The following is a 72,089-nucleotide window of genomic DNA, read 5'->3' on the forward strand; positions in this document are numbered from 1 at the left end:
GAAAATACTATAAGCTTCAGCAGCTACATCAATTTTGAGAGATATTTTTGGTATAACTGTCAGCTATCTCAAGGGATTAAAACTTTGATAGCATCCCTTGAAACTCAGATCCAGTGGATAGAAATTGAAACTGAACAATTTAAAAAAAAAAAAAAAAAAAAAGCTGAGAAGTGTAAATACTTTCAACAGTAAGAGTAATTGACTGTTGAGAAAGCTAAGCAGAAGCTGTTAAGATTTCCTGCCTGCAGAACCTTCTCATTCAGTATTGGTATTTTTTCCACTAGATGTTATAGCACAGTCAGAAATGAATTCTTGTAGTTCTTGTGTATTAGAAATATGTCTAAAATTATTCTTTCCAGTTTTATTTTTGATTTTTGAAATTAGGATAGGTTAATAAACGTGCTATATATTTTTCTGGCTCGTGTGGTATATTCACTCGTCATCCCTAGTATCTGATAATACCCTGATTTTCTTTCTTTCTTTGCTTTGGTGTTCTCCTCTTCATTATTAGGAAAGCAAAACAACATCTCTTAGCTTATAACCTACAAAATGAGCAAAATTGTTTAATCCCTTTTCTTTTTTTTTTTTTTTTTTTTTTTTTTCCTGTCAACACTAGTCATTTTGTCAAATAAGAGAAAAAATTAAAGTCTGAATGAGGAAGTAGTCAGGAGTTATGTCTGGTTTTTGTTACTGTATAGATATTTGTAAATAGATATCCGTAATTTTACAACTCACAGGCAAGCCTCCAGCTGCCCACTGTAGTATATTTCATTGGGATCTCCTTTTGAGGCTCCACAACACAGTTTTGAAAGACATCCAATATCTTGTCAGAAATAAGTAATAGAATATTGTCCGAAGTACTCAAAACATCCCCAAGCAACTTGAGATAAATGTTGGTTAAACAATAAGCAATCAACAGAGATCAGATAACACTCGATGAGCTGAGCCTTTGAATTTGAAACAGAAGAATCTTGACCCGTGAATGAGTCCCTGAATGGTATCACAATCTCTACACAAAGAAATTACAGTGCAAGTTTTTCATGTATTTATTTCATTAACAGTAGAGTTTATTGATTTTCTTCACTATACCATTCAAACAGCTATGAGAAATGAAGGACTCGGATATCCTTCAGCTTTTTGACATCTTTTATCTGTTGAGATATACCTATTTATGACAGACAAAAGTGGAAAGGGTATCCTAAACATATTTGAACAAATGTAATACTACTACCTTCAGTACAGAGCAGGACCTGACTCCTCTGGAGTCTGGACCAAACTGCTTCGGGTTTGTCTGGTGGGTGTTGAGTGCACCCGCCACATGGACTGACACGACAAAGTAAGTGAGAGTTTGAGTCTAGGGGTCATGATGACAAACTTACAGAATAGGTGTGTGGAGTTTCTCACTTTCCTACATGCTACTTCTGATTAATCACATATTACTCTTCGCTGCTTTTAAGCAGTCCTAGACCATCTTTTTCCATAGTATATCTACAGCTTACTGGACACTCTGAATTGTGTCCCTTGGAGATAGCTCTGAGGAGTATTAATACAAGGGAACCTCCAAAGGTTTTTTGATTTGACTAGTTCTACAGTACACTGTAGAGCATGATGACCTGATGAAAGGGAACACAGTCGCTTTTCCTGAAATATCTTAATCAAAGAAGGAAAATCTCTGAATCAGTTTAACTTAAAATATGCATCGCTTGGCAAACTAACTTTCCTAATTTAAACTGGAGACTGAAGTTGAAATTTAAGCTTTAAGAAATCATTATAACTGGTTTCAAATCTTAAGGTACAAAGCTTGATGAAGCGTTGCACTTCTAGGCTTACCACTAGAAACTGGATGGAAGAACACATCACTGCAGTTACTGAGGAGGCTGCTGTTAAGATTCCTTAGGGCTTAAGCAGCAAGTCAAGGTAACTGTGTGAAAACCACCAGGGAAGTGGAGAATCTGACCAAAGAGGAGAGCCAGTCCCTGGTGCAAAGCCAGGAATATTGCAATAGGCTCTTATTTGAGCGCAGCAACCAAGACACAAGAGAAGAAAGCCTTGATGAGGCAGATGGGAGTTCAGCAGCAAACTAGGTATTGTCTTGCATTTAGGGATGCAGACAGCAAGATAGGCCAGCCAGATTGCACAGGCACAAACACCTATTTAAAAAATCAAGGTATATCTCCAGGCAGAACGTGGAGATTATGCATTACGTGACAGGCTGTCATTGTTGTAAACACCTTCCCTTGTTTAAAGTTATGGAAGTTTTCCACAAAGAACATGTACGAAGAACATTTATACAACACTTGGGATTGTCTGGAAAATGGACAAAATTTTTAAAGTCAAATTCAGGGAGTAGCGTCAGAAAATGAAAGAATTAAAGTCCAGAAAATATTTATGGGATGATTCTATGCTCATGGAATGACAACTTTAAAGGAATTGGAGTTTCCACAAAATCTGGTCTTGTGACCTTGAGGAATCAGACAGGTTAATTTTCCATCTCCAAAAGGCTCTCTTTGATATATTCAACCTTAATAAATGTGTTAAAAGGTTAAATGATATGAATATAGTGGTCAAAACACCATCAGCCAGATAAGTTGTAAGGGTATCATGGTTTGACATTAGCTGGCAAGTAAACACCACACAGCTGCTCACTCCACCCTGGTGGGGTGTGGGAGAGACTCAGAAGAGTAAAAGTGAGAAAACTCATGGGGAGAGATAAAGACAGTTTAAAAAAAAAAAAAAAAAAAAAAAGTAAAATACACACACACAAAAGCAAAGAAAAGCAAGGCATTAATTCACCACTTCCTATCAGCAGGCAGTTGTTCAGCCCTCTCCAGAAAGGCTGAGCTCCATCATTTGGAATACAAATGCCATAACTCTGATCATCCCCCATTTCTTCTTCGTCACCCTGGATTTTATTGTTGAGCATGAAGTCACGTGGTACGGAATATCCCTTTGGTCAGTTGGGATCAGCTGTCCTGGCTGTGTCCTCTCTCAGATTCTAGTGTACCCCCAGCCTACTTGCTCATGGAATGGTGTGAGAAACAGAAAAGACCTTGATGTTGTGTAAACGCTCTTCAGCAATAGTTGAAAAAAATCAATGTGTTATCAACTTTATTTTGGTAACAAATCCACAACAGTACCATATGAGCTACAATGAAGAAAATTAACTCTATGCCAGCCAAAACTGGTACAATCTGATACATGATACTGTATGTAATGTCTTGCAAAATAAAAGCTTGCTTAACCTAGCAAAACATTCCAAAAAGCTCTATGAAAAATGCCTGAAAAATTGTATCCAGAGGAGAAATACTTAAAAATACTGGAATACCCAAGAAACAAAATGCTGAGACAAATGAAATTATAGCAGTGACAGTTTTTGTTCCTGTAGTGGGACAACAACAACCCTGTCCATGAGTCTAAAAATGAAGGAAGTACTAAATACTACTACTGCTTATTTATAAGAAGAACATAGATGATATTCACAATTTATCATAATGGGATACTTTTTATTCCAACTAAGGAGGAGATTAGTTTTAAAACTTCCCATTTTGACAAGCTGTTAAACTCAAGAACCTTAACAGCTGACAAATTCAATCCATCAATGTTTATAATAGGTCTCAGAATATCTGAACGATGTCCAGGATCCTAGGCAAGAGAGGTAGTGATGTGCTAATGCTTAGATTATTACTGCTTTTGACAACTAAACTGGCAAAGTTGGTACTGATTCTAGCCAAAAATCCCAAGGAATTAGATAAGTGAAACTCTCCTGTTGAACATTATATGTCAAGGGGCTACCCAACTATTGAAAGCCACAGTTAGAGGAACCCTACATGTTGTGTCTCTAAATAAGATCTGAAGACTTGACCAGAATTTGAGCCATGTCCCAGTTTATAAGATCAGATAGATTGCATTTAACAATAGATTAGTCTGTCCCTGTCTCAAAAATGAAGCCAAAACAAACTCCCTGAGCTATATCTCTGTGTAGATGCATTGCACTTGTGTCATCTTTCTTTGGATTTCATAGCCTGAGCATAGCATTGTCTCACCAGAAAGTAATACGACATTTCATCTTTTAAAATGTGAGGAATTCAACCATAAGAAGATCAGAAAATTCTATGAGGAAAGAATTTATCAAGTCCAACAGAAATTACTTCTCTTCCAGGCTGACCCTGTTAAACCTCTGGCAGCTTTTTTTTTTTTTTTCCCTATTGTAAGGCATACTGTTGTAGTGAGGTCCTAACAGAAATCCTCCTAGTAAAGTCTAACCAAAGAATGATGAAAAATAATTATATAAGTGTACCCTTTTCTGAGCATGCATTCTCCTTTTACAGATATTAAGCAAAATCTGTCATCAAGAGAAGAAACAGAAGTTAGTAAAGGTGGTTTAAATTAGTAGAAAGAAAGTGACTAAATATAAATGACACAATATTCTGTAAAGAAAGTTACTGTGAATAGTAGAGCTACTCCATCTGTGGCTTAGTTGTAAAAGTAGTAAATGGAGCTACTTACAAATAGTTGAATAAAAGTGGCATAATCACTAAAAAGTTTGTGTGTCACATAGAAAGCCAATTAAGTTGAAGGTAAAAATCAGTCTTGCTGCTTTAAGCCTCTGTGTTGGCTTCTCAAATGTGGTTGACTTTTTCTAGCCACATTTCGAGAGTGTGTTCTCGTTTATAGGTCAGGCACACATGGGCTTTTGAGAGCTAAACACAGCTAAATGTGCCAATTAGCTATTCTACCCTGTGTGAAGAAAAAAGAACCAAACCATAAAAAACAGCTTCAGTCAGCAAATATTTTATGAGTCCATCAGTTAAAGTTTCAAATGGATATAGGATCTAATTAAATTATCTGAACATGTTTTTGAAGTGACACAGTACACAGTATTGCCTTTTGCTATGAACAACAGTAACTGGAGACCCAAGAATGTCACTGTGAGATTCCTTGGAGAATGGGCAGATAAGTCTAGAAAGGGACAGAGAAATAAATTTGTTACAGACATCTAATGAGCCTAAAGAAAAATCGATTTTTTTTTTTTTAAAACCCTACAACGTTGGGGATTTTTTTGTCCTGTGCTCTGTTCCCAAATGAGGTGTGTGTTGTCACATAACAGGTGTTCAGTCATACGTCTTTACAAAAAACCTATCTGAGGCTGAGATGAAAGAAATAAATTTTGTAAAGAGAGAAAAATGAATAAAACTCAAAGAAGTGTTATATTAGGGTGATGGAGCCTAGATTCTTGCTAGTGAGGGCAGCTGGCTCTTCCTTTTATCCATACTCACCATTGTATCCTTAGTTTAAGAGCAGTTAAATATAACACATTAATTTTAGAAGCCCTTTATATTCTGAACAAATATTTTTCCATGGCCAACACAAGTAGAGTGTTTATTTTGTAGACTCTGTTGACATAATTGTACTCCTGAGGTAATGACAATATTTTCCTTATTTTTTCAGGAGTCGCAGTAGTGATGTAAATGATGCTACAGTGGAAGACGAGTCCCTTAAGGGAACAAAATCATTTATAGGCAACAGTAGTGTTTGCTAACGAGGCTGTAACTTCATCTGATTTGCTAATATTTGCATTGTACTTTTCAGGGAATTTCTGCATGATGAGTATTCCACAAACAATTGTGGGCAATTTTGTAAGCTGAGTGCTGACCATTTGATCAGAAGTTGGCTAGAAAAATCTGTATTCACACTTGCTATATAGAAGCCTTTTCTGCTATAATAAAAAAATGTCATTTTGGAAATTGATCTGCTCTGACATGAAAATATGCATGAACATTATTTAATACCATAGAGAGAAATATCTTGCTGACTGAGACATATTTATCTGCCAAAATTCCACTGAATTTCTTAAGCATCTCAGTAAAAAAGTAGAGAGAGTAGAGTGTTTTAACAGTTTAAAGAATGAAAACATAGTATGTCCCATTAAGGATTTTTTGCATTATTTCTTCATATATGAGCCATGGTCTCTAAGCATAACAATTCTTAGGCTGAAGACTGCTATTGAGAGCTAATGGACATATGACAAGCACTGGTTTATTAAACAGGATCAAATACATAATGAGGAGCATAGAAGACAAAGAAAATAAATATATCAACAGCACTGGGTTTGGAAGGGATGGTAGAAAATAAGCCAAAAGCTGGTCAACAAATACAAAGCATTCAAACGTTTATATGTATCAAAAAGTCATTGCTAGCAGTGGCATCCAGTGGCTGTGTGAATAAACTGCAAGGACCAAGGCACACTCATCCAGGAGAGGCTTGTTCTAGTAAGAAAGGTTTTTCTGCCCCTAGGTCATATTACTGCTTGAAAAAACACACAGATTGAATAGGAATGTCACAGGAATGCAAGAAGAATAAAAAACTAAAGATACTCTCTGCAAAGCAGTCTCTTGTCTAGTAGGTCTTTACTTCAGAGATGATATATGCAAAACTACTTTCTGCACCAATCTCTACCTAAATTAATGGTGTCTGGAGGAACAGCCTAGATATTTAAATTCATGCACATACAATATCATACTGACTATGAATCATTGTTACAAAGACAAGTATTTAATGATTTTAGGCAAATATTTTTTTTCAAATACTATTTTGGACAGCAGTGAGGACAGGAAAGTGAGGTCTTTTTAGACATTTAATGTGCAGTTGAGTTTGCCTCCTGTATTTCTTAACTTTCATCACACTATTTTTAACTTTTAAAATATATTTTCCATGTAAGCTTTCAATTTTTAATTCATAGCAAGTAAGTTGTCTAGTCTTTCTAGTTAACAGTACTTCTGTCTTTGAAAAAGGTATGACTACTTTCATTTTTTTCTTCCATTTCTGTTTCCACAGATGACATGCACATATTTTTTATTGTTCACTGAGTCTTGGCACTGCTGATTGAGCTATAGTTAAATCAGTTGTCAATGGAGTCGTGGCTATAACTTTTTTTCCTACTACTAATTTAAATTCCATTGGTTCTTTCTCCACATAAATCTTCAGGAATGGTGGGATTTCAATGCCCATTTTTGCCACCATACTTAAGTTGCTGTTGTAGAAAAGGGTGGAGTGAAATTCTTCTTTGTTTTTGTTGTTGTTGTTTGGCTGGGTTTTTTCATTTGTTAGTTTTGTTTTAGGGTTTGGGGCTTTTTCACTTGTCAGATGTGCAAAGTTTGACAAGTTAAACAACCTTAGCTATGTGCATTATCATCATTAGGACTTGTTACATGATGGGAATATATGCACGTTAGTTAAGGTGTGAGAAAATGATAGGCAAAGAATGTCTATTACACTGTAGAAATTAACTGATGTCCACTAATAGGTACTTGAAGTCTGAATCCTGGGATCACAGAACCCAGTTAGAACTTCTATGGCAAAAGCTTTAGTTTGGTCATACACAGTTTTAAAACTGCTGTGCACCCCTTAGATGCCTTAGACACCTGTTGTCCTTCGATTTTGTCTTTGGATTTTGTCTTTGGAACATCTACTTATACAAATGCTTAGTGTTTAACTCACTGCACTGGGATCAGGGACAGAGTTAGTGATGAAAGCTGGGATCACTTCATCAGGTTCTAATAGGGAATAACCTAATCATAATATTTCTCAGATTATAAAAATCTGGCTTTGATGTCTGTCTTGTGAAATTTCTGGTGTGTGTTTGCTTCAAGATCAGTTCTTTGTACAACATTAAATGCCACCTCAGAAATTACATTTTTAAAAGCTTGAAGATCTCTTCTTAGTTACCATCTTGGCAGTTATTTTCTTGCTTCAGTTGATTTAAGACTTTTTAGTAAGAGCACTGATTAGAACTCATATTTCCCTATATTAAGGAATAATAATAACTAATAAAAATGAAAGTTTAGTGACAGCATGGTAATTTTGATAGAAAACCCTTTTAGCTCCAGGATGAAACTTTTGTTGGTGAGATTTATCCCCTACAATCAGTTTCAGAGCTCAGGAAAAGCAGGGATTCCTGTCTACCTCCTGGTTACAGGAGCTGAGGGAACTGGATTTGCTTAGCCTGGAGAAGAGGAAGCTAAGGAGATTACTGTTTGCTGTCTTCAAATACCTTACAAAGGATCATGAAGAAGGCTGAATCAGACTTTTCTCAGTGGTACACTGTGGAAGGACACAAAGCATCATGATACATAAGCAACTTGATCTGACCTTGAAGCTGCTCTTCCTTGAAGCCAGAAATCAGACATCCTTTCCAACCTATGGTCTCCTGTGATTCAATAATCTTTGTGGTGGCTTATGCCTCAAAGAGCACTGTTTAAGAAATTTCTCAAGTATAGGAGACAAATTACATGTTTTGCACTGACTTTCCAGTTTTAATTGTGGAACTGCTGTTACACTGTGTTGCCAGGGGTTTAGTCCAGATTTGGAATATTTTTCAGTGATTCTCAGTATTTCTTTCAACTTCATCATAATGAAAGTCTGAGTATAATAACCACTGTACTATAAGCCACATATATTCAGTTTTCTTCGTAGTTTAACAAACAATACAGGGTCAGCAACATTATGATTTCTATGTCTTAGTTTTTTCTAAGATCTGGAATACTGGTTAATTTACTGTGTTTTTACTTTTTGTCTCCAGTTATGAGAACAAGGCAGAGGCCCAAACATGAATAGACACTCACTACATGAAGTCAGCAGATACAAATATGGCAAAACACAAATACAACTTGAAACATTCTGTGTTGAACAGCTTAACTGCATTGTTGTTTTTTCTGTTTTGTATGTTGATTTTTGCTGTCAGAAAGAAGATGTAAAAAGTTTGCAGTTAGGTTTGGTGATGAACATCGAGTAATTCAATCAGCTTCAGAACAGCTACTCTGATTTTACAACATTACAAATGGATAAAATAGCTCATTTATTTTTTTCTGTAATACATGTCAGTTTAGAAAAGTTTCAGACTATGAAAATTTTTTGCTTAGTTACCACATTTATAGAAGCATTTGCACTGTCTCTGCTTCTCTAAGACAGGAGGCAGTGATCAAAACCAAAGTGTAGCTTCTCCTTAATTAATCTTTTGACCTCAAATTGTCAGACACCTGGTTGCATGTGTTAGTTGAGTGCTTTCTAGCATGAGCCCAAAAAGTAATAAACATCGGCTGAAACTTATTAAAATTTTGCTATTTATCTATTCGTAGGGAAGGGGGAAAATCAGATGAGAGAAACAATGCATAAAGTGAATTAGGACTGAACCATGTGATTGCTTTCTAAGTTCGGTTCCATTTGGCAGCACAACAGCAAGTTGCAAGGTAGGCCCACAGTGAGTGAGTTATTCAACTAAAAAGAAACTAACAGGATACAGATGTCAAAGAAAGCTGAAGAAACAAATAAATATGAAATTAATTAAACCAAGCTTCACAATACTCTTAATTGCTATTTGTACTGACTGTATAATGGCTGCTTTTGACAGGTATGTGAAAATCTAGCTTTTCTTCTGATGAATTTAGAGTCTGAATTAGCTTTACAAGACCCTAAATTGATGGACAATAGAGTATGAGTTCCATACAATGTGGTGCTAATTAAATACTTTCCTGATTGCGTGCCCAGAAAGGCCACTGCTATTGTGGTGAAGTTAAAAAGCAAGAGCAAGATATCGCACTGCCTTCATTGTCGTATTTGCTTAGTGTTGTTTCCCATGAGTCAGAAAGGTTGAGGATGGATGTGGTAAAATATTCAGGCATAATTTAATTGTAAAGAGTTGTAAAGTGTACTTCTTCTCCATTGAATCATCATCAAGTTTGAGAGATTAATCTTTTTCTTGTCAATGAAATGAGTTGGTGACAGCTGTGAAGTGACTGCTGTTACTGCAACATTAGAATCAGAAACATTATCTTCAGAGACACTATTATTATTAGAAGCAAAATACAGCTTGATATATAAAGTGGTTTTCACAAGAAAAGAATTCTCAAAGGAAGAAATTGTCAAATGTGATAGGACTAGAAAGCAATTAAAAATGAATGTCAGATCTTTGCAATAACAGTGTGGTCACCAAGATGTTTTGCTATGGCTTCAGAGCTACACATAGAAGTTGTTTTACTTGGTAGATATGCAAACATATATTACATGGACTCTCAACAATTTCATGAAGGGGGAATGCTTATATACTGTCAAGTTCTTCTGGATTCTCCGGCTGACTAAGTAAGAAAATAAGACTTAGAAGTGTAGAATATGTCTAAAGGCACACTGTTTTTCTGTTTACACTTGTGTATCTATAGCAGTTTTGATTGCACCTGAGTATGAAGACTTTTTGTCTGTGTTAGTCTTAATACATGAATATTTTGAGGCAATTGATTAAATCAATAACAATAAAAAAATCTTAGGCTGCCATCAAATCCTGAAGAATGTGTTAAACTCATAGCCACATAAATGATATAATGAAATTAATAGTTCAGTGAAATAAGGTGGAAAAAAAATTAGAGACCAGCTTTTGAAGCAGCTTACTGCTTTTAAGCTCAGGTACCGGCTAAACTCTGTTTAAACGTGATACATTGCAATCTGACAGCAGAGCATGTTAAACTTGTATCAAAATACAGCCATTAAAAGAATTATTTGTTTTTGCTATTGCATATTTATCAACCTTTTTGAGATGCTGAACTGTTATTTTTGCTGATGTAACTCAAATACCTATATAATGTGTGACATGCTATCAGAGATTCAGTTTTCTTGTCTCTCTGATTTGATGAGTTTGTTTGCAAAGGTTGTTTGTAAGTGACTGTTGTAAGTAAAAGAAGTGTTGCCACATACAATCTGACATTCCCCATGCTGTAAGAATTTAACGGCACATGTTGCTTATATTAGTTGAACTACTGAGGCATAATAAAGAAGAAAGAAATAATCATAACATTAATAGTACAAGAGAAGAGGTTTACTTTGAAAAGTGAATTACATACCGGAGAACAGATGATACTATTGTCTGGACCACAGTCAAGTGAAGCAACGGAGCATATCTGTGACCTCTGTTGTGTACACTCATCCATGCACTTTAATTCTGATGCTACAAGCTATCTGAGTACACTTACATAGTGAGAGTCTCAGTTAAGACCAAACTCTTGGCTCCCTGATCTGGCAATATAGGGGTGGTCACTTTGCTCTACTTAAATTTGACAGAAAACAAACACTGGAATATTGTATGTTGCTTAATTTTGCTTTCATGAGTTAATGATGATTAGCTGTGGTCTATCAGTAGAGGTGGAGTCATAACATAAAGCAGAAAAGTGTCCTCACTCTTGCAGGATGGTTTAGCTGTATTCTCATAAGGCTATGAAACAGGCAAAACAGCTTTTTTTTTTTTTTTTTTTTTTTTATGTATTGATCTGCCTTTTCTGCTTTTTAATATTCATATATTTGTTTAATCCAGAACTTCTGAAGAAAGATTAGGTCCATTTTTCCATCAGTCAGATACAATAAGACCGCACTATGAAAAGTTTATAGTCCATTGAGGCAAGAACCATCTATTATGTAAAAGAAAATGTGTGGCAGCATGAAAGCACAGGTTAAAATGATGTTTTTTGTAGAAAATTTTATTTTTTTTTTCTTAGTGGAGATGCCTATGAAGAGCTATAGCCTTGGGATGTGTAAACTGGATTTCTTTCCAAGGAATCTAAACTACGATTCCCAGGTGGGCACCAAATGCATTTCAGATTCTGATGGAGATATAAATGTCCCTTGCAAAAGCTGGCCCTTCAGGCAGCTTTGAACAATTTTGCTTATGGTCCACCAGACTAAATCTTGTTGAAAGTGAAAACCTTCATACCTCATGCAGTTAACATGTTGAAGTCTCAGCACTAAATGCTTCACTCTACTAATTAATTACTATTGTGCCATAATATTTGCTGCTGTATACATATCTAGTACAAAAAAGCCATCTCAGTTTCTTTCTTGATTTAAAGGATGATAGAAGCCCTGCAAAGCCACACTCCTTTTTGCTATTTATGGTGTTTACTATCTTTTTCTTAAAGATAGTAAAAAAATGTCTAATTTCCGGGGGGGGGATAATAATGATTAACAGGTAATATATCCTTTCCTACAGGAATTAGTCATAGCCTTATTTTTCTATACTTTTGTGTGAAGTTATTCCATAATTACTTGGAGTAATTTATAGATCTCAAACTATTGATGGCAATGTACCTCCAGAGAGGTGGACAGTGAATTCCCAATAATACACTTCTGGAATATATTACTTACTGAAAAGCAGATTTTTTTTTTTTTTTTTATCAGATGGGAAAAAAAAAAACAAACAAAAAACAAAACACCAAAACAAACAAACAAACAAAACAAAACAAAAAAAAACAAACTACAAAATAATTAAAAGCATGCACAAAAGCCACCACAGCCAACAACAAACCAACACCACAAAAACCCAGTAAGGCTACAATATTTGTATTAAATTTACCAAACTGATATGAGAATAAATTCTAGTGCTCTATCCTACAGCTCACTACTTCAGTCTCCTAATTCCTCAAAGCTGAATTACCATTCTGAGCCTTTAATTCATTCATAGCTCATAGCACTGAGAAAATGTTTTTTTCTTTACCAGGAGTGGTAGATAGGACAAAGGGTAACTGTTTCAAACTAAAAGAGGGGAGATTCAGACTAAACACAAGGAAGAATTTTTTTACGAGGGTGGTGAAACACTGGCCCAGGTTGCCCAGAGAAGTGGTAGACCCCCTACCCTGGAAACATTCAAGTCCGGGCTGGATGGGGCTCTGAGCAACCTGATCTAGTTGAAGATGTCCCTGCTCATTGCAGGTGTTTGAACTAGATGACTTTTAAAGGTCACTTCCAACCCAAGCTTTTCTGTAGCTCTGTGATTCTATGAATACTAGCTCTTGTGGACCATTGAATTGTAACTGCTTTCTAACCATATTATCTATTGTGACAGAATAGCTAACATTTCTGATGTCATAAATTAGGTGTAGATCATCAACTATATGAAATTTCTCTTATTTATCCTCTGAAACCTAAACCATGGTGTGTTTTTTTGGTTTGTTTTTGTTGTTGTTTTTGTTGTTGTTGGTTTTGTTTTGTTTTGTTTTTTTCAGCAGCACTTGGAAGTGTTCAAAAGCTTTTATTCTAAGTACCCAAACCTTGTCATTTTGAAGAAAAGATCTGGCAAGAGACATGATGATGATTACTGCCAAAAGCTAAATACATGAAAAACTTTAACTTAAGGCAACTGAAAGGTGTTGTTTTTAAACAAGGCCATCAATGACCAGTGTAGGTAGGGCCAAAAGTAGAGCGTGCTATAAAGAGGTGAAAACAGAGCATGTACAAAATTGTTGCCAAAGTCCACATGAGTTACAAAACAAGATTTGTCAAGAAAAACTGTGTGCCTTATGACTCAGCTGTCTACATCTCCATGAAATACGGTATCACAAAATTTCTGGGAGAAAACTATTAATTCTTTTACCATATGCTTGGCATAACTGTTCATCACAGAGTGTTCTACCACTTTTGGCAAAGAAACTTAGTGCTGTTAGCTTGAAATCCAAATCTCATGCATATTTGCTTGTTTCTGCCCCCCAGAATATGTTTGGCTGTACACCTAACTTTAGGGGACTAGTTTAGGATACAGATATAGGAATTGCTGGACCTGGAGACTGACTTTAAATATTTAATTCAAATAATGTATTTTAAACCCCACCTTTCCATGGATAAAAATGAATCACCTAGTGGCGGAAGCATGTGAGGAGGAACTTAGCTACTCAATCTAGTTTGAAATAACAACTGCTAGAATAAGTTACAGAACTGGAAAACAGGTATCAGAATTCAATCAATTAAGTGCTTCATTGTATCAGGCTGTTGTTAACCTGTCCTGGATTCTTAAACTTGCTGTTGCTTAATATATTTTTAGTACTATGGAAGCTGAAGTAGTGGATTGTTACGGATACTCCATCATAGTTATTTTTATCACAAGAAACATTCAGACCTAGGCCCAAATTGCAACAATGAATTTCCTGGAAGGAAAGAGTGTTACCCAACTAAAATACTAGTTCTATTTGCAACCTGCACTAGTTTTCTGAATTTCTTAACATTACTACTCATATATGAAATTTCTTCTTTTCCCTAGGAATATACGTTCTCATGATGAAAACTGGGTTGAGATTTTAAACCTTCTGTACTTTAATTTTCCTTGTACATGAGAAGCTGTTTCAGAGAAATAGGATAAGAGATGAAAATCCCTGATGTCACAAAAGAGACAGGCAAACCCTTATTTTAAAAAACAGGCGTCAGCATATTATTTTCAAGGAAAGACTGCCATCTTGTGGCCTTTGTGTACGATGACTAGCTGAAGGCCCAGATTTTGCATGAAGATACCCCCATGGGGAAATAACACTTCTCCTTCTGTTCGTTGCTAAAAGTGTAAATCTTTGCATGGGCAAAGCTTATACATCTCTCAATAGAAGTTGTTTTGAATCGAAAGAAGACTTACTTGACTTTATGTGTGACTGGCATAACACATGCCGAATAACATGCAAAAGCATATAATGCTTTGTAGAAATCAGTGCTGCTGGAGATGTGCGCTCTTAACGGAGAATCACAAGCCATGGGGAATTCTTTATCAACATGACTGTGCTACAATCCCTCTGCTCCACATGCATGAGGTAACTGGGTGCTGCCTTTTTTTTTTTTTTTTTTTTCTGATGGCAATACTGTTTGATACAAATAAGAAGCAGGGCAAATATTCAGCTGATTGGCCTCAATGAATGCTGAAGTTTGTTTGGGATAGACTGCTATGACTAAGGCAGATGATTTAAATTGCTTACAGCTTGGTTTTAGTATATTTAAGTGTACTTAATGTCATATTGGAATATGACTTTAAGTGGAACTTCTACCTATTTTGTCTATACTATGCTCGGGAGACCTGCCATATCAGTACAAATAAGATCAGTATTGGGTGTGAACTTACGAAAATTGGGGAAAAACGGCTTGGATCATACATAGAAAATGCTTAGATTTACCCTTTACAGAGCAGCCAAAGCAGTTACTGCTTTGCTAGTTAACATTTGCTACAGTCTTACAAATTATATGTTTATGGTAAACATGATTTACCATGTCATGTCCCTGAAAATTAATATTTGCTGCGTAGCTGCATTAAGCATATCTCATTAGAAAGGGATGCATGTTTTTTAGTCTTAACAACATAGGTATAGCTCTGCTATCAAAGTACCTTGTGGTCTCTGAGTTGATCTGCCTTTCATGGGAGGAAACTCAGGTTTTTCTGTGCCCTTTCTCCTGCCCTAGTCTCTGCTATCAAATGCAGGCACCTGGGCAGCCCAATAGTTGCTCTTTGCAGCAACAGCTGAGGGAAAATAAACCTTTGTGGCCCTTGAACTTTTCCCTCCCTCTTTTAACTATGTCACCTGTCTCATGTACCAGTAGGCCCAGCTGGTGTGTTGGTTATAGATGTCACCTGAGCATTTTTCTTGCTTCTTGTGACTTCCTTATGAAGCCATGAGAAGAACTTGGATGTATTATCTCTTGAGGATGCTGAAAGGCAGCTGAAGAGAGCAGGATGTGGTCCTATTGGCCTTTCTTTTCCAGAATGGCTCAAGGCAGCTATGTCAGCCTTTCCTCTAATATCCTGTGCTTTGTCTGTCTGGTCACCTGAGCCTTCTGGGCTTTTGCTGGAGCTTGCTAATGTCCTTGTTGGTGTGGTGGGTACTAAAGTGGACCTAATCCTCCTGCTGTAGTCTGAAAAGTGGTAAAATTGACTTTCCTCATCCTGCTGGATGCATGGAGAGTGAGGAGTAATGGAACAAGTGTGGGGCACCTGACTGAGAACAAGGTGGCTGGAAAAGGTGGGTACAGTCTGTAAGTATCTTCCAATAGCAACTGGAGACTGTAGAATGCCTTGCTAAAAATATAGATAATGAATACCTACTGCTTTCACCTCATTCAGTGATTGTTTTCATAGCAGAAATCTATCAAGCTGACTCGGCAAGATATGTTTATAGGTTTTTAACATTTACTTTACCATACAAGACCCAACCAAAGTTAGTGTAAAGCTTTGACACTTGATCTGGATTCTTGTAGGAACACAAAATATTCAAGTTTTGGCTGATGTTCGTGCTTTTCTTCTAGTTCTCCATATACTGAGCCATAGAAATAATTGAGCCCTTCCAGAAGAATAATGATCACCAATTTTCTGCAAAATTCTATTTTATCATGATTTATCTGTGAACACAATTATAATTTTTAGTATGACAGTGTATCTTTTTTGGCCAGTGAATTTTTTTGCTGCTTAGTGCTTGATACAGCTAATTCAAAAAGACATCTATGGACAGCCTGCTATATAATTTAGAGTCTCTCCTGACTTAAGAAAGGTTAGGTACTGCATCTTACCAGTGGAAAAACACAAACAATAAAAACAAGAACAACCCCCTATTTTTTTCTGAGGTTTGAAAAATACTTCATACAGAACACAAGACTAGCAAATGTATTCTTAGCAGTGTCATTGGAATATCTATGTTATTGAAATATATCATTACAGTGCTAATGATCATTAATCCTCCAAGGCAAATGATTATTTGTAAGAAAGTGTTGTCACATTAAAAATAAGCAAAACAAATGAGTTAAAATTGCTGCAAAACTGACACATTTTGACAATACAGCAGAATCTGATAATTCATTGTTACCTAACTACATTTAGGAAAAAAAAAGTTTCTGTAAGTAAAATACAGTTAGTGATTAGGTTTTTGTTAACTACACAATCCTATTAATGCTTTATTGAATTTTATTCTATCTGAAAGATACTTCTGGTTGTCATGAGTATGTGTTTTGCTAGTTTTTAAGACAAATCATAACTGTAATTAAAAAAAAAATAGATTGAGCTGCAACACCCCACAACAAAACCAACCAGATTAATCCAAAGAAATGCAAGCACTATTTTTTGCCATACGCCCATACACCTTCCATTACATGTTTTCCTGTGCATTTTCTCTGTAGATTTTGAACAGTAGCTATTTTTCTCACTGAAATGTATGACTGCCCCAGTCCCATATGATTTAATGTTAAATTTGGTAATACCTATTTAACTCAATTTCCTCTACAGAGACATTAAAAATGTCTCAGGTTATCAAAAATGCATGGCTCTGTGCTTTTTCATAGGGAGATACCATTTCCAAGAATTTAGCTATGTAAAGTGGATTTCAGCTGCTCTCATAATACCTTTCATTTACCCCAGGGACTTTGTGTCTTGCACAAATAGTACCAAGCAATACATCAAAAAATATCTTCTTAGATCTGTGTCAAACAGATTCAATTAAAATTAATCAGTTATATGTGTTCACCATTCTTCTGAAAATATGAAGCCCTACCGTGTAAAAAAATAGTTTGCAAAGTCATTTAATACATCTGTGTACTCAGAAAAACATCAAAATTAAGTTCTTCTAAAAGTACAATTGTTGGAAGACACACATGGTTGACTTGATTATTGGATAGAATATTTTTCATGTACCCTTCCTAAAGCCACCCTTAGATGTAGATAAAAATCGCTAGAAGTCATTCATGTGACTAAAACCTTACCCTGCCCAACGCAACTAGTTTGTATCACAGAATCATAGAATAGTTCAGGTTGGAAAGGGCCTCTCCTGAAAACAGGATCAACCAGAGCAGGTTGTTCAGCACTGTATCCAGTCAGGTTTTGAATATCTTCAAAGACGGAGACTCCACAAGTTCTCTGGGAAACCTGCTACAGTCTTTCATCATCCTCACAGTTAAAGGGCTTTTTCTTATGTTTAAATAGAATGTTCTGTATTTCAATTTGTACCTGTTGCCTCTTGGCCTCTCAGTGGGCACCACTGAGAAGAGTCTGGCTCCATCTTCTTTGCTCATTCCCACCCAGTATTTATACACATTGACAAGACCTCCCTGAGCCTTCCCTTCTCCAGGCTAAATTATCCCTACTGTCTCTATCCTTGTATGACAGGTTCTCCAATTCCTTAATCACCTTTGTGGTCTTGTACTGGATTGCTCCACTAAGTCCATACCTTATTTATACCTGGGAGCTCAGACTGGGATACAACACTCGAGATGCAGCACGACCAGTACTAAATAGAGATCACCTCACTTGACTTGCTGGTAATGCTCTTCCTAATGCAGCCCAGGTTGGAGTTGGCCCTCTTTGCTGGCCAGTAACACATTGCTGGCTCCTGTTGAACATTTTATCCACCATGACTGTCATGTCTTTCCCTTCAAAACTGCTTTCTGCACTAGTGACTGCCCTCTAGCTGAATTTCATGCCACTAATCACATCACTTAGAGTCTAGTGGTTCAGCAAATTTTCAGTCCATCTCACTGTCCCTTTATCTAGCCTCTACTTCATCAGTTTGTCTGTAAAGATGTTATGGGAGATTGCCAAAAGCCTTTCTAAAGTCAAGATAAACAACATTTTCTGCTCTCCTCTCATCTGCTGAGCTGTTCATTTAATTCTAAAAGGCTATCATATCGGTTAAGGATGATTTCTACTTCATAAGTCCATACTGACTACTCCACAATTTCTGTCCTTAAAACATTTAGAGGTGGCTTCCAGGATTATTTGTTCCTTCACCTTCCCAGGGATCCAGCTAAGACTGTCTCTCCTGTATTCAGCTTAATCCTCCTTCTTGAAGACAACAGTGGCATTTGCTTTCTTCCAGTCCTCAGGAACTTGCCCTGATCACCATGAGCTTTCAAAGACGAGCAGGAGTGGCCTCTCAGTGACATTGGCCACCTCCCTTAGCACTTATGGATGCATCCTGTCAGGTTCTATGGGCTTCTGCATGTCCCATTTGTTTAAATGTTCCCTAGCTGGATCCTCCTCCACTAAGACTTTCTTGCTCTAGACTTCCTACTGGTCTCAGCAGTCTCAGATTCTTAAAGGAAAGTATGACCAGTAAAGACCGAAGTAAAGGCAGCATTGAGTACCTTGGTCGTTGTCACATCTTTTACCACCAGCTCTTCTGTCACCTGTGCCATTCAGCAGCACACCCATGTTTTCCCTGCTCTTCCTTTTATTGCTGATGTGCCTGAAGACACCCTTCTCGTTGCCCTTCACATCCCTGACCACATTGCACTCCAGGTTGGTTTTGGCTTTCTTAACACTGCATATTCTCACAATATTTTTGTATTTTTCCTGGATCACATGACTCTTCTTCCACTTCTTGAATGTTTCCTTTTGATGTTGAAGTTTTGAAAAGACCTCCTTGTTCAGCCATGCAGGCCTTCCAACATATTTGTTTGATGTCCTGGTCATTGGGTTGTGCTGTTCTTGAGCTTGAAGGAGCTGATCCTTGTGAGTCAATCAGCTCTTCCAGAAGCCTCTTTGCTCTAGGATTGCATTCAATAGGATTCTTCCAAGAAGATTGCTGAAGAGGCCAAATTCTGCTCTACTGAATTCCAGGTCTGTGACTGTGCATTTTTTTGCCTTGTTTCCTCCTCTCAGGATCCTGAGTTCCACTATTTTATGGTCATTGCATCTAATGCTGTCCCCATTCTTTACTCTCTGGCAAGTCCTTCCTTGTTTGTAAGTATGAGGTCCAGTTGAGTGCCTCTTCTCATCAGCTGTTTTATCACTTTTGTCAGGAACTTATCATGAATGCACTTCAGAAATCTCTTGGATTGCTTGTGCTCTGAGTAGTCCCTTCATATGATATCAGGGTGCCTCTTCAAGTTCCTCATGAGGTCCAGGAGCTGCAAATGTGAGTTTTTTTCAAGTTCTGCGAAGAATAGGCTTCATATACTATTGCTTCTTGTTCGGACAATCCGTAGCACACATCCACCACAACATTACCCACACTGGTCTGCCCTTTATGATTAACCCATTAGTTCTTGACTGGCTCACCATCCATGTCTGTCACATAAAGGAAAACTCCCTGTCCCTGCTTTCTCAGTCTGTCCTGTCTATAGAGGTTGTATCTACTCATTACGGAACTCCAAATGGGTGAACTGTCTCACTATTATTTCTGTGATCCGAATCAGATTGTAGCCCTGCAACTACACTCAAACCTAAAATTCCTCCTTTTTTTCCCCATGCTACAAAGTGATAATCCCACTTAGTTAGTGCCAAATGCTAGGGCCTATTCCTTTCAAATGGGGAACTATGAGCTAAGAAGCACCTTTTAATTGCCCAAAACATAGGAATGGATGCAAAGCTACTCTTGGAAAAGAATTCTCCACCTTGGAGCAACTCATCAGAGAAAGGACAGAAGTTCAATAAGCAAATCTCTTGTTCCACCATAGCATTGTATGAAATAATATGCTATATATGAGTGGAAAGAAGAGTTGCATCCATGAAGAGACATGTAAAGGATCATACCTGAAATGGCATGGAAAATTTCAGTTTCTCAAAGAGTCTAACAGTGTTCCCAGGTCTCATAAATTTTAGAATCTTTTTTTTTTTTTTTTTTTTTTTCCTAATGCCTCTAGCATCTTGTGATAGAGAAATTAGATTAAAAAAAGAAAAAAAAAAAAAAAGGAGTTTTACTGTGAATTTGGTATCTTTTAACATTAATAATAATAAATGACCAGCTCCTGAACCCTTGGTATATGTGACGGAGTGAAGAGGGGGAATTATCCTGAAGTATTTTGTCCATGATGGTGGGATTGCTTATGTCCTGGTTTTGTTAAAAACAAGTTTCTCTTCTAATGAATTTCCCTGTCAGCTAAAGTCTTCTTACTAACTGCATTTTCCTGAAAAGCTAGATACATGTTGTGGTAGACATAGCAATGGAATGCGAGGTCACTGGTAAGGATGGATGTACATCCCGCAAGAGGCACAATGAGCAGTAGTGAACTGAAACTGACTAACTAAGTATTCCATCCCAGTCATGTGATACTTCATATAAAAGTGGGAGATCATGAGGATCTCGTCCCCTTTTCATTATGGCCGACATTAGGAGAGGACCTTGAGAGTTGTCCCTGTGAACTGAGGCCTAGTGACAGATTGAATCCAGTTCCAGTTGGCTGCAGAGTCCAGTCCAGGACTTCGGGTGCCAGTCCTACATCTGCCGGAGCAGTTGCCGGGACTTTCAAGATTGATTTTGTACATTTTGTATTATTTTCTCTATTCTTATTAGTAGCATTAGTAAAACATTTTTAATTTTTCCAACTCTCTTCTCTCGGTCCTTCTTTCCCTCCCAATCGCCTGTCCTTAGTAGGAAGCGGGAAAAGAGAGGCAGTAGAGGGGGAAAGACGAGGGAGAGTGGCTTAACAATACATCTGCCACAGTTTTTTGTCACCCCGCAATCAAACCTCGACAGCTTAACATATTGATATGCTCCATGACTAATGCAAAATATAGAAAGACTATATTCCATACAGATTTTTTTTGTTTGTTTCATTTTGGGTAACAGTTGTTGCAGTCTACCTAGTTTGTGCTAGAGCACTTGTTAATGAGTAAGCTTTGTATCTACTCTGAATGACAGGACATATGCACATTTATTGGCCAAGTTGTTAAACTGACACAAAATAGTTATCGTGCATTCGTTTTTTTCATTTCACCTTCAGTCGGACTGGCTTTATCTTTGGCTTGTGTTCACTAAAAATAAACCTGTCATGTTCACAAAGTTTAAATCTTTCTAAATGCTCTGTTCTTTTCTGACAAGGACAGTAAGTCTAGTGCAAATGGGTTATTTATTATGGTACTTCCACTGTTCTTTCTATCTTTTCTGTTGCCTTTTAAAATCAGTTCTTTCTTACCATACTCTTACAAATTGTTGTGCACAGACAATATTGTTGGAATTTTATGCTTCTAATAAAATTAAAACCAGTAAAACCATGAAAAGCAAGCAAAATGAACTTTTAAAGGGAAAACTTAATTTTTATATATATTTTTTACAGAAGTATTTTGTTAGGTACTGGCCATTTTTCCTACAGCTGTTCTAATCCCATGTAAAGAGATTATCAGTCTGGTGTATGTAAAGTATTACATTGACTGTTTGCAACCTGACATTTGCAAGAAATCTACATAATTTCAGAATCATGTTTAAAAGTTAACTGACCTATAATAGACTCAAATTTCCCAGATTAGTTATCATTGATTATTGTGTCTAAACAAATCATGAATCATCTTTCAACCAGCATTTCTTATTTTCTAATGATCATTCTAAAGACCTTTCTAGCTCTTCTGACTTTCAGCAAGAAAATCCATTGCATATGCCTAAGTTTTACTCTGCTAATGAAGTCTTTAGGGTTAAAATGTCATGTGTGTAGTTCCAGAAATATCATCAGATAAAATAAATCAATCAGTATTTGCATGGTACCATAGACCTGATCAATAGGGCGGAATTATTTTATCTGTGCATTAAAGCCAACATTAAGTGCTTCCCTCATTTAGGAATGTCTACTAATTTTTGAATATACTGGGTTTTGCTTACTTTGATGAATTGAAAGTACATCTATCCCACAAAATAGCATCTTAGTAGTTTAATGCATTTAGAATAAAAAAATAAGACTTCGTTATCTGGTGTTGAAATTCATGGTTCTCTTCTCTATCCTCTATTGCTTCATTGGTTGACTTCTTTCCCTCACTTTCCCCCACATCTGATTATTCCTCAGCTGCACTCAACTGATGTTCCTTTTCTTTTATTTTTATTTTTATTTTTATTTTTTATTCTTATTTTTTATTCTTATTTTTATTTTTTTATTATTTTTTTTTTCTGTTATGGAAAAGTAAAGGTGGGAAACTACTGTCAGAAGAGCTGAACTCACAGGTGGGTTGAATTATTCCTGTTGCTGCCTGGCCAGTGTGCTTTGCAGTAAAACACAGCCTATTTTTCTGAACTGTAGATGTCACTCTAGGTCTGACCAACTGTTGAGTGCTTCTATCTTACCAAAGTAAATTATCAAGTGGGGGAGTAAGATGTTGAAGATTTTAATTGCTTACTCCTGAAATATTTATGTTTTCATACCTTAGCTTGAATATAGAGGAATTGCAGTAAAACTTTTGCACTAAATTATAAATTATAGACCCTGGAAATATCATCAGTTTTTCGGTATCCTAGCTGACTGGATAACTTTTGTTCAGGAAATACAGTTCCAGTGAATTATAATTTTATTGCATTGGGAGACTTGTGAAACCTGTATAGGTGGCTTGAAATTTTTTTTTGTTTGTTTTAAATCCTAACAAAAGCACTAATCTTGGCTATATAAGTATTTATACAGTTACTTTAAGACAGCTACCATGTGAGGTGTCTAAACACTGATTTCATTTAGGTAACCAGTTAGGCTGACTGGATCTCAGCCTTTGCATTCACTTATGTTCAGATTTGATAAGGTGTTTATATTAGATTTAAAAATGAGAGGTCTGAAGAAATTAAATTACATTTGTTAAACTCAGAATCTTGTTATGGACAAAACTGGAACCCACTTGACATGGAAGGCCAGCAATTTGCTGTTAGCAAATTAAAATATTAACAGTAATTAAAATACAGCCAGAAGTTTTATTAGTGCAGTTACAATAACACTAACACATGCCAAAGCATTATAGACAGACAGATTCTGATCTCTGAGTTGTCAGGGCGCTACAGAGTCTTAGACTTTCTCCTTGTGATAGCAAATTTGGATTTACTGAACTATAGACCAAATGTAGAGAAAATAATGCATGGAGACAATAGCAGGCATTTTCCTCAGCACCTCACTGCATAATAATTTAGACAGTAACTTCTGTAGCAACCTTCTTTACTCCCTAAAGGAGGAGGTGACTGCAAAGGGGATTTTGAACTCCTAAACTGAGCTGCTGCTCTGAATTGCTTCTGGAGAGGCATATTTCTCAGCTCATTATGCAATGTGTCATAGCCCTGAGGGCACCACCAGCCCTCACTGTCCCTGCCCAGCCCTCAGGGCTCCCCCCACCCTGCCCATGGCCCAGGACTCCATGTCAGTCCCCCAGAGCCATCAACCCCTGTCCCAGTGATGCCACAGCAGGGCTGGGCTCCAGGTTCCCACAGCCCTGCCCTGCCCTGGCTCTGCAGAGACAGACCCACCCATGGGCCCAAGTCCCAGCCCAGCCTAAGCTTGTCCTTGTCTCCGGAGAGGTGTCTGATGCCCAGGGCAGGGGCTGCCCTGCTCCTGGCTGGGGAGATGGGAAAGGCCTTGGCTGCCAGGTCTAGCCATCATTCACCCTGGGACTCCCCAGGGAGCTCCTGCCCTCCTCAGTGCCCCAAAAGGTAGCTCAGGCAGGGTCTGCATACTCAGGGCTAAGCTGAAATGGGGTTCTTGGCCATGGGCAGGAGTGAGGTGAGGCCTCAGGACAGGCCAAACAGGGACAAGAAGGGTTGGTATTTTCCTCAGGAGCTTGACAAAACCAAAGTGCAAACACCAGCTACGTAAACAAGATGCCAAAAGTTGGATGTTATGGATACTAACCCTATTTCTTCCAGTTGTTACTCTTCTTTGTCTTAAATTATTAACATTGCCATCAGTGAGCTTTAGGATGCATTTGTTTTTTTTTTTTTTTCTGTTCTTCTAGAATTTTGTCTAGGGAATAATAACATATAGCAGTTTAAATCTCTGCAGAAGATTTGTATTTTTACAGGTACAATGTTCCTCACTCCTCCACACTATTAACTTTCTGATTCCAATAGCTAAAATTGCTTTCCAAAATCTGCTGAGAGGTTCAGATGCACTGTTAAATGGATTTCAAGGTATTTGAGAAGATAAGAGTTTGTACCAAGTTCTGAGCTCTAAAAAAGGGAACACAGAATTTGAAGCCTCTCCTTAAACTGAGGTAAATGAGAGCTGTAGCAGGTAGGGGACATAAGCATCTCATAACTAAATGTTTTGGACAAATGGGATCATGAAAGGACGTAAAGTGTTAGAATGGTTTATATTTCTTTTTTAAATACTATATACTGCTTCCTTGGAGTACCTAATGAAATAATCTAATGCTGGATTAACACAGTAGAATTGAAGTTTGTAACTTTCAGGTATCCAGGCGGATGAATTTTCTAGAGAGAAAATACACCTTCAGAAAATTACTTCCGACGCAGAGTACTGTATTTGAAAAATTAGTGAAAGTACGCTCCCATTTGAGTACACAAATATAGTCAAACAAACATTTATAGAGATTATTCACCTGAGATATCTGGATAGATTTATGATATGGCAGGTAAAATAGTATCTTGAAGAAGAACTGTCATCCTACTTTATCTGGTGTGCCAATGACTTCAATGATGCTTGTTGAATTGCCGTATAAATAATACTTTCTATTTTGCCTCTAAACCAGAAAAAAATTGTAGTGTGTTGAAAGGTATGACTTCATTTCTTTTAGAACATTTCTCAAGAAAAATCAGCGTCTTTAATTATTTACCTCATATCACTTGCACAGTAGTGTAACTTTTCATTTTCCTCCCATACTGATCATTCTCTTTTCCGCCAGCTTCAACTCAGTCACACTCTAAGTATGATCAGATTTTTAAACAATCATACAAAACCTTAAAAAACTATTTCCAAGACTCCATATGCTGAGTTGTTGTCTTTAATCCTTTCTAGTCCATCCTCAAAAAATTCCATGCTTTTTGAAAGTGATTGTTTTCATATCCAGCTTTTCCAATTAGGAAAACTGGGGGAAAAGCTGTTGTGAAAGAGAAAAGTGCTATTCTCAGCATGAAGAGGCTGTGAATATATTAAGCCCATATTTGCTCCTTCCTGATGATCATGACCCCAAAGGCACCCTTGGGGGCCCACAGTATGACCGCCTGTGCTCTAGTCCAGATGTGGGTCCTTGGGTCTCACTGCTGGGAGAAGACCTGTGAGAAGCAAGTGGCTGGCTCAAATGAATCTTACTTCATTCTTAAATGATTGTACTGGATGCTTTTCATGAATCTTCTAATTTTTCTGACCTTTGACTTTTTTTAGGCCAAGAAGATGAATCTTAATTTTAAGATGGACTCTACACTTGTGTTTCAATTGCATGTGAAATCTTCTACTAGTATGTAAATGTTTAGTAAAAAAGAGTCCACTTAAATTCCTAAAATTTTAAAAGCCATATTCTGCTTGATTGGCTTTTCAGTGTGCATTTAAATACACTTTTCCTGACAGTCCATCAGATCAGTGTGTTAGGTAAGGTATTTCAGATGTAAACTGTTGCAAGTTTGCAGCTTGTTACTGTGTCCAAAGAAAATCTCGATTACTACGGTTCTTTCTAATAGCAGGCATTTGTACATAAGCACTTTGGAGCTGTCAACAGAGGATGTTTATCTGCTCATTGTAATGATTCTTGAGCTGACATGACAATGTAAATCAGGGGAAGTCTTTATATAATTTTCTTTTAAGTTATATGTACAGTTCTCTGATGTTTCTTAATCTAAACAAATTAAAATGACATTTAAATGCAATCATGTTCAGGCCATAAATACATAATTCTTGTGTATATCATCTGTAGTATCTTGTAGCAATTTGATTACCTATATGCATTGCTTCAGGAACAATTTTAAAATAAGGACTAGCTAGTTTTGTGGCCTAACAACTCACTGGATGATCAAATATGAAACAATTGTTCCACTGCTAAATGACATTATTTAACGACGAGGGAGGAGGTTCCCATGGTCCTCTGAATTTTTTATTTTATCATTTTTTCATGCAAATGTTGATTTTTCTTTCTTTTTTTTTTTTTTTTTTTTAATTCATAAGAATTTTAACTGAAATAAAAATAACTAGTTACAGAAGTGCAGAATTCAACTTTGTTTAGTGCAAGATTGTCTTAGCTTGGTGATATCAGTTCCAAGAAGTATGTTTGCCTGCCTCAGTAACATGGGTCATGAGTATAAGAACCTTTATGATAGCTTACATATAGAGCAGAGAGATTCTAACCATGGGGTCCTCATGAATTTCAGGAAACACTCAGACAAAACAAAAGTTATTGATCGGGTTGGGGGTTTTTTTTTGGAGAACTTTGGAGAATTTAGCTAGGCTTTTCTATTACAAGAGTCCTGAAAGTATCAGGGAAGTTAACTGTTGTTCAAAGAACAGACTGTAACTTTTGAAGGAAATGGAGTACTAAGGATACTAGAAAGCATCATTACTTTGGGGTGAAGATTCAATGTAGTTGCAGGCTTTTTCCCTTGGAGTGATATCAAGTCACTTAAGCAGTGTTGTGTTTATTTGTAAATTAATTGAAGATTTATTACTGTGAACAAACAAAATAAAAGAGTAGCATGCACAAAAGTCAATAATTCAGGAGGTATGATGTCAAGACCACGGCAAGTAGAATTAACCTGTGATATTGTAGCTATGGTAAACAAGAGGCAGCGATCAATAATAAAATTAATCAACTTCAGATGAATGAACAAACAGATATGCCTCAGATTTCAGGTCAGGACCCAGTCAAGGGATTACTCATCTAGCTGATGGAAAAATGTGCGGGCATTCAGTCAAATCCCAGATGAACAACTGATGGTCTATGAGTATTTAAAAGGTGGGTAAAGAGTTCTGCAACATGGAAACATGCACCTCACATCCAAGTTGATTTTACCAGAATCAAGTGTGGACCTTGTGCATAGCACTAGTGAGGTCCCATATGGCTGTGGAAGCCTCTGTGGGATTACAAGGGAGAAAATATTATACTGTGTCAGCTGTGTTTCGACTTTCCCTCTTCTTCACACATCTTGTGCATGGTGCATAGGAATTAAGAAGGTAAAGAGGAGGCCCAAGACATTGCTTGTGAATGTAACTGTGAGGACACAAAGATAATGGGGTAGAAAAGGCAACTCTCACCCTATAACTTTGAAATAGTATCTGTAGTGCTTGGGACTGCAGTTGCCCTAACAACCAGCTGAAATCATCATGGCTCTGTCAAGAAACATTTTTTAGTAAACATGTTTTTGTCCTGCCTGTCTTCATTCTATTTCTGTAGCATTAGTGAGAAAGTACTCTAGAGGATACTGTTGCAAGTGACTGAAAAATCTCTATGGGACTTCCAGCTTTTTATTTGTACCATGAACTGAGTCAACATTTTTTAAATGATACATAATTAATATCAGTGGGTTGTCTGTTCATACACACATTTCTTTACTTCTCTTAACTAAAGATTAGAAAGTGTTTCTGATTTCATCTCCATTGTTCTGAGAAAGCCAGAACAAAAAATAATAGATTTTAGGCCCTCCATCCTGAAATTGGCAATATTTGCAGTTAATGTTATTTCAGTATTATGATTGAGTCTTATAGCATATTCAGTCTTTTAAACTGAGTTTCAAACCATTTCTACATATAGTTACATTTAAGTTTTCAGGAACTCTAAAAAAAGAGAAATCAGTAACCATCTCAGAACCCATGTCTGAGGGAAAAATAAAATTTTGGTTTTGTAAGGAAAACTTTCAGAATTTTTCTGACTTCTGTTCTAGGGCCTGGTTGAAGTACTTTCTGAATGTATTTGGGTAACCTTATTAGTTACATTGGCTGCCTCGGCAGTTGCCTTCACAAAAAAGGGGAATGTGGCCAGGGCAAGTATGCCTTGGTTTTGCAATTTATGTGATCACTTGTCCAAGAAGAAAGCATAGTCTTATTCAGTTTATGTTTGAAAGATAGATTTGAAACATTTGAAAGATTTGAAAGAACTATGGCCCTGTGGGGGACCCATGCTGGACCAGACTTTTCCTGAAGGACTGTAGCCCATGGAGAGGACCCATGCTGGAGTGGTTCATAAAAAACCTGCAGGCCGTGGGAGGGATCCAGGCTGGAGCAGGGAGAGTGTGAGGATGAAGGAGCGGTAGAGAGGAGCTGTTATGGGCTAAATGTAGCCCTCCATGTGCTCCTCAGGATGGGGTTGAAAGTAGAGGAGTTGAGAGTGAAGGGGTGAGGTTGAGTCTGGGAAGAAGAGGAGAAGGTGTTTTAGCTTTGCCTTTGCTTCTCACCATCCAGCCCTATATTTAACTGTTAATAAATTAAATTACTTTTCTTCAAGTTTTGTCTGTTTTGCCCAGCAAGTGTGCCAAAAGTACATATCTAGGCAAGAATATAGGGACAGAGTAAGCATGTATGATATATGCCAGAGTATCTTTGCTTGTGTTTAGTAGCCCTCCATGGACAAAACCTTGGAGGAAAAATCAAATTAATCTTGCAATCCTTTCAAGTATTTATTGTCCTCAGTCCCCTGTTGCAGTTTTCCAGTTTCTTATGTATCATCTGTAGACAAAAACCTCTTTTGTCTGTAACCACCATCCTCTGGTTTCATCTGACATCACCTAATTTGCGTTTTTGAAGAGACAGTTAAAAATGTATTTCTATTTTTTTCACTGTTCTTCATGACCATTAAAGCCTCTCTCTTATCATCCTTAGTCATCTGTTCCTCCATTTCCACTGTTCAGTGCACACAAGCCATTTCAAGTCACTCTTGTCATCCTTTCTCTGCACATCTTTAGACATTCGTCCGAATCCTTTTTTTGGATGGAGGGGATCAGTACCCATAACTTCACACTGTAATCAGGATGCTACTGAACCATGGACGCATAGTGTGGCATAAATCCCTTTGTTTCCTTCTTCTTTCTCAATAGTTTCTATCTTTAAATTGATTATTTTTGACAGTTGCTGAGTAGTGAGCCAATATTTTTTATCTGTCTATTATAGTCTGAAGTTTTCATCTGAGCAGTCAGTTGGAAGCCTATAATTTAACATGTAATGTTAGCATCTATTTCCCCCATCCAATGTATAGCATTTTACATTTATTGCAGTTAATTTCATCAGCCAGTATTAGAAAGTACTTCTGTAGTTCTTCTCTTGGTCCTCATTTGCTTTTAGTAGCTTAACATCACTAGCTAATCTTGACACTGTATTATTCACCCATTTTGAGAACACGTTGAATTACACAGGTTCCCTCAGAGATCTCTGTCAGATGTTACTGGCATCTCCCTCTACTGAGAAAATAAATAATTTTCTTCATTCCCTTCTTTGCAATGTTTTGGTTAATTATTCACCCATTCTGCACCATGACACTATCTACAGAGATCTTCCTTGCTGCAGAAAAGTACTGTGAGCAAGGAAATTTTCATAGTCTGCAGAAGGGAGTAAGTCATGTTACTAGTCTTGACTAAGATGTGCTAAGATGTTGTTGGATACCTAACAGAGTACAGGGAATAGTTTCTGGTTCAAAGAACATAAATTTCTTCTGACTGTGTGCTATAGAGTATAACAGAACATGATCTGTTAACTAGTTACACTGCTCTGTGCTTTCAGATGCATAGGAAAATATTTTCTGTGGCACTGAAGCAAGGGTCTGTTAATCCCCTGTTTCCGCAAAAGTAGACAGATTTTTTTTTTTTTTTTTTTTTTTTAATAAGTCTGGGGTTTAGATCAGTAGTCTGGCTGTTCCTAGAAGGAAGAGTGTCTTAAAATTAAGAAGTTTCTAGAGTTGCTGTGTTAGGTGCTGTCACTGTGTGCTTAGTAGCACAGTAGTAGAGGCAATAGGAAAATACAATAGGAAGAAGATAGTATTATTTCACAACAATATCTAATGTCTGTGACAGCAGGCTAGTGTTTCAGTCAATTTTTGGCCTGAGATAAATTTTAAATAGAATGCCAAGCATAGTTAGCGAAGGGGAGTAGCATCTCTGTTGCCACGCAACTATGTATATCACAGGAGAAAAGTAAGAGCAGATGACAGTCTTTTTATACAAAAAAAAAAAAAAAGTGTATTTAATGAACCAAATACTTCATCAGAAAAATTTTTAAACCTATGTAATCACTAATGGAGACATACATAACTATACCATGGCCTTTTGTGTCATTTGTATTAGAGGCCATTTGTGATAGTGCAAAATTAAGTTTGAAGAGAGAGAGAGAGAGAGATAGATAAAAACATAGTTCATATGTCCAGGGAGCAGAATATGACTCTCGCTTGAGAATTGTTTATATTGCAGCAGACTACCTCTTTGGAAAAAGGTACTGTCTTTTCTGTTGCAGAAAAAGTGACAAAGAAATAGGAAGATATGAATATTTATAATCTAAAAGAAATTTACTTAAGGTATGGCTATGGTTCAAATGTATATCTGCTAGAGCACTAGTCTTCTTTACTTGCCATTCTATGTACGAGATTTATGTGAATCTTTTCTACTGCATGCTTCAGTGGTCGCACATTGAGCAGACACATGCAGATGAGAGCTGCTAGTAGAGAGGAATCTGTAATCACAAAAGTACTCCTAAATGTTTTTCAGGCACAGGAGTTGGATATGATTGGAAAAGTGGGTATTTCTGTGCATCACTGGTAATGAGGCTTTTTTGCTGTAATGAGAAAGAAGTGACCTGGCATTTTTGTACAATTTTTATAGAAGTCATTATTCTTAGAGATTCTACCAAAGAATGAGGTGTCAGTGCCTGTATTTAAACAGTTAATAATTTGAAAAGTCTAAATCTCACATTCAGTCATTGTCCAGAATAATTTTTAACAGAGTCAGATTGTTACATCTGCAGTTTGTAACTTTATTTTCAATATTGGTGATGTTGCCTTCTAAATACTACATATCTTTATTCCAATAGGCTTCATCTAAAATCCTCAAAATTTGTTTTCTTACCAGAGGAAAATATTTGAGGTGAGTTAAAAGTTAATTGAGCTAAATTATTTTTAGGATAAAGGATTTGTGAAAACATTTATTTTCTTCCTCTACTTATTATTATGTCTTGTAATTTTTATTTAATATCTCAGGGATACCATCACTATCTTTAACCTCTAATTAGTGAAAGGCCCTTATATTTTCTCAGCATCCATTGCCAGATTCAGATGTGGGAAACTACAGCAGGTCTGTGGAATCCTTGACAGAGAGTATGAAAATAGAGATCAGCCCTGAAGATATCAAGGTTTACCCTTGAGAAGGATGGGAGTAAAGGAGTATCCGGAGTTATTAAGTTGTACCCATGAGAGAGAAGGGAGTAGAAGAGTAACATGGATGATAGCAAAATTAGCCAATGAGATGTTACTGCTGTAACTTTTAACCAACAGTGAAGAGACACATGAATTGGTAGAACTGTATAAAAATGCACTGGTAGCAATAAATGGCATCTACTACTTTCATCCTGGAAGAACTTGGTATATGTCGTTTGTCCGTCTCAGCCGCAACATTCAGAATATAGTTTGACATGGTTATTTACTTTATCTAAACATAAGTCTTTAATTAAAAGAAAAGCTACAATACAGGCACCTTTAAAAACATTTGGTTTTCTTTTCTGGTCAAATAAAGAGGGTTATATTAAAAGCAGAGCTCAGGTTATGTTTAAAAAAGTACTTTTTTTTTTTTTTTTTTTTTTTTTTTAGTAGTAGTAGTTTAAAACTGATATTTAATTATGTTGACACAGAGATGTAAGAAGGTTCCTACAACACAACTGCAGATAATAGAGTGTAATTATATGTTTATGCAGCTGATTACAATGTTGCTCCTATCGAGCTGCACAGAGGAAAATGACCTGTTACGCACTGTACCTGATGAACATGATTGTCTTAGTGTGTTAATCAGTGAGAAATACAACTGTACTGGTTAACTTTGCATGTGTAAGAATTATGTTGAAAAAGCTGAATAATGTATTGTTACAATCAAATTCAAAGTAAAGCTCTGTCTCCTCTAATTAGTAATCTGGAAATTTTCCACAATGATATGCATATCCTGGTGAAATAATTCATTGGCTTAATGTTTATTTTTTGTTACAGAAGAGAGCTAAAACTTTAGCATGCCTATGCATTATGTTTTAATGGATGTCAAATATACAGGGTGTTTCAAAAAGATGGACCCAATTTGAAATCACTATATCTCTGCAACCATGAACCGTCCATGAATGAACATCTTACCACTTGAAAGGGCAGTGCATAGAGTTTCAAATTGTTACTAAAGGTAATTCAATAAACTGTTCATAAATTTTTGTGCAATTGTAACATGTTGCCATAATGAAAAACACCGCTTTGAAATTAGGTCTATCTTTTTGAAACACCCTGTGCTATAGAAACCATGCTCATATTTTCACATGACATTCAGCATCATCTTTTGTCATAGCTGAAGGAAGCTTAAGTCTTTTGTTAGGTATATAACACAGGAAGGATTTGACAGCTCTGGAAAAGCAGTCAATCTGAAATATCTTCTGAATCTTGCTTTGTAATCAATGATCACATGAGTGCCCATATCAAATGCTTGAAGATAGCCTTGACTGAGCAAGTTTTGTTTTGTTTTTATTCTGTCTGAAACTCGAAATTGATTTTGTAAATTAGTAGGTCATAATATTAGTTTGAGAGAGTCAAAGAGTGTAAATATTTGGTGTTTGACTTAAGAGGAAACAGCTGCAGGGTCTATTACTCTCAGAGAAATGCCATCAGAAATGACTAAATGTTTTCCAAAAAAACTAGCAAAAGTAATATGCCAGTATTTGTGTGGTTTCTGAACGAGTAAACATATGCCAGCAATAACTGCGGTAAACAAACTGCAATATCCAATTAATTTTTGTAAAGATATTAAAATTTTTTCGTTAAAAGCATGTTGCAGTTTTATTACTGATGGTGTAAACTTAGTCAATTCAAGCACCATACTTAAGTAATTTTAAAACGAAAACATTTTTATACATGAACTGCATAAAGAAGTTCTCACTGATAATGCAGAAGTTTTGATAAATATTAATAAATAATATTAATAAATAATAAAATATTAATATCATGCTAGATAGGATTGTAACTATGACTTTATTAAATAAATGTGATAGCTCATTAGAAATAGTTTTCATTTAACCTTGGGCTTGCAGTTTATTTGTCTTTTAGAATAACAGAGCATGGCATAAGAAATCTGTGTTGATGGAGAACTGCCAAATTAAAAATAGTTTTAGATACCTAGAATAAAAGGAAAATGCCAAACAAACAAAAAACCCAAAACACTGTGGTACATTACAGCAGTATAACTTTTAACATTTCCACTGATGAAATATCTGAAAAAGATCAACCAACATACCCTTAATCTAGAGAAAACAAACTTAAAAAACTGACAGTTTTCTAATGTTAATTTTCTTGCTAAAAAATGAGACAATATAGAGTCCAGTGCCGTAAAACATAACACTAATATAAAATACGAAAATCCAAATTATTTAGTTAGTTGTTCTTGAGGTGTCCTTATTGATTTGTGCTGAGAACCACTGATAACATGCTGGAAAATGTATTCATAACATGCTGGAAAATGTATTCAAATCATACTGTATATGAGGTATGTCAAGGTTTTACACAGAGCAGCTTACTTAGCTCAGTGCAGAGTTCTGCTTAAAAAAAAAGAAGATTGTACTATATGGCCCTGTGCTGCTCAAAGCCTCAGTCTGCACATTCATTGCTGAAAGTTGTTGCTGTCAAAATAGATCAAGCACAAAGAAGAAGAAATTTACCTTAAGGTACGCTTAACACAGAAAGCAAACTAACATTTAAAGGGACAATTCTCTTTTGTTTCCCATTTAAAATTTTTCTTATGTTTTGGGATTTGAGAAATTGTGGCTAGTGTATTAAATAAGGAATTAACTAGAAGTGTTAGAGACTGAAGTAATTCACATTTTTCTATTACAAAGTGAGTCCCCACGGCCAGATGCAGGTGGAAAAAGGGAATATCCATTCTCACAGTTTTCTGCAAGACAGAAGTCAAGCTACATTTGTAAACAAGTAATTGTGATGACCCATTGAATTCTAACACCAGCCCCTAAAGCCCACTCAGACTTGTGACAAACTTTCAGCAAAATTTTCATATTTTTGAGCCATACTTGAAAATGTCAGTAATCTTTAATTATTCTTTGTGTTACAGGAGCATGTCAAGATTCTGCTTCAGTGATGAGCCTCCCTATTCCAGCACACAGGAAACCACAGCACTTGCTTCACAGAGTGAACTTCCAGAGGAACAAGCAGAAAAGGCAGGAAAAATGAAGAACCAGTATCCCAATGGCAATGGTGCTCAGGCATCATTGCTCAGTTTCATCAAATACAACTGTAGACTCCCTCATGTTCTAGACCTTTTCCCTAAACCTGAAGTGACTTTATTACATCCTGAAATAGTGCAGTATTCCTTATTTTACTACTACATAAAGAACCTTTTTTTAATATTTCAGTCAACAGAAAATGATAGCTATTAACAATGTCTATAAATTAATTAGAGGCTAGTCAGGTTTGCTAGTCAGAATTGCTTTGAATCATTACTTGTTGTAAGAAATGGGTAGCAGGTATGATCTGGCTTCTGATTTCCGCATGTTGTACCAGAAAACAAAGCTGATGTTCAGTGCTTGCAACTTTGAGAAAAATATTTTTAATTTTCTGGTGCAAATGGAAAATGGCTTATATTAACATGTATTTGGTTTCAGTTGTGTACTATATTTCTTTGTGTCTTGGAGTGCATTCTTGGTTAAAATAGGAAATGACAAAACCATGCTTCTTAGGAGACAAATGCTTTATTCATGGTGTTTTTATTTATCTTTTCCAAATGTCTCCATATTTTTAAGCTGAATTTATGAACTTACATCAAAATAGGCTGAATTCTCTGATATTTACAGTACTCAGGAAATCTAACCTCAGCAGTTCAATCATGAATCTTTCACATTTTATATAATTTAGTTACCAGTGTCTCAATTTCTTGATCAGTTGTCCAATATTCTATTACGTGTTATTTGGACTTATAAATGGGATCTTAGATCATTGTTCACAGAGTATAACTTCTTCAATTTTGATTACAGTAGTCAGAAAATACTGCATAAATAATTTTCTCAGACCCTGCAAATCAGATTATGTTTTCCTTTTCGATCTGTAAACAACAACAACAAAAATATTTTTAAAGTTACACTGGTGTAAAGTGGACTGTGACCAGTAATTGTAGATGTTAGACATAAAAGTATCAGCTTGTAACTTTAGCATATCACATTTTTAAAGAAAAGGGAAAAAATATATATGTATTGGCATGGAGAAAGCAGTATTCATATCTGGAGAAAAAAATGGCAGGTTTTGGGGGTGGGATGGAGAGGATCTCAAACTGGGGACCTTGAATTTTTTTGGGGGGGAAAAGCTTTATCATAAATTACTGTGTAGTCTAACTGGTTTTAACAAATTTGTAGTTTCACACATTTTTAAAGGAAATTTGCTGTTGAATCACCTGAGAAACTAATTTTGTGTTTATTACTCTAAATCAGATTTGTTGATTTTCCTAATTAACACTGAAACCATGTAATATTTCTTCTTGTATTTCTTCTCTTTACAGAGACAATGTAGAAATCCAAGTCTCTCTAGGTTTGCAGTCTTCCCATGTGGACCAACCAAGCTTATTTGAAGTGTTATCTATGTACATGACCAAGCATTGCCTGTATCAAAGACCTTGCTAAAGTAAGAGAATGGTCACTGCTCTCCTCTGATCCATGAAGTTAGTCAGTTAGTGTCCTGGGTGCATCAAGCACAGCTCTGCCAGTGAGGTGAGGGAGATGATCGTCCTGCTCTACTCTGCGCTGGTGCAGCCTCACATGGAGCACTGTGTGCAGTACTGGGTGTCACAGTATAAAAAGGTCCAAAGGAGGACCACAAAGTTGGTGAAGAGTTTGGAAGGGAAGCCATATTAGGAGCAGCTAAAGTCACTGGGTTTGTTCAGCCTGAAGAAGAGGAGACTGAGGGGAGACCTCATCGTCGTCTACAGCTTCTTCACAAGAGGAGGAAGAGGTGCAGGCGCTGAGCTCTTCTCTCTGAAGATCAATGATAGAACCTGAGGGAATGGCAGGAAGATGTGCCAGGGGAGGTTTAGATTGGACATTAGGAAAAGGTTCTTCACCCAGAGGGTGGTGGAGCACTGGAACAGGCTCCCCAGGTAGGTAGTCATGGCCCTAAGCTTGGCAATATTTGAGAATTCATTGGGCAATGCCCTGAGACACATGGTGTGGATTTTGGTATTGTCCTATGCAGGGACAGAATTTGGACTTGATGATCATTGTGGGTCCTTTACAACTCAGGACATTCTCCGATTCTATGAAGGCCTCACAGCGATATCGCTCAACACTTCTAAACATTGTGGTACAACGCATCTGGTGTTATGGTACTGTAGATGTCCAGTTTGCTTAAGTAGTCCCTATTTCATTCTGCTTCTACTAGGGGTTATGTTTCCCTATGTCAGACTCTGCTTTGATGCTCAAGAGACCTGTGAGACCTGGGCACAGACATAGTGATAAAGACAAAGAAGCTAGCAAAAATGTTTTTTGTTCCTTTGTTATAAAGTTCCCTAAGTAGCAATACATTTTTCTTAGCCACTGTGCTGGTTTTGAATGGGGTAGAGTTATTTTTATTCATACTAGCCAGTGTGGGGCTGTGTTTTGGATTTGTGCTGGAAACACTGTTGCTGACACAGGGATGCTTTAGTTACTGCTGAGCAGCGGTGACACACTGCCAAGGCTTTTTATGTTTCTCACATCACCCCACCAGCAAGAAGGCTGGGAATGCACGAAAAGTTGAGAGCAGATGCAGCCAGGACAGCTGAACCTAGCTGGTCAAAGGGATATTTCCTACCATATGATTTCATGCTCAGCATATAAACTGGGGAAAAAGCTAGTTGGAGCATGCTGTTGGGGACAGGCTTGGCACTTGTTGGTTGGTGGTGAGCAGTTACCTGTCACTTGCATCACTTTTTTTTCTTGGGTTTTATTTCTCTCTCTTTTTTTGTTATGTTCCTTTGCGTTATTTTTCTTCTTTCTTCTTCTTTCTTCTTCTTTCTTCTTTCTTCTTTCTTCTTTCTTCTTTCTTCTTTCTTCTTTCTTCTTTCTTCTTTCTTCTTTCTTCTTTCTCCTTTCTCCTTTCTCCTTTCTCCTTTCTCCTTTCTCCTTTCTCCTTTCTCCTTTCTCCTTTCTCCTTTCTCCTTTCTCCTTTCTCCTTTCTCCTTTCTTCTTCTTCTTCTTCTTCTTCTTCTTCTTCTTTATTCTTCTTCTTCTTCTTTATTCTTCTTCTTCTTCTTCTTCTTTATTCTTCTTCTTCTTCTTTATTCTTCTTCTTCTTCTTTATTCTTCTTCTTCTTCTTTATTCTTCCTCTTTTCTTCTCCCCTCATGGGTTTTCTCACTTTTACTCTTCCAATTCTCTCCCCCACCCCACCAGGGACAAATGAGAAGCAGTTGCGTGGTGCTTAATTGCCAGCTAGGGTTAAACAATGACAGTCTGTCTATGGCTGCCAGTGAACACCTACCCTTCTTGTCCATCACTTCCACTGCCAAATTCAACTACACCTAAGGTTTGTCTTTCCTGATTCCTTCTCTTCATGCTTGGCTGACGTTCCTATGTTCTTCTTGGTAGAGCCCAGCTCACTACAGACTGTTTGGACACAAGTCTCATAAGAACTTACCATTTAAAAAACAAACAAACAAAACAAAACCAAAACCCAAAACAAAAACAAACAAATGAACAAAATGCAACGTATCTTGTAATTACCTTAATAACCCTTCTGTTATAAAATGTTGCAAACTGGTGATATTATTGAATATTGATTATTGTTGATACAATGAATTAAATCCAAAGGTCTCTTAATTAAGTCATCTAAAACTTGGAGACTTTGCATGCATAATTAAACTTGTGCTGTTTCAATAAAAGACATAAGTGGAAAATTTATTATAAATATTATGGTCACATGTGTGTTTCCTTCTACTTCATCATCTTACAATGATTGCACAGCTTTAAGTGAATTTAAGCAGCATACATAATTCACAAAGTAAATGAGACAAATAGTATGCAAGCAAGATTTAGAAAATGGCTACAAGTAAAGTTCAAGCATATGAACTGAGATTGTATGTTTAGTATACTAGTATTCAGCTTGTTTCAGCAAATCTTACATAGAACAGTGATTGCACTCCTATTTCTGTCAGTGAGCCTGATTCTACATTCATTAGTGGTGTTTAATACTCTATATGTTGCCTCTTGTGAAATTAAATCTGTATAATTAATCACTGTGAGTACAGGTAATGAATTTGAGCCTAGTGGGATTGTCTCAAGAGACAACATATAATTTATTGTCATATTGACATAGATATTGTTTGCTTGCTTCTATCTGCCTCTCAGTTCAACAAAAACTTCATGAAATTTATGAAACTTTGACATGTTTCACTGTGTTCACATTTTGAGAATTGTAATCAAAATGTGGCTGAGGCAAATGATATAAATGACAGTACATGATAAAAGAAGGATGAAGGTAAAATTTCCACTACAGGGAGTTGATGGTTAGTAAATATCTATGGTATCTTGAGTGGTTACAAGAGAACTTGTTTTCATTACTAGATTCGCTACAGATTCAAAATGGAATCTGCTTCTTGCTGATATCCCTGTTTCACATATGGTTCTCAATTATTTATTAGATAATAAATTTTTAAACTATGTCAAACAGAAGAGTTCATATTGAATGTTCAGGAGGATATCTTGCAAGGATTAGACCTATTCCATGTCCATTCTTTTAAAAGACTATGGAAAACTTAGTGAAGGTTCAGAGAAGGTACATTGTTCAACAAGAATACTTTAAAATGAGGCTGAAACATTCACGTGTGAAAGACCAAACCAGGGTAGCTTAAGCCCATCTCTGCAGTTTGACAGGCAAAGCCAGTGATCTGCAAGTAAATAAACTATAGGTTGGTTGATAAATCTAAAGACTGAATTCGTACAACTTTGGACAGATATTTTATAGATATATTCTGAATTTACAACATAACATTTTTTTTTTAAATAGGATGTACTACATTAGGTTATAAAACTACATATAAATAATTCAAACAATATAAATAAATAAATAATCTTTAGGTAGCCTTTGCTCTCTTTTTGTTATTTTTTTATATCAATGTATTTTATTTTTTTCAACTCTAAACATTATAACAAATAACAGGAGAGTATGGTTTATAAGATGTGCATTTTATTAGATTTCTACAATGCAGACTAGCAGAGAAGAAAAGCATACATTTTGACTAGAGTTTAGGACAATCATTCAATTACAAGGTTCAAAAGTAGTGAACAAGAAACAGTCAAAAGCATATATCAGGAAAAATAGTTATTTGCTCTAAAGGGTACATTGTGGACTTTGTAGTTAAAGTTTCTTTTAGAGTGTCACTTGTGCTCCTGCAAAAGATGCCATTGTCCATGGAGCCAAATAAACCAACCACCACAGTACAAAGTGTCTTGAATTTCTTATTTTAGTTGTAGATTCAGGCATCTAATCCCTTCCTGGAGATGCCTTCCCATCATTCTGTTTGTCTCCCTCAGCTGAATTTGTTGCATGAATCACAACTGCAAGACAGTTGGGGCACTGTAAATTAATCTACTGCTAGAACTACAGTGAGAGAGTAGGAGAAAGTGCAAGGTCCTGGTGAAGAGGGTTTGCTTCGTGGTGGCATGTAACATGGTGATGACACAGTTTTTGCGTGGGAAGAGTACCAGATAATGTTCTTTCATGGAATGAAAGAGGTTAGCTATAATAAAACTTCCCATGATTTCACAGAGAGAATTATTTGAGGATGATGTTCATACTTCTTTTCACACTTATAATAAGTTCAAAAATAATTTATAAAGGTACTTCATTATCACTCTGTCTCCAGCACGTAACTACTTGGAGGGAAAATACAGCAGGTTTTATCATAAAGAATATAATATGGCACTTCAAAAATTATTGTGCTCATTATTGCCAAGCAAGCAAAGAGAACATTTTAACTAAGGAAAACAAACTGTTGCACTGCCTTCAGAAGCCTGTGCTTGGCTTTTTTTTCTTCTCTGTGAAATTTACTTTTTTTTAAATAGATCTCCATATTTGAATTAGAGAGTTTTGAAAAAAATGTTGGCATGCAAGGTAATTTTATTTTAAATTCTAAATACTTACTGACAGCTGTGGTGTCCAGGAAGGAGTCCAGTATGAAATGTGTTATGTCATTGTGAGTGTGAAATAAAACAGTTGTGCTCCAGAGAGAATTAAATCTGAAGTATATAAACCAAATTGATTGCTAACATGTATTGCAACTGTGTAAAATTTATTCTCTAGAGACAATTTCTCATGAAACTAATGATACATTAGAGATAACTATAAGACACTAGCAATAATATGTAGATGGTTATTGACCACTTCAGAAATAAAGTAAGATGTAGGAAGACATTTATTCAATATTTTAGACATAGTTCTCAAATGTGCTACAGGCCACACACTACCTTCTTATCACTTTTCTTCATCTTTCCACAGGTTAAATAAAATGTAATACAGGACAAGAAGATATTTCCTTGGTCTTGGTAGAACATATTTGATCTTTTATCTCGAGTCGTCTTTTCAGTAGTCTTTCCAGGATATTTTTATATTTCATTTCTTCCCTTGAGTGGAATACAAACTTTAAAGTCTACTTTCATTTGTAACGGTCCCTTCTATTTCTGTTTCTGAAATTCATTTTCATGAAAAAGTAGCAGTAGATAAGCTTGACTTTTTTCTGTATTTTCTCTTAGGAATATAAACTGTTCACAGAATTGAAGTGACATTAAAGTATTTCTGATTTAATCCACATTCACAATGTGGGGGTTTTTTTCTCATTATTTCCTCATTTTTTTTTAAGAGAAGAGGGGGCCGTAAGAAAGGCATTCCACTCAGGTTAACCTTAGCTTGGCTGCTTTGAGGAATACCATTTAAGGTGTCTTATATCCCTGTTCTCTTTATCTGCTATAAATCCTTGTTTGAACAAAATTTCTGAAGCATGCCATAGGAATTCCATTGGGGAGAGTGAATCATGGGGACATTAACAGAACTGCAAAAGGAAATAAATGCTAATTAGTGTTCCTAAAGAACATTATGACCTGAAATAAAAATGTTAATTTTGGATAAATGCATAAAGTACAGAAATTCTACTAAACAACTTCTTGGCAGAAATAGGCTTAGTAGAAACAATGCTTTCCATAAAAATCTTGTAGGAAACCTCTTAATAGTTCTAATTATCATAGGCAGTCAACTTACCCATGGATTTTTCTGAAACAATGTATTTCAAAATAATAAAATGTCTGTGATGACACAATGCATGAAAAGATTTGATTCAGACAGTGTTTAATTTACTAGTATTGAGATTCTCCACATAAAGTTAGGAGTGATTAAAAAAAATATTTTGATATAATAACTTCCATTGTTCTGAGAAGGAAAGAATTAAAAAAATGTTAAAGTTTTATGTTTGCACAGGAAGCAGATTATCACTCAAATGTTCCAGGATGCTGGAAGAATCAATTGTTGCATTAATTTTTGCAACATCTTAATTATCTTAATTGTTCTCACAATATGCATTTTCTTGAAAGTATCGTGATTTATTAAGCTCCATCTACCATTTCTGGCCTTATTGTTTCAGAAAGATGCTCACAGTTCACTTTTCTGCTTGTTCTTCTAATTGCATTGCACACTGAGATGTCAATTTCTATCTGAAACTGTACAGAAAAGTAAACATGGGCAGCTTGTGAGAGCTGACAATGTCACCATTTCATGTTTATAAAGGAGAAAGGCAGTCTGGTTTTTTTTTGTTTGTTTGTTTGTTTTTTTCCCCATTGAAATGAAAATCTATGGTGTAACTGTTCTATTCCTTCTGTTTTCATAACTGGCTTGAGCTGTGCTGGACAGGTAGGATGGATCTTTCCTTTCAAGTACTTGCTGAGCATTGCAGCAAAAAATCCAAGCCAAGAGATAGTGTATCTCCACATGTGTCAATAAAGAAGGGAAATTCATCCAGCTGCACATTTTGACAGTGATCCCAGCACAGCAGGATGTGCCTGCATGGTAAAGGGAGTGCCAAAAAATATCCCTCACTGCCCGCACAATGCTCATATCTATCAGACTGGTGAGGAACCTATGGTGTATGTGGCCCAGATTTTTTTCACACTTTTGGAGGAATCTTCCAGCCCTAGGATCTTCTGAGTGTTTTCAGTCTGTAGTTTGGCCATTAGGCTAGGTGGCATAACTGGCTTAAATTGCCACTAGAACACCACTGTAATTAAAAGATAATCTTTTCCCACTTAGTGGGAATAGAATAGAACATTAAGCAACTAATGTATGTATTTTGCATTTCTTTAGTACATTATTTTAGGTAATTTACTAAATATAATTTGTTGCTGAGCAAGACTTGAGATGTGATTAATGGGTTTTCTCTTTACCCCAGATAGAAAAATAAATAACCTGCTGCAGTCTTGTTACCAGAACTAATAAGTACTCTATAACAAAATTTTACCTATTGCACTATCCTGGTTTTGGCTGGGATAGAGTTAATTTTCTTTCTGGTAACTCTGTTTCAGATTTCGTATGAGAAGAATGTTGATAGTACACCAATGTTTTTGTTGTTGCCAGGTAGTCAAGGACCTTTTTGCTTCTCATGCTCTACCAGATGCACAAGAAGCTGGGAGGGAGCAAAGCCAGGACAGCTGACCCAAGATGACCAAAGGGATATCCCTTACCATACGATGTCATGCTCAGTATATGAACTGGACATTATGCTCACTATACAAACTGGACTTCGCCATGGAGAAAATACTGCTGTTTAGGAATGAATGGGTGTGCTGATTTGATGGAAAATGGGTTAATTTTCTTTATGCAGTTACAAACCTTTCTTTTTCATAGCTAGCATGTTCATTATTTGGACTTAGTTTGAGAAGAAGCAGATAACACCCCAGCACAGAGTTAACGTTTTTACTTGCTCTGATCTGAGAGCCAAGGACATTCTGAGTGCCCTGTTTAAAGGTGTGTGGCTGCTCAGTTGTGAACAGAGTTCATGAGAAATTGCCTTGAGTATCTTTTATTTATATATATTTTATATATCTATATACTAGTTGTGTATTTGAATTTTGTTATTTTATTAAACTGTGTTTCTCTCAATCCAAGTTTCTTCCTTCCTTTTTGATTCTCTCCCCTGTTGGGGAAGGGGCAGGGGGGGAGGGGGTGAGCGAGTAGCTATCATGATTTTATTGCTAGCTCAGGTTAAACCACAACAATGGGTTATCAGTGATGAGGGTGGTAAGCAATTGCATTTTGTATCACTTGCTTTGCATATTCTATTGTTAATATTAGCTTTTCCTTTGCTGTCCTATCAAACTGTTCTTATCTCAACCCATGAGGGCCTTTTTTCCTTCCCAAGCCTCTCCTCCACCCCACTGTGGGGGAGGGAGATTGAGCAGCTGCATGGTCCTAGTTGATAGCTGGGGTTAAATCAGAGTATGCACTTAATTTCCTTATCAGGGTTTCAAAATGTCTCCAAGCACATTTATTCAACATTTGGAAGACATAAGTTTCACCTCAGCTTCCTCCATGCTAATTCTTTTTTATTTGATTATTTTGGTTCATAGATTCCTGAGAAGAGACTGTCTGACTTGCTGTTATCAGTAATAAATATTGTCTAGTCTTAGATAAAGGTTTTTAACTAGTCCTGAAGCAAAAATACATGCAGTGCAATTTAAAATGTTCTGTTGTTTATTGTGATGAAATGTAGTCTCTAATGTTGTCTTCAGACTTGCACAGGTGAAATTTGCTGGGTTTATAGGAGTTTGTTAGTTTTGAATGGGCAGATTAGTCATTCACAGAGTTTTTATTCCCTAGCTGTGTGAGTATGTAAGTACACAAACCATAAATGCTGTCATTTGAAAATTTTTATTTTTTTAAGATTCTATATACTACTCTGAAACTGATTTCCCTGAACTTTTGTAAAAAGTGTCTATTAGCATTGACACTTTCAGAAAGAAAAAGTGATGCAAACACTTTAAAATAAATTAATTTCAAATTTAAATAAAAACACACCAGAGCTTGCTTATCATATTTGCTTAATACAAATATATATATATATATATATATATAATTTTAAAAATACAACCTTATAATTTTTCTTTCTTTATTTGTGACTTGGCTGCAAAACCCCTCAATAGATGATCCATATAAAAAAAGTCTATCAAAAATGTAGATATTATTTGGTCCACAGTTCACATGGTTCACATGTCTGATAAACAGACTATGCCCAAGTAATCATGTTTATATATTTTAATATTTCTCAGTAACAGCCAATATTTGGAACTGCTAGAGGGTAGATACTTCGACAGCTGGTGTGCAGTAAGCATTCAATAGACACATGTGTGAGACAAAACTGAAACTCTTTTTCTCTTTTAGCAAAAGATTGGATGACAATCAGACCAAGTATTACTGGAGGGCAAAGTGTCAGGAAAGCAATCAACAGATAAGCAGATGAAATGGTGGTGGAACGGAATCACATGTCAGATGAGGTTGTGAAGTAATGATCAAACAAGACTACAGAAAGATGGAATGGCTGTGGAGAATGCTTCTGGCACTGGCTCCCCCAAATGGCTTACAGCACTTGATACAAACCTACTAAAGAAAAACAATTTGACCGCATTGTAGGAAAAATGACACTTGCCACAAACAAAGCTTCAGAACTGTATTGTATGACATTGCAATATACATTTACCTCAGTGCCACATATATCTCATTTACCAAGATTATTTTCATTAGGTGAAGGTAACATTATTTGAACTATTTGTTAGTCTCAGAAGCATGTAATGCATTACATGACACAGAAAGCATCCAACTCAGAAAAATCAGTCTTACAGTTTTTAAATAAACTGAAAAATAATCCAAAATAGCTTGAATTTAGTTGAAAATCCAGATTGTTTGCTTGGTGAAGTATTTAATGGTATTTCTGCAGATTTCTTTTTAACAGTTTGCTACAGTCTGCAGTAATCAGTTATTTTGGTGTGAATTCCGTTTATCTTACAGGAATATAAATCCAGAATAGTTCCAGTGATTTCTGTTGACTTATTCTGGATACAGATTAAGGCAAGAACACAAACCATAATAAAATACTCTGCTGTTTTTCACATTCTTTTTAATATATTATGCTTTATAATATAAAATTCAGGTAAAAAACCTCATAGGTTTCATAAGTGAGATATATTGTGCAATGCTTTGCTTATTGTTATTTCAGTGGATTTGTCTGGACAGATTTATTACAATAGAGGTCCACATATGGAGATTTTTATGGAAGTTTTTTTTGTTTGTTTGTTTGATTTTTTTTTGTTTTTGTTTTTTTTTAAATAAATACAGAGTACAGTGATGGATCAGTGAATACTGTGTACTTCATAAGAGGTCTTAAAAATACAAACAAATAAATAGTATACTGCAATTCCTGTACAATTGAATGTCTATTGCAAAGAAAAAAAAATTCTTCAGAGTTAGTTGCAAAGAGAGATTTTAGTATATATATATATATATGTCTATGTATATATTTATATACCTAAGAGTTTTCCATGAATTTGTGTGGCTAATTATTAGAACTATATATTTGTCCTTTTAGTGTGACTCAAAATTACATTTTTCAGGTCAGGCATTTGTAAGAAAAGACTTAATAAAAACTGTAGAAAAGTCATTACCCTTATATTCATTAGTTTAGTGTTTGAGGCTAATTTTAATTCAGAATATGAAGAGAACTGCATAGTCCCAGCTAACCAATGCTCATACTCAATATGTTGGCCATCATGATGTAGAACGTTCTGGGAATGGGGGCTTTATTAAGAGATTATTTGGAATAATTAACAACAAGAAGATATGGTATCAAGTCCAACAGAGCAGCCTCATAAAATGTGGTTGAGCCTGAGTCAGATCTTATCCTCCAGTCCAGGAACAGCACCTCTGAACTTGGAATTACAGAATCATAGAACCATACAGCCACCTAGGCTGGAAGGGATGCCTGAAGTTCATCTGGTACAACCTTTCATAAGAAAGGGAGCTTGGATAAGGCTATCTAGCAATCCAATCAGATCTTGAAAACTTCAAGTAATGGGGACTCTACCAAGTTCCTGGGGAGGTTGTTCCAGTGAATGGTTGTTCTCACTGTAAAAAAATTTACTTCCTATATCTAGATGAAACTTGAGTATTGCAATGAAGGACTGACCAGAGTCTAGTTTGAAATGGTATCTGAGATGAAAACATGCAACAGAGAAAGAAGTGTCAGTTTCAGGCAAACTAAAAGAAAAACATCGAAATGAATGAATCACCCAATAAATATTTCTACAGCCTGGAAAAAAAAAGAAAATAATATATAGTTTAACCTTTCACTCATCAGTTTAGATCAATTTTTAAACAAAGGTATTTTAAAACAACCCAAACATCAACTTTTCAAAAACCCATACCCTCTTTCCTTTGAAAATGAGGAAATAAAATGAATAAAATACTTTCACACTTTTGATGTTATCTTTTTTATTTTATTTACTGATTAAAACCTGAACTTATGTATAGTTTTTCCTTTCCTGATATTGATTTCTTTACATTAATTTGTCAGAACCATGGATGAATTATGTCAGACTGAATGAGTCTGTCTTGCCAAACGTTTCTCTGGAAAGAAGGTTTGCATACAATGACATTATATTCTACTATAATATTTTCTTAATAGTTAACTAGAGCCTTTCTGTCACTGAGCAGATCAACACTTGCATCCTACTTGGTGTCATCTGCAAACTTATTGAGGGTGCACTTGGTTCCCTCATCCAGATCATTGATAAAGAGATTAAACAGAACTGGCCCCAATACTGAGCTCTGGGGAACATCACTCGTGATGGGCCACCAACTGGATTTATCTTCATTCAGCATATTGTAGTTCATACCCTCCTGTTTTTCCACTGAAAGCAATATCTCAAGTCAAATCTTGTTCCAGGGAGGAAAGCCTATAGAACATCAGATACAAAAATATATTCAGTACGTAACACGTAAACTTAGAATTGCTTATGATTTTAAATCAGTGTGACAGTTTGATATACTTTGGTTTGAATTATTTCACACTTAGAAGTTCTGCCAGTTATTTATTAACTAATTATTGCTTTATAGTTGGCAGTGGTTAATTCATTTAGTAGAAAAAAAAATGTGAAGTTTCCTGCTGCTTCTCCCTCAGCTATAACACAAGAGCCTTTTGGAAGAATGGCTGACTTGAAAAGAGTAGAATAGAGAAGGAGCTGCCCTAGGCTTGGCTCATTGCCTCTATGCTTGGCATGTCTCTCACAACTCTGTTGTTAAAGAGAGGCCTGAGGAAGCTGACTGGAGTAATCTGAAAAACACGAAATACAGGTTTATCTTAGACCAAAAAAAAACCCAAGAAAAACATTACTACCTGCCAAATCTCTTTTTTTTTTTTTTTTTTTTTTCTTGAGAAAGATACTATAAAGCAGTGACAATTTACTTTCCTATTAAAGATGTGCTTGAAGTCTTCTATAAATATATGAGAGAACAAATCAATATGTCTGTTCATTTAGAAAAGCATCTTTGATTTTTAGTTTTCCATTGGTAAGGGTATTATTAATAAGCAGACAAGATAAAGTGTTCTGTAATAAGTATGCTGAAAATATATTTATCTTCACAGTGTTTGACAGACACCAAGGAGTCGCCTGTAGGATCTATCTGGAACAGACAAGAAGGGCATTTTGAATTGGTAAAAATAGTCATGGTAACTGCATATATATTACATGCTCTTCATGTGGATGTACAAGTTAGCTAGAAGTGTTGTTTTTTTTAATTTTCCCCAGAAAAACAAAACAAAACAAAACAAAAAAAACCCCACAACAACAAAAACAAAAGCTCTTGTCCTAATAAAGTTGAAATCAGTTTTCATTTTTCAGTCCTGCTGGATGCCTTTCTGGATGAATTAAGGATCAGGTTTCTCTGTTTTCCATTCAAACATAGCCACATTAAAAGTTTTTAGTGGTAACTACCTTTAGTATGTGTTCATTCTCTGCCTGTATAACTCGAAGCACACAATTTTTGATTTGGGGTTATTTTTACTTAATGAACATGCAACATTAAAGAATAAGTTTGTGCTGCAGTGAATGCTGTACTGGTCTGTAGTGAAGATGGACTGAAGCCAGGGATCTTTGGGCATGTTCAGATTCTGAAGGCAGATTAACAATGTTGTTCAACTTCAGATTTTTATGAGTCAGAAATGAAAAAACAACTGTTTGTAGGCAGAAACAACTTGGTGTTTCCAGTACTACTCCTGTTTTGAGTTTTCTGCTAGAGGAAGCATCATGAATTCCCATAATAAAGAGACTATTCTGAGGCATGTGGCAAGACACCAAATGTAATGCTGGCCTTGAGGAACGGACAGGATTTTTAGCCTATTTGATGTCTCATCAAGGTAAATTTGCCACCAGTCTCCAGACCTAACACTGCTCTTTGCTGTTGGACTTCCTTTGAGATGTCTGAGACTGAAGATGTCTGTGTGTTTTTTGCCCCCATTGTCTCAGCATTCTAAGCTGTGGAAAGTGGAATTTTGAAATCAAAAGACTGTTTAGTTTTTGTTGTTTCGTATTATACAAGATATTAATTAGCAGGTCAAAATTGCTTTCATCAGGCAATGTGCACTTACATCCTTAGAAGCAAGTTCTCAGTTTCTGTTGTCTGGGAAATACCTGTATATCACAAATTACAGATATTCAAAACTTCAAATAAGTGCTACTTGGTTGTGTTCACAAGAACATTTTAAATAAGCTTCTGTTCTATTGTTTCTGAATTTCATTGTAAAGAGCCAGTGCTTTCATTGGAAAGTAAATAAGACTGGTAGCACTTCCAGGGTTCAGAAAAAAACATGTGCAAGCTATTCAGCGATGTGTATAAATGCAGATTGACATAAATTGAGTCAGTGTTACAGAAACCATTCATGCAAAACAAACAGTAATGCCATGACAAACAATAGAGTGAATACAGGGAAATTACTATTTTATTGATAGTGAGTCACATAATTCTTTGTTAGCTGTTTGAATGTTAGTGTATAGTCTATTAAACATGGCAAATCTAGACATAATTTCAAAACAAAAACACCTCCTGTAGTGCAAACCAAAAATTAAAACCAAACTGTGTCACTTAGATTGAATGGCTTGAAGTATGACATAAATAAATTATCCTGATCAGCAGAGGACTGGAAATTGATTTGAAGGGTCCCAAAATATCTGGTGTTTCATTCTGCTTCTCAGGTATAAAGGAGACATACATTAGAGGATAAGGGTAGGATCTCAAATCACAAAATCTACAATTGATTTGACCTGAGGTCAAATTTGACCTCAGGGCTTTTACTTTTTGTTGTATTACTCTCTGCAGTCATCTCTACAATTTTTTGTTTCTTGGCATTACATTTCACTGACAGTTTTGTTGCCAAGTGACTTCCATTGTACCCCTCGTGATGTTGTGCTCTCTTTCAGCATCTTAGCAGATACTTCAACTTTCCACCTCTCCTCATTGAGACTAATCCATACATTTCACAGTTACCATCAAAATTTAAGAAGGTAAGAAAAGGCCTTCTAAGTTAAGCATCAAATAGATTATTTCAAAAATTTACTGCTCTCTTTAATCTTTGTTTTCCAAAGTTTCTGAAAACAGGTTTGAATAAGCTGGTTTTAAAATGTCTCAGAATGAGCCTGGTATTTGTTTAATTCAAAGAGAGCTTTACTTCTTAGTATTCTGAAAGGAGTAAGGAATTATTTTTTTCTTCTTCTGCAATTCACATGTTTTTTTGCCACTGATGTACTTGACACCTTCCTGAATGGCGTTAGTAGAACCCACCAACTCTTCACAATTGGTTTAATTCAGGGTATTCTGAACAATTCTTGTAACATCAGCGTATCTTTTTACTTTGCAGTTCTCTTTTATTTTCCAAATCACTTCAATGCCAAACAGCATGGGCTGTTGAAATTTTAGTGACATCAATAATTAATTATATTCTGCTTCAAAACCTGACCATTGTATTCCTACTATTCCTTATCTCCTATGTTGTCTTTTAAATAAATTCTCCTCTTTTATCACCTGACCTTAGCTTCCTATAAAGAGTTTGTAAAGTAGTCCATAAAAATTTTTTACTCTATCACTGACTTAATCTTCTGAAATAGTTTCTCAATGGTGATTTTTTTGTATTTCCTACTGGCACTTTTTATCTTAAACTCCTGATAAATGTCCAGGTCATAAAATACATTGCTGTGATACAGCAAGTTAGATTTATGTGGTTAAAGTCAAGCTATAATTAGTTAATAATAATAGATGCATATTTCCGAGGACTTCGTGAGTTTTCATTGCATGAAAACTCTTTAATCACACTAGACAGTTGAGACATTCATAGTCTTTTATCATTGAGCTGCATTCTACCTAAAGTAATCCAGTTATTTAATACACATTTTGCATGGAAAAAAAAAAAAAAGGACTACAGTGCAATCACAAAGGAAACCTGCATGTCTGATTTTAAATTCCTTTCCTTTCTTGGATCTCAACTTGTATATAGTCTCAAATGTCCCTCAAACAAGTTAAATCCTATCCTATAGACAATTACATGTCTGTTTATAAAAATGAGGGAAAATGAAGGAGGGAGTGAAGAGCATTATTGTTCATAGCTTAAAGATGAGAAAACTTATGTACAATGATTGCCGTGTCAATTTCAGTAATGGGACCTATGGCGAAGCCAGTATTAGAACCCAGTTTTAGCTATTATAAAAATACTGCTTGTCAGTTATTAAGAGCTCAAAGATACCTCATTTATATACCACAGCACATTTTGAAAGTGTAATGAGAGCAGAAATGTTTCTCTCACTGATAAAATATTAATGTTGAAAACTTAGGTACTCAGGATATCATAAAAAGACAGAGTTCCCCTGGAAAACCATTTCAGCCACATTCTGCAACTTCTCTCTCTTACTGGTTACATTAATAACACATCATTCAGTGCATTAAGCTTTACATCTAACAAAGAGCAATGGAAATATTACTTTCTATACAGAATGGCCAAGGCAGTGGTGTAAGAGAAACATTAAGTCAGAAAACTTCCTCAATTTCCTGAATGCTGCCTGTCCTAATTGTATAATAAAACAAGATGTGTCTTGCCTTTTACATACCCAGTTAAATTCCTCTATTTCCTGTGCTGGTGAGAAGGTAAAATAAATGAAATGCTGAAAAAAATCTCAGGCTATATCAATCAGCTTGTTTTTTCTTGAGGGTGTGTACTGTTTGTGATGAAAGAAGCTGGCTGAAAGAAGCTGGCTTATCTTTCCATCCTCCTAGTGCTTCCAGACTTGTATCTGGAGGCCTGACATCCAGGGAACCACAGAATCACAGAATCACAGAATGTTAGGGATTGGAAGGGACCTCAAAAGATCATCTAGTGCAATCCCCTTGCCGGAGCAGGAACCCCTAGATGAGGTTACACAAGAAGGTGGCCAGGCAGGTCTTGAATGCCTCCAGAGTAGGAAACTCCACAACCCCCCTGGGCAGCCTATTCCAGTGTTCTGTCACCCTTACCGAGAAGAAGTTTCTTCTCAAATTTAAGTGGAACCATTTGTGTTCCAATTTGTACCCATTACCTCTTGTCCTACCATTGGTTGTCACCGATAAAAGCCTGGCTCCATCCTCGTGACACTCACCCTTTATATATGTGTAAACATTAATGAGGTCCCCCCTCAGTCTCCTCTTCTCCAAGTTAAAGAGCCCCAGGTCCCTCAGCCTTTCCTCATAAGGGTGGTCCTCCACTCCCTTCATCATCTTTGTTGCCCTGCGCTGAACTCTCTCCAGCAGTTCCCTGTCCTTCTTGAACTGAGGGGCCTAGAAATAGACACAATATTCCAGATATGGTCTCACCAGGGCAGAGTAGAGGGGAAGGAGGACCTCTCTCGACCTACTAACCAGCCCCCTTCTAATACACCCCAGGATGCCATTGACCTTCCTGGCCACAAGGGCACAGTGCTGGCTCATGGTCATCCTGCTGTCCACCAGGATCCCCAGGTCCCTTTTCCCTAAACTGCTCTCTAAAGCTCCTAAGAAGAATTAATAACCAGAGAGAGTGCTCCTTGTACCTGATTACTATGGGTAGAAAGGACCGTTCGGTACATCTTAGCCTCAGACTGTGTCTGGTCTTCCTGCTAATATGCCTAGTTTGACATTCATTGTGTATTTTTGCTATTGACCCAAGTAATTTACCATAGTTTTATGGGATAAACTTAAACTAGTCTTTCAAAAGTTATCTGGTATGCCAATAATGCACGTAGCAGGAATCTGTCTTTATAGGCTTTATGAAAAATAAAACACGAAATCAGGCATATGCACTCCTTTGGTTTATATTAGAGCAAGTCAGTCACATGGACTCGATCTATAGACAAATACCAGACCTGCTATGCAGGAGCTGCCCAAACCTTCACCATGTTACCCTATTTTCAACTCTGTACTCAGAATTCCTGCTGCAGCCATGTTTTTCTTTATTCTGTATGTCAACCACAAAAAACATGTTTATGTCTGTGTAGTGCAGGTGCCATGACAAGACAATATCACAGGAAAAAAAGCCTGCATATAGAAAGTGTATATTTCTTAGCTGTGAAACACATGTGGAGCAATTGTGTATTTAGGATTAGTATCTCTATAACCTAACTTGCACTGTAACTGACATTAAAGTCCAGTGAAGTAAAAGTTGTAGGTCTTATAACAGTACGTTGAACCCAAACTTAATTTGTTAATTTCTTACTCCTTACTCCTCCTTCCCAGTGGAAGACAGAAGATTCTGCTGACAGTCACAGTGGTTTCTGTAATGCTACTAGGAAATACAAAATATATGCTCTTCCAGTATGCTGTGGCATAATGGTAATAGGGGTGCCTTCAGCACTTAATTGAGAAGAAAAATAAGACATACAGATTTTGAAAAAAACTTATAAGGTTCTGGAATGACTGTATCCTACTGTTTCAAGCAAAAAGCTACCTAGGGCTGATAGATGTGAGATAACCTGTACTATGCTTTATTTTTCCTCATTTTATTTCACAACACTTTTTATAGTAATAATTTTTTAGTGTACATCTATGCTCTGGAGGGTTTTTCAACCAATTCAGGTGCCATTTTTGTACATCAAGTCCATTGTACAGCAGAGTTTCCTAAGGTGTTGTGTTGTATTAAAAGTGCATAGGAACATCTTCCTTGGGTATTATATTGTATAAAATGACATTGGAATGTCCCTGTATTTGTTTTCATGAAATTTCCTGTTATTGGGCCAATTAATGGTTATGCAATTTGTGTTTTGACAAGAAGAATCACTCGAAGAGAAAAAAATGAGGCAACAGAGTATTGACTCACCAGCACATAAGGGCAGAAGAAAATCAGGTTTTCAGTTCACATACTGGTCTCTTCTTTCTTCTCTGCATTTCACCCAGCCTACCTTGAACACCCTTGCACTCTTTCCAGACCACCAGTCTCTCCCATTACCTACATCTATATTTTACCAGAAGCAATAGTAGAGGACCAACTTCCTTCACTTCTTTCCAGTATCGCTTCCAACATTGTTATGTTCTTTACTGTAGTTCAGTGATTTGTAGAATATTTTAAATCAGGTTATTCTAAAATTGCTAAACTCTGTAATCTATTGTAAAAGTATTGAATTTCTTGAATGTTTGTTGGGTAATGATGCTATGGGCTAGTCATACCACTTTTTCAGCACATTGGAGCATAAAAATACGATGCTTAACTAGAAATATGATTTTTTTTCTCTCCCATCCTCCTTTTAAATGTTCCTTTGAAATAGAAGATGCATTTCTTAGTGCTTGTCAGGAATTTTACTTGCTGTCATCCTTCCAATAACTTGTTGCAACTGCAGAGCCTTCTAGCAGCCATTTCAATTTAAGTATTCTAATGTAAAATCTTCAGAAAACAACAATTAAGGGCAGTTAGGCCAAACAAAGGCATACCTAAACCAATATCCTGTTTCAGACCAATAGCAATTAGGTGGGAAAAAGAAGACAAGCACTTTGTGATATTCTGCCCAGCCTGCAGTGTATTGCAGCTCAAGAATAAGTACTGTCTTGGGTATTTTTGTTCATACGAAGGGAACTGGTACAATATGAAGTTCATTTTTAAAGCTAATAATTCTTATCAAGCTTTCATATTTTTTTTTTTCCCAAACATTTGCTTTATAAAGAAACGTGTGAAAAAGCCTTACTACCTCTCAAAATCTAAGTTGTTAAAACCTAAACTTTGCCCAGATCGTAAAGTTGTAAACTAAGTTATTTTAAAAAGTTTTTTGCTGGGCATTTTGGAGTGATGTATTTGTGAGGATGTTGATGAAACACCATGAAATTACTGATTGAATTCCATATATATTTCTCCACACAATACTTAAATTTCTGAAAAAGAAGTAATATTAATGGTTAGATAGTGTTCCGGCAGAGATCATCTTGCCTTTTCTAAAAGTGGATTAGACAGTTATCAGAAAAGACTTTCGATTTTTGCTTTGCTCTGTTTATCTGCAACTAATGAGATCAAAATTAATCCATCTCAGTTTCAGGCACTAGTTTTGTAGCCAATGGTTCACGACTAGTTTTATTTTCCTGAAAATGACATTAAAATTAGGTATTATGTCCACAAAATTTCAAAAAATGAATAATGCTTGCATTCTTTCTATGAATAAAAAACAAATCTCATATTTCTAAAGAAAAAGTGCATTGGGAAAATAGGAGTAGATGCCAGTAAACTGAAACTCATGGGCTTCACGAATCTATTTCTGCATGTCACTTCTTCCTTTGAAGTATGTCAGAGACATTTGGGAAGCAATTTCTAACTCTTCTTTATAAGAATACATACTGATAAATAGTTATCCATGATTATTATACGTAGTAGCTTCTTCCCCACTAATTTAAGACATCTACCAAAAATACCATATGAAACAAAAGTAAGAATGACTACAAGGCAGAGATTGTTCACTTTTGTAAGAGAAACTATAGAAGGTAAACGAAAGCCATATATTATCAAACTGCAATGTCTACAAATAATACATCCATGCTTGCAGGAAAAGAGGGAATATTTTCCGAGGTACTGTTTATGCCCATTGACTAACCAAGAAAGCAGATACCTACAAAGGCTTTTAATTTGTACCTTTTCAATCTGCAGAGTGATTGTAGTGTGGAAATGGATTTTCTGTTTTATTAAACAGAAAGGAATACCGTTTTTTTCCTACTAAGAATAAATGGCTGTTATTGTTTATTAATTCAGAAATGTTTATAAACTAATGACCTAATTAGACTCAGAAAAAGTTCATTGTGTTGCCAAAATATTTAAATGGCTTGAGAGAAACTAGTAATGGGTATGAAATTTTGTCAACACCGCAAATACTAAAAATGTACTAAAATAATTTCCATTCTGTCTGTCATACAGTTCATATGGTAAGATATGCTGTAATTAAGTGCCAAAGAACATGAACAGTCTTTTAATAAAAACAGATATAAAGTGAGTATTCCAAATAAAATATAACTATTTTTCTATGCTCGGGGTTATGAATTTGTTGTTTTTTTGTATGCATTCTTGAAATTTCAGAGGAAAATGAAACTATTCTTTCTCCTGATATGTACCTTTTTACATGCTTATTCTTTTCATATTGTAGAAATTGAAAATAGATTTAAGTCACCTCATGGTTACCTCCTGAATTTGTATTATTCTTACATATACTACCTTTGACTACTGCAAAGAGAGATTTTGTAAAAAAACAACAACAACAACAACAACAACAACAAAAGCACCAACCAAACAACAACAAAAATTCAAGTCTTGGGAAAATGGGACCATAAAAATGTAAATATCAGTCTAATTGCTTTTTTGTTGTCATCCTTTGTAGAAGTGTACAGTAGTGCACACATCTGTTCATAAAGGCATAGGCTCAACTATAGATTTAAGTTGTGACAGTCTGCATATAAGAATATCAGATAGCCAAGAAAGATCTTAGCAAACCATGCTTCAGTGACTGCCTTTATATGAAAATAAAACTTTCCTCTGTCTAGAGAAATTACATGTTTGTGGAATTTGTCTTTTTCACTCGGATTATCAGTAGCTGATTTTAGTTTCTGTAAAAGTTCTAAAACTCAACAAATCAACATAAGGTATTTCAATATAATTATTTATGGTTGAGACTTTAAAAACATTCACCTGTACTACTCATCACTATATTAAAGGCCTACAGCTGTGCGAATAGGTACAAAGCAAAAACCATGTGTTAAAAATAGCATTCTTAAGTATTCAGAAGAAAAAAATTCCCCAAAGCCTAATGTTCTCTGAAAACCTTGCTCTATGGTACTCTGGTTATTTCATGAAGTTCAATTTGATGCAAACCCCCTGAATTAGCTCCAGTTTTGGAACTAAAGAGACATCGTGACACACAGGGCCTCTCTACTCAGTGCTAAACACATCAGCAATGGTCTCAGTAACAGCACACTACTTTTTTGTACCCTATCAGCTTGCCTAGGTATACCAAGTGCTTCACTATGTTTACATAGGTTGTTCCTGTAATAACCTCCCCTATTGTATTTGAGAGAACACATGCAGATTATGACACCTGAATCTGATGGCATCAGAGACACTGGTGAAACTGTCTACTCCTAGTTACTCAGTTATATTCACCCCTAAAAAAAAATTATAAGTAACTAATTTACAAATATAAGACAGTTTTGGATAGCTTATACTGGACCAGAATGAATTTGAGTGAAGGACAAGAAAACTATTATGCTGCCAGAGTGTAATTGCTCATTAGTCCCCAGCTGTGGGCAGTTCCCAAATTCACACCAATGGTAAATCCCAAAGGGGTGGCTCAGTTAGGTGTGAGCCGAGTTATTTTTTCGTTATCATTTTCCTCCTGTCTTGGAGTATTACCACTGGTAAATTTGTTCCTTATTGGTGTGAGAAAGACTTGGTTCCCTGTTCTATGTTTTGTTCTGTCCTGATCTTATCCATGTGGAGTTCAGGGATGGGTAGGGAAGAAATGGTTCAGTGATTCAAAAATATGTTGATTCTGTTGTGGCAAGATTAAAAGGTGACAACATGTCATCTTATGAAAGTTCAGTGGAGGTTTTCTGTTGCACTTGAGTTGTAACTAAACTGAAATACGTTTTGTAAGTAAACTAAAATCTATTGTCTCTGATAAGCTACATAGCATAACTATTAATTAATCAGACTTGGTTATAACATCTAATACATAAAGAAGCAGTTTATAGATAAAGAAGCAGAGAGGCTGATAGTTTTGAACTATGGCAGAATGACTTTAATTTCACTGCAACAACTTCTCAATGTTGATAACTGGTTAGACTTTAACAGAGCTGAAGCCCTTCAAATCCAGCCCTTGTTATGATACTTGTTTTTGTATCCCTGATCTCTTTCTGCTGCCTGCCGTACCTTAAGGAAAGGTTCCTCCTGCCTTCTCAAAATGTTCCTATTGCTCCTAAAACTTCAGACCTCCAGACTATTTAGGTGAAGAGGCTTCTAATGGGCAGCGTATTACTAAGCAATCTCAAAGGTATATCGCAGCTGTAAAGTGGAGCAGCAACTGTTTATGTTTCTTTAAATTTAGCAGTTATATTACAAAACTTTTGAAAGTTATGCATCTTGGTGTTTCTGGCTGTATTTTTTCTCTAGTTTGTTTTATTTAGTAGATTTTTAATAAAAATCGTTATAGACAATATTCTGTTTAGGAATGTAGTGTCACAAAGCTTTGTATTGATTATAAAATTATACAGTTAATCAGCTGTATAGCCAAGATCATCAAGGGAAATGTGCACCAAATATATAGATCAGAAATAGCTGTAAAGAGGAAAACAATGGGGTAATAGCAAGCTCAGGTCACACCTTGTTGTGTAAAAACCAGAAATTTTGTCCAGGTAAGAAACTGAAGGAGTGGAAATAGGACTCCTGAGTAAAATAGATGGGGACAGATAGGCAACACTGAATGTGAAGGCATAGAAATCTAGGGATGCAATAGATAAGAATAAAAGAAAATTAAGACTACTTTTCTGTTTAACCACAGCATTATGCTTAAAACAATTATTCATCTCTCATGACCTTGCAAATAAGGTACTGAGCCTATGCTGATTTAATACTTCACACAGCTACTCTCCTTCCTTATACGCATGTGCAGCCAAAGTGAGGTAGATGCAGCAGTGAGGGACAGACTCAAATTGTCTAGTTGTTCATGGTGAGCAGCATACAAAAAGACATGAGTGATGCAATGACACATAAAAGATGTAACCTGGATATAGAACAATCAATTACCTTCCTTTAGGTACCTTCCACGTGGCTACGTTACATTTGAAGTTTATCAGTCAACTCAGTTCAGGACTTCACCCTGCTGTGTAGTATCTCTTCTGGGCATTGCAGCTTCTATCCCCTATAGACCCTTATGCAATCACTGATGTGTTGGGAGGAATCTTAGTTTTTCCTAGTTGTATGCCTATAAAACAAAGTGATCTGTTCTCACTGCAAGATCAAACCAAATACCACTTCTATAATTTCTACACTATATATTACTTTTCTGCACACTGTCTTTTTAATTGCTTATAAGGTAGTTGGTGGGGGGGAGGGGGGAAGGAAATGCACCAGTTTGGCATAAACTATTAATATTTGGAATGTTAGCAGCTTTATTTGAAACTGAATTCTCACTGTAAGAGATCACAAATTATGAATAATTTAAATAAGCTTGAAAAATTATGATCACCTTAATGTTGTGGCTTTCTGTTGTTTTGTGATTTTTGCTTCATGACGCCAAATCAACTTTTTTTTTTTTTTTTTTTAATTAGGAAACTCTATTATAAGTTTTGTTACAATATTGTGATGGTATAGTGCTTTCTGGAAGGGAGTGAAGATCACAATTTCTTCTTGCTAAAGATATTATTCAGCTTTGAGAAAGGAGTGGAAAAAAAACATAATTATCTTGCTAAAGTTCTGGGACAGGAATTGAAAATAAAATGGCTACCAGAGTATTATAAAGCTCCAAAGTTACTCCATCTGTAAATTACATTTACTGTAACTGACCCCAGCACAGAGTCTGTAGTTTCAGGATAAAAACCATAAGTCGTCTTTGGATATGTCTGTTTTCAAACTGTTTCATTTACGTTATTAAATAGTGTCTACACTTTAGATAGACAGTTCATTTTTTAAAAATTTCATCTTTGAACTAAAAAATGCCTGCCTATAATTTTTCTTCTGAAAATACCAGTGAGGTTTAAAATATATATATATATATATATATATATATATATATAATAATTATAATGCTTGATCAAAGGATTGTGGAGCTTGCAAAACAGGTGAGATTCCTAGATTAAAGTCTTCAGTAGCTGCCTGATAAATTTTATTTTAAATGTGCTTCATCCATAAGTGTCTGTTCAGCTTGAATTATTTATTATGATGAGATGAATATTTATCTTCATATACTGAAGAAATAAAAGCTGGCTTAATATGTCAATTACTAACAAAGAATTTCCAGGAAATACTGAAAATATATTGATAACATGTAGAGTTCAAACCTGGCTGTTAAAAGATGTCCCTGGGAAATAACAGAAAGGTTTTGAATTTAGACCATAGATCATGGTAGTTAGTTGAATTAAGAAATTAACTTATTATAGTAATGTAAATCTGAAAAATGTAAAGAAGGTATATGTAAAGTTTCCCCCACCTTAAGCAGTCTCATTCAAAACTTCTTCAGAGTCCCTTATAACACGTTGCAGGGTGCACCCCTACTCAGATTAGAAGTTTGACCACAATTAGCAAGCATTGGATTGTCTGTGATGCTAAGCTATATTTATTGACACTCGAATCCAGCTGGTGCCAGAGTGGATACTTTCACAGATCTATGATCTGCGGGCATATATCTTAAAAAAGATGAAATGCTTAAAAAAAAGTGATAAGACAGAAAAATATTTCTACTGTTGTAGTTTCTCAAGGGAGGGTTTCTTTTTTTGTTTGTAGTACTTAATAAATTCAAACAGAATTACTATAAACAATAGCAGCACATGGCCTGGATAAGCGTACTCTTCACTGGGTAAATAACTGTCTGGATTAGCATGCCCAAAGAATTGTGGTGAATTGGGGCAAATCCAATTGGGAGCCGGTCATGAATGGTGTTCCCCACGGCTCAGTATTTGGGTCAGTTCTGTTTAATATCTTTATCAGTTATCTGGATGAGGGGATGGAATGCATGCTCAGTAAATTTGCAGACAACACCAAGCTGGGTGAGCGTGCTGATCTGCTTCTGGGTAGGAAGGCCATACAGAGGGATCTGGACCAGCTGGATCAATGGACTGAGGCCATTTGTATGAGGTTCAACAAGGCCAAGTGCCAGGTCCTGCGCTTGGGTCACAACAACCCCAGGTAGTGCTACAGCCTTGTGAATGAGTGGCTGGAAAGCTGTCTGGCAGAAAAAGATCTGGGGTTGTTGGTCGACAGCCAGCTGAATGTGAGCCAGCAGTGTGCCCAGGTGGACAAAAAGGCCAACAGCATCCTGGCTTGTGTCAGAAATAGTGTGGCCATCAGGACTAGGGAAGTGATTGTTCCACTGTACTGGGCACTGGTGAGGCCATACCTTGAATCCTGTGTTCAGTTTTGGGCCCCTCACTACAAGAAAGACATTGAGGTCCCGGAGAGAGTGCAGAGGGCGATGAAGCTGGTGAGAGGGCTGGAGTACAAGTCTGATGAGGAGCAGTTGAGGGAACTTGGGCTGTTTAGCCTTGAGAAAAGGAGGCTGAGGGGAGATCTTATCACTCTCTACAACTACCTGAAAGGAGGTTGTAGCATGAAGGGTGTTGCTCTCTTCTCCCAAGTAGCAAGTGATAGGACAAGAGCAAATGGCCTCAATTTGTGGCAGAGAAGCTTCAGATTGGATATTAGGAAAATTTTCTTCATAGAAAGGGTTGTGAAGCAGTGGAACAAGCTGCCCAGGGAGGTAGTTGAGTCACCATCCCTGGAGCTGTTTAAAAGACATGTAGATGAGATTCTTAGGGACATGGTTTAGTGCCAGGGTTAGGTTAATGATTGAATGTGATGATCTTGAGGTTCTCTTCCAGCCTTAATTATTCTATGATTTCTCTCAATGTAATATATATTTAAATCTTAACCTGATTTGACCTTGACTTATGTATATCACAGTTAAATTGAGTGGATATGTATGAACAAGGTTATTAAACCTATGATCAGCTACTTTCTTTTTCCATTTTTTTTGTGTAACTGTCACTGTCATTTATAAGTTATTTGTTATGATTCCTTTCCCCTAAAACTAATGCAGAGTTAAGGACCATTAAGTTTAAATATCTGTGAGTCTTCTAATGTGTATTTAATGACATGAACTTGACATTTTGAAAAAGTCCTCTTAGATCATGAGAGAAACAGATACCTGTGAATTCAAGATCCTGGCTATTTAAGAGATTAGAGTGTGACACGATGAGGTGGTTGCATACTAGATGTGTTCAGGAAGGAGGATAATCTCTGCTCAGTCCACAGTGGCAAATACCAAAGGTGCATCAGGACAAGATATGAGGACACATTACTTATCTAAGAGAAATTCTTCAGCTGAATTCCAGTCAAATTCCTGAACATTTTATTCAAGATATCTTTCTCTGATGGACAAAATTCTTAGGACAGTAATAAAAATTGAGAACATAGCTAGCAAAGTACTGTCAATATGATTGTTGAATTCTACCCTAAAAAGGTACAGGAGAGGAAGCAGGGACCTACTCATCACACAGTGCTGGATGACAGTTTTAGTTCACTGTTATTCTTAAGAAGGATTCACATGCAGAAACCAGGATCTTGCAAAGTTAGACACAACCCTCATGTTTCACTCATATAACAAAAGATTTAGGACAACAGCTCAGGATTTGAAGGACTGGGAGCACCAGATATGTGTGATCATGCTTTTATGTCAAGCTGAATAATACCATAGTGAAAGAACTTCAATAAGAATTTACGAAGTGAATGAACGTAACAGAAACTGAAAACAAAAGTACAATGAAAAATTGACCAAAGGAAAAAAAAAGTTATAGAAAAAGGAAGATGATGAAACACAAATGACAAGTGTAGAAGAATGGGCAGTGAAAAAAAAAATTTCTGTCCTCTTTTACAGATGGGGCTTCCAGTTTGAGAACTATTCCATAGTACATGTGTAAAAATTGATAGTGCTGCTTAATGACAAAACATAGAATTGAACGTCTTACTTCCCTTTGGACTGCATCAAGAAAACTAAACGCTATGAGGAAAATTCTTATTTACAATATGTAAAAGCTGTGGAAATCAGAAACTTGAGCTATATAATGAAAAAAAAGCTGTAGAAATGAACTATCTACCTCCATCAAAATGTACAAGTTTTGTTGAAATTTATTTCTGTGGGTACCTTAGCATATAAAATTGTTTCCTTTTTGAGGTCTATGAGATATACTGAGGAATATGTGACAATCCATTGGCAGAATCTGAAATAACATATTAAACTAAAGTTAGGGTGGAAGACACAAAGTACAGTATACTTTCTGGTATTGTACATAGTAAGTTGTCTAACAGAAAAACAATTACCCTGACTAGTTTTATCCTGACATTATTCAGCAGATTTACTCTTTTTAAGTAGATCTGGATGTTAGCAAAAATCTTGATATAAGTAAGAAATCCCGATATTAGTAAAAATAAAAAAATATATATCATTAGGTATCATGAGTAGTTCTGAGAAATTCTTATCTTTTTTCAATAACCCCACACCAAATTCAGAATTTTATAAAGGGAATTTATCACACAATTTTACATCTCTATCTTTTGTAAGACTACACTTTAGTTTTTGCAGTCATTTTGTTCCCAAGTATCATGTATACTCAGTAAATACAAGTAATTGAACACTTCTGCAGTTATTAAATAGCAACTATATCTCACTAGAGCATGGCTGGTAACAGCAAAAGCCAAAGCATAAGCCTGATACTGAAAGAAACACTTTTGCTGCTTGGTGTCCTTGCCTACCTGATATTGTTCCATTTTCTGTTCTGCTGCTTGAACATAATTTTTTACCAATTTCCATAAACAAATAACATTTTTAAAGTCACTTCAAAGATATCTAACAATTTGTTTTGTAATTTCAAGATCTTCGCTTCAATGGATCTCATGCCAATTAGCACTGAAGCAATTATTTAATTTGTAGTTATACATCAGATCAAATAATATTTACATAATTAGCATGCATAAACAAGAAATAACTTAATGACAGATACATTGTGATTCTGACAATGTTAAGGAATGCAAATATTTACTTCTGTTAAACACTAAGTAAATGAAAGTAAACCAATTATAAGCCTGGAGGTAGAATAGCTGCTTGAGTCTGACTTATTTGCCATTAATGTAATCAGATCTTTACCTGAATAAAATCAGATAACATTGTGTTAATATACGACCTTTTCTGTGTCTGTGTTGTCTTTCAGCAGTCAATGATGTAATGTCAAGTTGGAATTTATACTCTGAATACCAATAAATTAATTTGAATACTAAGAGTAAGGGCTATGAAGTCTGGTTTAAATTAATTTTCACTTTGCCAGAACAGGGTGTGTTTTTGAGTTTACTGCAGGGGATTTTAGCACCTAGCAAATGATTTGTCATGATAGATTCTTAAGGGTCAAATTAAGAACAGCTTCATATCTGTATGCCTTCAATTTTCCATCCACAGATAGCCTTGAACATGCATACTAAGTTGCTGAGCACCTCTTTGAGTATTCTACCCTGTCATGCTGAAGATCTCTTATTTTCTGTGGCTCACCAGCTCACTAATAATCCAATCTACACAAGCTCACACAGAGGTTATTTCCTGGAGCCATGGGAGCTTGGGCATCAAGCTTGGACTTGTACCCTTGGAATTTCTCATTTGTTCTCTTCCACTTTAAAAGTAACTATTCACTAGACGCTGAGGTAAATATTAAAATGCAAAATAGATTAAGTGGTCTAATATTAATTGCATTCATATGACTAAAATTTCAAGCACTCCTCCAAGTCAAGTATCTTCTCCAAGCATGAGTGTCTGATATTAGATATCTTGTACATTTTTGCATTCAAATAAATGGTGGCATATTCAGAAGTGTCAAACAACTTAGATCCCTAAAAGTTAACTTAGCCAGCTGATTTTTGGCTACCAGTTTGTTTTTCTTTTCTCTTTTCTTTTCTTTTCTTTTCTTTTCTTTTCTTTTCTTTTCTTTTCTTTTCTTTTCTTTTCTTTTCTTTTCTTTTCTTTTCTTTTCTTTTCTTTTCTTTTCTTTTCTTTTCTTTTCTTTTCTTTTCTTTTCTTTTCTTTTCTTTCTTTTCTTTTTTTTCTTTTCTTTTCTTCTTTTCTTTTCTTTTCTTTTCTTTTCTTTTCTTTTCTTTTCTTTTTCTTTTCTTTTCTTTTCTTTTCTTTTCTTTTCTTTTCTTTTCTTTTCTTTTCTTTTCTTTTCTTTTCTTTTCTTTTCTTTTCTTTTCTTTTCTTTTCTTTTCTTTTCTTTTCTTTTCTTTTCTTTTCTTTTCTTTTCTTTTCTTTTCTTTTCTTTTCTTTTCTTTTTTCTTTCTTTTTCTTTTCTTTTCTTTTCTTTTCTTTTCTTTTCTTTTCTTTTCTTTTCTTTTCTTTTCTTTTCTTTTCTTTTCTTTTCTTTTCTTTTCTTTTCTTTTCTTTTCTTTTCTTTTCTTTTCTTTCTTCCTTTCCTTTCCTTTCCTTTCCTTTCCTTTCCTTTCCTTTCCTTTCCTTTCCTTTCCTTTCCTTTCCTTTCCTTTCCTTTCCTTTCCTTTCCTTTCCTTTCCTTTCCTTTCCTTTCCTTTCCTTTCCTTTCCTTTCCTTTCCTTTCCTTTCCTTTCCTTTCCTTTCCTTTCCTTTCCTTTTCCTTTTCCTTTCTTTTCCTTTCTTTTCCTTTCTTTTCCTTTCCTTTTTCTTTCCTTTTTCTTTCCTTTTTCTTTCCTTTCCTTTTTCTTTTCTTCTTTTTTCCTTTTCTTTCTTTTTTTTTTTCCTCAGTAAGGAATTTTTTAAAAAGGCATTCTTTTTGGTGCTGATCTACAAAATCAGATATTACTACAAAAGATTCAAAGTGACATACATTTAATTAGATTTTATTTCAGTTAATAGCAGAATTGTTTCACCATACAAAGAATGGTTTATCTACTATGTATTTTCTTAATTACTATTTTGTAGCCAAGAGAAAAAGTGAAGTATAAAATCTTCAAGGAATTGCTAACTATTCACCCTGTGAAATTAGAATGAAAAGTCTCCTCTCCTCTCCCTCTCCTCTCCTCTCCTCTCCTCTCCTCTCCTCTCCTCTCCTCTCCTCTCCTCTCCTCTCCTCTCCTCTCCTCTCCTCTCCTCTCCTCTCCTCTCCTCTCCTCTCCTCTCCTCTCCTCTCCTCTCCTCTCCTCTCCTCTCCTCTCCTCTCCTCTCCTCTCCTCTCCTCTCCTCTCCTCTCCTCTCCTCTCCTCTCCTCTCCTCTCCAAATGCTCTTTTTAAATAAGCATTTTGTGTTATAGTGCTACAGATTCACAGGGATTGAGGAATCCAGTAAGCAGATGTCTGGTGCCTTGAAAGATCACTACTGAAACAGGTACCTTTTAGAAATAAGAATATTCAGGAATTTTGAAGGCACTATCTTGTAATTTATTTTTAAGCTTCAGTAGTAAAATATTAATAAATACAACTCAATGGCTTAATACTGAAGAAACTATTCCTTAAATTTGTTGTAGGAACAGACCATATCCAATGTAGTAAGAAATATATCATCCAATAAACTATGTCAGTACAATCAAAACAGTAAACCTTTAACCTTCTTTTAAGTGCAGTGTCATAAGTGACAGAACTTATCTCGTCATATGCATTATTAGGAGTTGTGTCTGCCTTTCGAAATATGATGGTGCTTGATTATTTGTCAAGCATACTGATGAAATTTCTTTCTGATTAGATAGAAGAGTTTCATTAGAAATAAAATTTTAAATTGTTGTAAGCACATCCAGATTTTCCCCCTTACTTTCATTATTTACAGGAGATAAATTGTTGCTTGGGCTTATTCAGGCAGCAGGAAGATTTGTGTAGTTCCTTCTCAGAAGAGTATGTTTTCTTTTCACCTACACAGTTAATGTCTTTCTGGTAAAAGGAATCTAAGAGAATTAGTACAAGTAAACTTTTGATTTGTTGAGAATTTGGTCCAAAAATGAATATTTGGTCAACATATAATTTTCATGAAAATCTAACCTTATTTAAGTAGCAGTAACATTATGACACTCCACTTATGAAAAATCAGTGAAGATCATCTTTAGTTGCAAACTCATTTTGCTACTTGAGTCCTGGGGAAGTATTCTGAGTGTGTCTAAGAGGAATTACGATAAAGTATAGAGGCTGGAATATAAGAATGGACTTCTCTGGAGTCTAGGACAGAATTTGTGGGTTTGTAGCAACAAGTCATATCTGACAAGAAGGAGCTGTGCTGTTTTAAAGTGTTTCCTACTATACAGGATAAGGATACAGATTTTTTGCTGGCTTTTGATGGAAACAGTAGCATCCACTGTAGAAAGACATGGCAAAAAGATGTATTTTGGCTGGCATTATTTCACCAAAGTGTGAAGTGCCCTATTTTAAAGCAAATAAAATCTCTGAGGTAAAATGAGACTCTCATTTTAGTAGAGTGACTGAAATGTTCTGTAGTAACAGTGAAATCATCATCATCATAACAAACGTAATTAATTTTTTCTTGCAGAATTTACTTTCTCTGCTATCTTGCTGTGTCTTTTACTTTGAAAAAACAGATCTTCTTTTGCATGAACAGGCTTTTTGTTCCTCTTGCTCTAAAATGCATTTTTGACAAGAGACGACCCAACATTTGTTTCTGAATGCAAGCACATGTTCTGAAATGTCAGACGTCTGGACTGCCTGAATTTTAGATAATCTTCAGTAAGCTTATGTAAGACTCATCAAGAACTTGCTCTAAGTTCACAAAGAGTTGATATTTTAAACAGTATTTCAAATTAATCTGAAGTCTCTGTTTTATATACTGTGAAAGAAGGTCCAAATAGTCACATTGCTTGTATGGCTGGTAATCAGTGAAAAGAAATGGTATCTTCTGATTCTCTGTTTTACTACCTTAATCTTACCATCCTTTCAATTCAGAAAAACTATGCAGATATCTCATACATTCATGTCTCATATTCTTCAAAGTACAATTTCCAACATTTTTATAGTAGCACCAGTACTTAAGAAAGACAGATAGTGTTTCCCTTCTCAAATATATTGCTGCTGAAATGCCATCCTCATCATTAAAGAGGTCTGAAAACATGAATACATTTATTTGACAGACAGAATGGCTCACAGATTTTAATGATTAATTCAAAAAGAATTTGTATAATGTCACTTTTATTGGATTAAAATAATGTTGTGGATACAAGTTTGCTGGTTTTAATAGACTAAAAGCTGTGAAACACTTCAGTTAAAGAAAAATTTTGATTGCAAGATCAATAAGAACATTGCATATCCTTACGCTGTTTCTTGACATTTGACAAAAAAATCCATTCTTAAGACTGGACAGCTGTAATAGTCATAGTGTCCAGATCAAGGTCATGTTAATCGTATAATCATTATTTTAAGATTTGCTATGTGTGTAAGTGTTCAAAATCATGAATGACTTGGATTCTTTTTTTAGCATTGCTGGTATTATGAGAATATGATTTTTTTTTTGCTTAACTGCATTTTTTATTGGTGGTTCTTCTCTGTATTTCTGAGCTTTAAATAGAGAATTGAAGTCTTTAGATAAAACTTAAATGATATTTAATTGAGCTTTAGTTGTAACTAAAGGAAAGTTGTAACTTCCTTGATCATGCAGACAAGATAAGAGAGTGGGTCCAAGGATATGCTACTTAAATAATTTTAAGCAAATAATGACCTTAATTCAAATTTTTCAAAAACGAGTAAAATTTTATTTAATAAATATTTTAATGTTGTATTTGTACTTCTTTTTGAAAGAGGTCATCAACTCACCATTTGCAACAGTTGTAATTGATATATGCAAACTATATGCCTGACACAATATATGACACTTCTCAGAAAACGCAGTAGTCCAGAAACCACTCCTCTGTCAACTTTGTTGATATTGTTTCAGCGGGGTTCAAAAATTATTAGAAGGAGACACATGTAACACAGGCATACACAAATAAATGTAATTTATTAACATAGTGAAATATAAGAACAGGGATTACAATGCATTAAAATTCTGTGTAGCTTTATGAAATATACAGATTATTTTTTCCTCATATTCATCAGTGAGATGAAATATGATTCATTTATTTTGAACAAGATAAAGAATAACCCAGATTTTGCAAAGTCACTAATTCACCCAACAATCTAGCAGTTTAACCTTTTCAGAGGTCAATGGAGACAGCCAAATCATTAGTGTATTCTCGTTAACAAAAGTTACTGTCTCTTCTATGCCATTTCCCTCAGACTTTAATTAGCAAAAACATGTAACTGAGCTCCGGCAATTATCATCACATTAATCCAAATTAATTTCTAAGCTGAAATAGCTGTCTGGAGTCTTGTATCAGGTTGTATGCTGTAGTAGTTCTCTGCAACACATTTTCTCACAAAACAGCAGCCAGACAGGCTGACTAAAATTCTTTGTTTGTTGAAGGCAACTAAGGATGGTTACATGAAGTTTAACTGAAAATAGTAGTCAATGGTCATTTTTAGACAGACAACAACCACAGCAGATGAAAGTATATTTGTGTGACCCCTGAAATGCAAATATAAGTTTGTACTGGGTTTGCATGGCAAGGTTTTGGCAGCAGGAGGTCTACAGAGGTGGCTTCTGTGAGAAGTTTCTAGAATCTTCCCCCATGTTCAACAGAGCCAATGCCAACTGTCTCAAAGACAGACCCACCTCTGACCAAGGACGAACCCATCAGCAACAGTAGTAGTGCCTCTGCGAAAACATATTTAAGAAGGGGAAAAAGTTGCTGCACAACAGCAACTGCAGCCAGAGGGAGGAGTCAGAATATGTGACAGAAACAATCCTGCAAACACCAAGGTCGGTGAAGAAGGAGGGAGAAGAAGTGCTGTAGGCACTGGAACAGAGATTCTCCTGCATCCCATGGTGAAGACCATGGTGAGGCCAGCTGTCTCTCTGAAAACCATGGAGGACCACAATGTAACAGATATCCACTTGCAGCCCATGGAGGACCCCACGCCAGAGCAGTTGTGTGCAACCAAAGCAGGCTGTGACCCCATGTGAAGTTTGCACTAGAACAGGCTCCTGGCTGGACCTATGGACCCATAGAGAGGATCCCATACTTCAGTAGGTTTGCCAACAGGACTTGTGACCCTGTGGGGGACCCATGTTGGAGCAGTCTGTTCCTGAAGGACTGCATGCTGTAAAAGGACTCACGTTGGAGCAGTTCATGAAGAACTGTAGCCTGTGGGAAGGACTCGTTTTGGAGAAGTTCATGGAGGACTGTCTGCCATGGGCGGGATACCATGCTAGAGCACGGAAAGAGAGTGAGGAGTCCTGGCCCTGAGGAGGAACGAGAAGCAGAGATAATGTGTGATGAACTGACCATTCCCCATTCTTCGCACAGATGGAGGAAGGAGTGTGCAGTCCTGGTCCAATTTCAGACTCAGGAAGGTTCAAAAATGATTCCAAGAGTGAGATTAAGACACAAACAAGGTCAGATGCCACTAAACAATTTTATTATATTTTTATGCCTAAAGACAGAGTAAATCTATCTTTTATTTACACACCTAAAGCTAGAGCAACAAAGAAAAAGGGGGGAAGAAATTAGGAGGAAAGTTAAGCAAGCATGCGAGAAGATAAGCAAGAGATAAGCAAGAGTTAGTCAACCCCAGGGATCCAAACATCATCTCTTGTGCAGCAACTCTCAGGATTCAGGCCTCGGTAGCACTGGTAGTTTGCAGGTCTCGGGTCATGCCGATATTAGAGTCCAGATTCGGGTATCAGAGTGCAGGTCCTGGTAGGTCCTGGCAGAGCTTGGGTCTCAGGTCCGTGGTCCCAGGTGACAGGTTTTGGTCCTGGTGGTGGATGGCCACACTTGCAAGTCGTAACTTGGTCATTTTATGGCAGCTGGTGGCGGGTGTTGCCTGAGCACTCTGCAGGCCTAATCGCAGATGTTGGTGGCTGATATCACTGGAGCTTCACTTGAGCTTATGTAAGCTTCAAGCATTCTTCAGGTTTTAGCAGTTCACAGTGATCATGCATTTTGCACTTTAATTCACTGTATTTAGGCCTTTACAGCAGACCAAATTAAGCAAGCAGCATGAGCAAGCATATTTGTATAACAAGCAGGCCTTAAGAATATTATTTTAGCAAGAAAGCTTTGAGACAAATAATTCACAATAACTCAGCCTTCCACACTTATGCCGTGTGTTAAGGACCACCGTCTTTCACACACACTCAAACCATATGCTAAGAGTCGTCTCTTACAAGGAGGAAGAGAAACTGGGGGTCAAGCTGAGCCTGGGAAGAAGGGAGGGGTGGAGGGAAGGTGTTTTAAGGTTTAGTTTCTATTTCTCATTATCCTACTCTTATTTGATTGGTAATAAAACTAAACTAATTTCCCTGAGTTTAGTCTGTTTTGCCCATGAAAGTAATTGCTGGACGATCTCTCCCTGTTCTTATTTCAACCCATGAGCCTTTCATTATGTTTTCTCACCCCTTCCAGCTGAGGAGGGGGAGTGATAGAGCAGCTTGGTGGGCACTTGGCATTCAGGTAAACTCAAACCACCACATTTCAAAGAGTACAAAAAAAAATCTTGTTTAATGTGTCCTAGGCTGAAGAATTTTTTAGAAAAAAAATGAAGAATGCTGAGAGGATATTGGAATAGAAATGTATAGTCTCCACATGGTTTAAGTGCACTAGAAGAATAATAACTGAGATTGTGGCTATATTTAAAGCAGTAACAATGTTCAAAAGAATTTATGGAAAAGGAGAAATGTAAATGTTATTAACAAAGAGAACTGTGTTACTGCAACAGTAAAATAATTTAAAGATTTGTGTAATGATGCAAGATATGGTAATCCTATGCATCATAACGGAAAAGCATACAGAATGAGAAATGAAATATAGAGAAGATAGCAGTATGCTAAAATAAGAATTTGGACCAAACCAGTCATTTGACTGTATGCCCATAACCCAGGCAGAATTAAGAGAGAAAGGTGAAGAGGGTGGGATAGCATTGCATGTGGCCAAAGAAATATAATAAAAAGAATTAAGACGTGATCTAAATAAAAAGTAGTCTTTTTTAAGCAAACTAATTTTCAGAATATGTGGCTCTATTTGTATAGCAGTTATAGTCTTTTACAAGTCTCTGTCTTCATATTAGAATGTCACCTGAGATCTCCATGAAAGATTTAAGCTACCAGCAACT

Source organism: Streptopelia decaocto, assembly GCF_964273445.1.
Source record: "Streptopelia decaocto genome assembly, chromosome: 2".
Taxonomy (NCBI): Eukaryota; Metazoa; Chordata; class Aves; order Columbiformes; family Columbidae; genus Streptopelia; species Streptopelia decaocto.